Consider the following 72,089-nt stretch of genomic DNA (forward strand, 5'->3'; position numbering starts at 1 on the left):
TTTATCTCGTACAATGGGGGGCACCGTGCAAATTAGCTTGATAAGACTAATGAATCAGATCCCCAGAAAGGATAATCTCCTTAAAGATTAAAAATCGGCTTTTAAGACTGATATTACTCAATCCTAGAGATTGACCTTAAAGATTGAGAATTCAAACTCATGGAATTCAATGATATCTAAACTCGAGCTTGAACGAGAAAATATTTTGATCAAAATTATAAACCGATTTGTTTTCTGAAAACCCTATTTTCAATGCGTTCATTACCATTGAACGTAAAATCCTAGGAATTCACCTGGAATTCATTAGGTCACCTGAACTAAATCGGGTGTCAACCGTAAGAACGGTGGTTGCATAGTGGTCAAAGACAGGACCTTGTGCCAGACCGAAAAATTATAAGGGTGAGCTTTACTATTGCTCCTACCAAGGATAGTAATTGCGTCCGACACGTTATAGACCGTAATTAAAAGCATGTCAGGGGACATTGCCTTAACAGTTGCTTGTTCAACGCTTTCCTTTACAACCGGACGGTAGTTTACCGAAAGGTAATATACGGGACAAGTAAACTGGACGTGTTGCTTTCCAAATACAAGGTTAGCAAGTGGGTGACACAAAACCGCAAGTTTTGAGCTAAAATTTTCAAATCTGAAACCCACCAAACCCACAAAAATATTTTGCAAACACCGGTAAAGGGTTATTCCGGAAAACTTATCTAGGGTAAAAACTAGATTTCAAAAGATCAAATGTTTTCATAAAGATCCAATTTCCTTAATGGATCTAAATTTTTATAGTCATGTGGGACTGTAAACCATATCGTTACTACCATTGTTTATACCGCCGTATAGAAATCACTGATGTACAAAGTGTGAAGAATAAAGAAGTGATTCTAGTATTTCAAGACAATATTGCTTGAGGACAAGCAACGCTCAAGTGTGGGAATATTTGATAATGCTAAAAACGAACATATATTTCATAGCATTATTCCTCAAGAAAGACAAGCTTTTAGTTGCAATTGTTCTATTTACAAGTGATATTCGTTTAAATAATAAAAGGTGAAGACAAAAGACAGATTCGACGAATTGAAGACGCAAACGATCAAAAAGCTCAAAAGTACAAAAGACAATCAAAGAGGTTCCAATTATTGATAAGAAACGTCTCGAAATTATAAGAGTACAAGATTCAAAACGCAAAATACAAAATATAAAATTGTACGCAAGGACGTTCGAAAATCCGGAACCGGGACCAGAGTCAACTCTTAACGCTCGACGCAACGGACTAAAAATTACAAGTTAACTATGTATATAAATATAATATAATATATAATTAATTATATTAATTATATATATATATATATTATATATATATTAAAAACCGTCGGCAGAGAAAGACTCCAAGGGTGTGAGCTGTAAATTCATCCTCCGCGACTCGCGGAGTTTGAAGAGGATTTTGCCGCGAGTCGCGGAGCCCCAAAAATCGAAATTTCCTATAAAGCCAACCGAATGCTGATCACAAATCTATAATCTCTCTTCTCTCATATATACGAAAAATATATATATATAATTTATATTTTAATTTTAATTTTAATTATAATTCTAATAATAAGGGTATGTTAGCGAATGTTGTAAGGGTGTAAGTCGAAATTCTGTCCGTGTAACGCTACGCTATTTTTAAATCATTGTAAGTTATGTTCAACCTTTTTATATTAATGTCTCGTAGCTAAGTTATTATTATGCTTATTTAAAACGAAGTAATCATGATGTTGGGCTAATTACTAAAATTGGGTAATTGGGCTTTGTACCATAATTGGGGTTTGAACAAAAGAACGACACTTGTGGAAATTAGACTATGGGCTATTAATGGGCTTTATATTTGTTTAACTAAATGAAAGTTTGTTAATGTTAATATAAAGATTTACAATTGGACGTCCCTATAAATTACCATATACACTCGATCGGACACGATGGGCGGGGTATTTATATGTACGAATAATCGTTCATTTAACCGGACACGGGAATGGATTAATAGCCACTAGAATAATTAAAACAGGGGTGAAATTACATTCAAGGGTAATTGGTGTAATTGTTAACAAAGTAGTAAAACCTTGGTTTACACGCAGTCGATAACCTGGTGTATTCATTAAACAAAGTATTAAAACCTTGTTACAATTCGAATCCCCAATTAGTTGGAATATTTAACTTCGGGTATAATAATAATTTGACGAGGACACTCGCACTTTATATTTATGACTGATGGACTGTTATGGACAAAACCAGACGGACATATTGAATAATCCAGGACAAAGGACAATTAACCCATGGGCATAAAACTAAAATCAACACGTCAAACATCATGATTACGGAAGTTTAAATAAGCATAATTCTTTTATTTCATATTTAATTTCCTTTATTTTATATTTAATTGCACTTTTAATTATCGTACTTTTTAATTATCGCAAGTTTATTTTATCGCACTTTTATTATTCGCAATTTCATTATCGTTATTTACTTTACGCTTTAATTTAAGTCTTGTATTTATTTTATATTTTACATTAGGTTTTAACTGCGACTAAAGTTTTAAAATCGACAAACCGGTCATTAAACGGTAAAAACCCCCCTTTATAATAATAATATTACTTATATATATGTTTGTATTTTTATAAAAGTAAATTAATATAGCGTTGAGCTTTGTTTAAAGATTTCCCTGTGGAACGAACCGGACTTACTAAAAACTACACTACTGTACGATTAGGTACACTGCCTATAAGTGTTGTAGCAAGGTTTAAGTATATCCATTCTATAAATAAATAAATATCTTGTGTAAAATTGTATCGTATTTAATAGTTTTTCCTAGTAAAATATAAACTATTTTGTATACACCTCGCATAACATCAAGTATTTTTGTACAAGATAGTAATTTACACAAATTGATAGTTTTTAATTCCGAGATAATATTTAATAGTTTACCAACTCCAACGGTAGTGCTTAACAATAATAAAACGCCTAAGTGTGGGGAAAATGAAGTAACACCTAATGATGACATGATAACAAAGAACCCCGTTGTTGATACGAAATTAAATTACCCCGTTATTAATAGTTCAATGAAGAAACTTATTAAACGGATTCGCGATGCTATAACCAAGGGGAACTTTAAGTTATGTAACCGGTTAGTATCCAATCTATCGCCTAAAGAAAAGGTGAAGCTAGTTGAAATTGTGGATATTACACAGGAATCCGACCAATGGCTTAAAGAGAAAGTCACAGATATGCAAGTTGATTATGGACCAAGAGAAATTGACGATGAAGTTAATCACAATTTTGACACCACAGCTACCTAAGTGTGGGGAGATTCAAATGTTCTAAAAGGAAAATGTTGTCGAGAGTTAGTTATTCTGTTCTCGTGTAGTTCCGAGAATGGAATCCGATTGGTCTTTTCCGCTAGCAGACACTAAAGAACTAGTTTTCTCCCTCCATTCTGAATTTTTTTTTGTTTTGTAGGTTTTATATTAAATTAATATGCTTTTTAAAATTTATGTTTTGTTTTTTTTTAAAAAACAAAAATTTACTTTATTTCATTAAGTTGAAAAAAAAAATGATTTCTAAAATTCGTCGTGAGTTGAAGACTAGGTCGTTGAGCCGAAATTACTTTACCCGAGGGCGGGGCGAAAAATTTTGTTATCATTATTTTTAATTTTATTGATTTAAAGTATGCCAAAAATATTATATATTATAAATTTTTGAACGTGGGGTTATGTACCAAACTTCAAAAATATGTATATATATGTTTGTATTTTATGTTATGTACACAACAGGGTAAAACAGCGCACTTTCAAAGACTGTCATGAAGTTCAGCAAAAGCTACTGATTTTGACAAGACGCAAAAAAATCAAATGTGAAATAACAATATGTTTACAAACTGGGTATTTTTAATCACTTTTCTACACTAATCACCCTCATGAATTTATAATTATAGTCTGATTTCATGCAAATGAGGACATTGCATGATCTCAAGTGTGGGGAAGGGTTATAAATTCTCTCAGGTTTATACTTGGTTTATTTGCCAAATTTTGTGAAAATTTGAAAAATTTTCAACTAAATGAACTCAAAATCATGTTTATACATATTTATGAACGATGAAAACTAGGTGTTAATACCGAAATTATCGTTACCTCGAAAAGGACATAAATTGAGAAACAACTTAAAACGCTTGAATTCATTTAAAATGGAATAAAGGAGAATAAAAAGGCAAAGAAAGAAACTAAGTGTGGGGAGAATGTACCAAGTTATTCAATTAAAAACTATCTATCACATATTTTTGTACAAGATTATTGCAGGTACTTTTGTTTTGGATAATACTAATCAGTTTTACCCGATTTACTATAATACTTTTGAAAGAAAGATGGATCTACACGATGAATCAATTCCATCATTTGAAGGAAGTAAAGTCTTCCGAAAAAGAAATGCGCTTCTTGATTTAGGTCATGAAGTTGTCGTCCAGACCAGCTGTAGGTTGACGAAAAATCTAGAAAAGTCATCTCTAAAATCAGCAGGAAATCCACGGACCTCAGCATCAAACAGGGTCGCCAAGTGGTCAGATTTATCCTAACCATGAGAAGGATTTATCTCGTACAATGGGGAGGCACCGTGCAAATTAGCTTGATAAGACTAATGAATCAGATCCCCAGAAAGGATAATCTCCTTAAAGATTAAAAATCAGCTTTTAAGACTGATATTACTCAATCCTTGAGATTGACCTTAAAGATTGAGAATTCAAACTCATGGAATTCGATGATATCTAAACTCGAGCATGAACGAGAAAATATTTTGATCAAAAATACAAACCGATTTGTTTTCTGAAAAACCATTTTCAATGCGTTCATTACCATTGAACGTAAAATCCTAAGAAATTCACCTGGAATTCATTAGGTCACCTGAACCAAATCGGGTGTCAACCGTAAGAACGGTGGTTGCATAGCATGGTCGGAGACAGGACCTTGTGCCAGACCGAAAAATTATAGGATGATCTTTACTATTGCTCCTACCAAGGATAGTTCTAGCATCCGACACGTTAAAAAGACCATAATCATCTGCATGTCACTGGACATTGCCTTAACAGTTTCTTGTTCATCGCTTTCCTTTACAACCGGACGGTAGTTTATCGAAAGGTAATATACGGAACAAGTAAACTGGATGTGTGCTTTCCGATACCGGGATAGCAGTGGATTACACGAACCTAAATGTTTTTAGCCAAAATATTGATCCACAAATATATTTTGCAACACCGATGGTGGGTCAAATCAGAAAACTTGTCTAGGGTAAAATCTAGCTTGAATTTTTAAAAGATCAAATGTTTTCATAAAGATCCAATTTCCTAAAGGATCTACATTTTTATAGTCATGTGGGACTGTAAACCGCCTTTTAAATGTGCACTTTGCTTTGGAAACCAAAAGTAAATCGGCTATTTGATTGCCAGTGTCGTTGACCTACACCCAAGGCAACTGTGGATGACACACCCACCTTTAACCATGGTTCTATTGTTAATATCATTGTTTATACCGCTCTATCAAAATCACTGATGTACAAAGTGTGAAGAATAAAGAAGTGATTCGTGTGATGTATTATATTATTTCAAGACTGTATTGCTTGAGGACAAGCAACGCTCAAGTGTGGGGATATTGATAAGGCTAAAAAGGAACATATATTTCATAGCAAAATCCCCCAAGAAAGACAAGATTTTAGTTGCAATTGTTCCATTTTCGAGTAATATTCGTTTATTTTAAATAAGTGCGAAGACAAAAGGCGAAAACGAAGATTTGAAGACGCAAAGGTCCAAAAAGCTCAAAAGTACAAGATACAATCAAAAAGGTTCAAATTATTGATGAAGAACGTCTAAAAATGACAAGAGTACAAGTTACAAAACGCAAAGTACACGATATAAAATTGTACGAAAGGGCGTTCGAAAATCCGGAACCGAGGCATGAACCAACTTTCAGCGCTCGACGCAACGGTGTAAAAATTACGAGTCAACTATGCACAAGAATAAAATATAATATTTAAATAATTCATAATAAGAATAATATTAAATAATAAAAAGTTGTTAATTGAGCATAGTTCAGGGGTCGTAAATGAAAATTCAATTTCTAATTTCGCTATAAAAGCGATGATTTAGGATCAAAATTAGGGGAAGACTTTTTTTTTCGATCAATTTTTCTATCTTTTTCTTACTTTTCTATATCAAATATCAATATCTATATTTAAAATTCTCTATCATAATGTTAATGTAATCAGATATAACAATAATCTTAATTTTAAGTTTAAATTATGATAATAATAAAATTTATGATAGAGATCATTTGAGTGTGTAAGTCGAAATTCTGTCCGTGTAACGCTACGCTATTTTTAATCATTGTAAGTTATGTTCAACCTTTTTACATTAATGTCTCGTAGCTAAGTTGTTATTATGCTTATTTGAGCCGAAGTAATCGTGATGTTGGGCTAAAATATTAAGAAGGGGTTATTGAACTTTGAACCATAATTAAGGTTTGGGCAAAAGACCGACACTTGTGGAAATTGAACTATTGACTATTAATAGATGGGGGGTATTGTCTAATTGAGTGACAACTCATTGGAGTCAGTCGAACCTATCTTCAAATTAATTAACCTAATAATTAATAATGATTATGGTTGTCCTATTTAGTGATGTTCATATGGAATCTGTTATAATCATTTAATTAATCAATTGGGTTGGGTAATTGATTATTTATTCTGATCAAGTGGATGAATTAATATTCATAAACTAATTAAAACAGGGGTGGATTACATACAGTGATAACTGGTGTAATTGTTGACAGAAGTGATAACTGCGTCACAGTTTAAATCCTTAATCAGTTGGAATATTTGACTTCGGGTATAAGGGTAATTTGACGAGGATACTCGCACTTTATATTTATGACCGATGGACTATTATGGACAAAAACCAGATAGACGTATCAAATAAACCAGGACAAAGGACAATTAACCCATGGTAATAAATTAAAATCAACACGTCAAACATCATGATTACGGAAGTTTAAATAAGCATAATTCTTTTATTATATTTCTTATCGTATCTTTATTTACTGTCATTTTATTACTCGCAATTTTATTTACTTTATTGTCATTATTTTACGCACTTTAATTATCGTCATTTATCTTTACGCTTAAAATATAGAATCGACAAACCGGTCATTAAACGGTAAAACCCCCCTTTTATAATAATATTACTACTTATATAATTATATATATTTTGTATAAATATAGTTAAAAATATAGTAAGTATCACCAGCTCCCTGTAGAACGAACCGGACTTACTAAAAACTACACTACTCTACGATTAGGTACACTGCCTATAGTGTTGTAGCAAGGTTTAGGTATATCCCATCCGTAAATTAATAAAACTTGTGTCATATTTTGTAGTAAAAATAATACTATTTCGTACCCTCACGCTACATCATCAATTGAGTAAATATTTGTTAAATTACCCTCCAAACGTAATTTAAATATTTGTTTATTGTTCGAGTAGAAACCAATATTGTATAAATCAGTTGAATATATATCAAGATGATGTATACATGGGGTGATAAAGTTGTTGATTTTTTGAGCGATTGTTACATCATTATGTATCCCTCCCACAACCTAAACAACCCTAATTCAACAAAATATAGGTTAGTCAATGACAGGATGCAAACAACTACAACTTAAGTACTTGAAACTCAAACACCACACTCATAAAATCATACCATGATCAGCAACGAATGCAACAAAATATAAACAAACCGGAAATAAAACATGAAAAAAAGAAAATTCAATTACCTAAGATATCAATTGTTACCTATATACAGAGTTAGTCTACCACACAGCAGAATTCTACAACCAAAGCACGGAACAGTTAAATAAACACACAATTACAACATTATAACAAATAAAATGATTGTAGCAAATTAAACAAACACAAAATTACAACATTATAACAAATAAAGTGATTGTAGCAGATAGCACCAATAACAAAGAATAAGCAGACACAGAAAGAAACAAATTTTAAAAACCTGATATGATGAGCGCAAACAATAGTGAAAATAAAGCAGACAGAGACAGTAATTTTAGTTACTGTGCGTTGTACAGTAATTTTAAGACAAAGTTTTCAAAACAAAATTATTTGACTATCAACTTAGACTCAAGTAGTCAACAACAATTTATGAGTATACAAACTATGAATGCAAGATAAGGAGCATGCCACCTACAAATGAATCTGACAACACTTTTTAAAATCGAACATCAAACAGTAGAGAAGCATATCATAAAATTGACCAAAAGTTACTACATAAATTTTACACGAAAGTCATACCTCTCTGTATCTAACTCTTTCTGTCAACACCTGTCATCTGCAACATGAGATAACAATAGAAGCTGCGAAGTCCATCCAAACACCACAAATCACACATCTTCATCCAAACACCACAAAACAAAAGAAGGACTAACCTTTGTTGTTGGATCATGTTTTCCAAACAAATATCTGACTTAAATACTCCGTAATACTTTTATACTCATGTTTAGTACTTTATATACCATTATGCATACCCACTTTGTTACCCAATAAGTCACCATTTGATTATAAAAAGTCAAAACAACTTCGATATCCTTTTTAACCATGCTGATGTATTTCCAAAAAGACAAAGGATCCAGATTACTACCATTTATTTTAAACCAATCATCATAATTCAAAACCATATTTATGAAGATAACCCGTTTTTTAAAAGTCAATTTACTACTAATAGCCAACTTTTGTACAGTGTGGCCCAAAAATCGGATAAAAAGGCAGCACCAAAATATTTTTAATACATCATTTTCTTTTGTAGAGATCTAGAATAGTATCCAGTCATCCAGTGTTACCAAAACATAAAAATGGGTCAAAATACCATACCAGTCAACTAAGAATGAAAGTTTGACCATCATAAAATCTTTATTACAGCAACAACACCACAAATAAATCCCATAATTAAGATAGAACAACAGCAACCAGTAACTTATAACCAACAATTGACTTCGAAAAGTCAATCTTCCATCCAGACATCTAGTCTTTTGTATATCAGTAATAAAGAAGCAATAATGTATAGCAGCAAGGCTAGTTAGTTGATGTAATCAAAAACAAAAACAAAGAAAATAACAAAGGCAATAATAAAAAGATATCAGATGTGGTAGAAAGCCTGATTAGTTGATAAAAAAGTTGACATTTTATACAGCTAAAATCTAAATGGATCTTTCATCCAAAATCAATTTACGTAAGTAGTGTTATATACGACTAATAAAATTAAACAATTTCAATAATAATATAATTTTATGAATGAGCATGATTGGAAGTACCTCTCCATTAAACAACCTTAGGGTCAATTTGGACCAGTTTGACTTGTTCACTTTAAGCTTCGTAGATACATGTTTAAATCATTTGAGATAAATTTGCTTCAACTTTATTTGATTGTCACTTTCTCTATCTAAGATAAGAGGACCAATATATACTTCTATGGAAGCATGAACAGAACAGAACAGACCAAAGTTAACCTGTATAAATGCATTTGCGGCAATACTTTAGGGGCCATGGTTTGAGACACCTATTATTCACAATATCAACCATTGACCAAATAGTGAAATAATCCCAAATTTGAAACCTGTAATTTTTTTATTTTTTTATTCAAAATATCAGCCATTAGATTAAACCTATATATTCTTTTTTGGTACCTTTTTCCATGAGTTCCCTACTCAGTAAAAAAAACCTGCATCCCGCGACAAGTATTGAATTAGAAAACTCAGGCCTTTTATAGCTAACTGAAAACTCAATGCTGCCCAATTTAGTATCCTAGCTGCAATATTATTTACTGAATTTGAATAATTCACAACATTAACCATAAACATCTAATTCAGAGAAAAGTAAATATAAACTTAAGCTACAAATAATCACAATGATGATCATCTCATATGATTCATATATGATTCATCTATAATTCAGAGAAAAGTAATTGATTATATGAAATGGTAAAAAAAATCCAATGGTATTAATCTATTTTAAAATATGTTAAGTGTATTGAAGACTTGCAAATTTTTCGAAGGAGACAAAAACAATCAGATAAGATGTAGTCGACAATCGTTGAACTCAAAAACCCTAATTTCACATACACCCAAATCGTCTGTGACATACCTGGTAGATCATATAAATAGCAAGTGTGTATGTAACTGTACAGCAATTTTTAGGATTTCGTGTGAAAATGAAGCGATACTTCAGTCGATCGGGTATTTACAGATTCTAACAACTGAATCGGATCCATAGATGAACGGATACGGAAATCGATCTGGATCAATTACAAATTATTAACAACTAAATTGGTTTCGCTTTACTTTTTATCTGTTAATTCATTTTGTTTAGAGGTTTAGAAAATAGGAACCCTAATTGAGTTTAAGGGTATGGACGTATGAATGAATGAAAGAGAAAGGGGTTAATTTTTAATCCGATTGTATGTCGTGAATTTGGTTTCATTGGTTTCAATATTGTGCGAATTGTAATTGGACAGATGGCAGGTTCTCGGCATATGTTTTAGAATAGGTAGGGTAGGCAGCCACGTGGCAAATGCTTGAGAATTATAATAGGTTATAGATTATAGATGTATGTTTCGGATATCCGAATATCCGAATATTTTGAAAAGTTCTATCCGAAACTCGAATCCGAAAAATCGGATATCCTAAAATCTGGATATCCGATTTTTCGGATATTTTTCGAATCGAATACACGGATATTCGGATTGCGGATTCGGATTCGGATATTATGAATACCCCTAGTTATATGTTGTATATACATAATTAAGACTAAGATTTATCATTACTCTTTTATCATATGATTAAAATTAAATAAATGTGATTAATATAAATTATCAGGACCGTTTCAACAATTTAAAGGTCCTAGACGAAAATAAAAATGGGCTCACATATACGTTAAATTTTTTACTACGCATAAAAAAATAATACTCCAATCTATCTATTTATTTACTTACATTGTATTTAACTATTAAAAACAATGTATTTTAACATTAATTGACAATTTTTTATTTGATTTAATTAAATATATTGAGAAAAATAATTACATATTCAAAATTTTGGACCATTCGAAATTTTGAACCCTAGGCAATTGCCTATTTTGCCTATGTTGAAAGACACCTTAAATTACAAATTTTGGGTTCAAAGTTGCTTCTACTTTTGATATTATAAAAATTAAAAAATAAATTTTGGGTTCAAAGTTGCTTCTACTTTTGATATTATAAAAAATAAAAAATAAAATAAAAAGGATGATTCTACTTTCTAGCCTATTCTAATACGGAGTGCAAAAAAATGGGAAACCTGAGCCATTGTATTTATTTATGTCCAAACACGCCAACAAAATCTTTTTTACTCTTTTTTCTACTTGTTCTTCTTCGTCTTCCAAGATTCACAAACTCGACATTAAAAGATCTGAACTTTATGCTTGTCCGAAGAAACCCACAAAATAATCGTTAAATTGAAGATAACCCACAAGTTAATTTCACAAAAAGATTAATAAAAAGATGCAGTGTCCAACCAATAATTTCTTCAAATACAACACAAGTTTATGTGCTTGTAACCCAGGTTATATTTACAACACCACCGAAAACAGGTGTTCGCCGTTCACAAGTTCCGGCGGCGACGACTTCTTGGTGGGTTCCGGCGTGGACTACTCAATTAACATCCCAGCTAACTTATTTGCATTTGATACAATAAAAAAGTTTACACAATCACAAGCTGTGTTTCTTGAAGCTACAGTGGTGATACTTGCTTCTTGGATATTTTTTTGTTTTTTGGTGAGGTTTGGGAAGCTTGGTGATGGAAGGACAAATTGGTTTGAGATTAGATGGTGGATTAGTAGATTGGATGTTGTATTTGCTACTAGACATTGGCTGGTATTTTTTACTAATTTGTTTTCTTTTCATTATTTAATTTAATTTGATTTTAATTAAGTAATTTGATATTGTGTAAGTCAGAATTATCTAAGTATTTGATGGGTTTGAATTTGTGGATTAGGCTTTATGAACATAGAATAATGACTAATTGAGCTATAGAAGTAATTAAGTAAAGATTACTGCATTAATATATAAGAATGTTGAAGACAAACAAGTTGAATGATATCCAAATTTAAAATTGGGTTGACCGTTTAGCTTAATCTTTCAAAGAGTCTTGATGCATTTCTTATTGTAGGTTTAGGTTGTTTGATAGTATGTATCTAATTAGTTGTGTGTTGTTTGTTCTTTGATGGATAACTAAGTCAAACTGTATAAAGATTTACGACTAGTGAAAAGTAAGATTGTTGAAGAATAATAACTTGGAGAATATGTTTTTTGAACTTGGATGCAGTTTTTTGTTTGAGACTTTTGATTTGTGTAATTTAGAGATAGTTTGGGTTAACTATTGGCTTCTCATTGACTGTTTATGAACAACTGAAAATGAGTAAATTAGTGACGCTATATGAAGGCGTTAAGATTTGGGCAGTGAATAAATATCTATCTTTGTATGACAAGTTTAAGTGGGAGAATTGTAGATTTAGATCCATATTTTGACTTTTAAGAGTCGGCTATGCTAAGTGTTTTATAGGTTTGAAATTATGGATGCTATCTGATCAAACAAATATTTACGCTTAGGCAAATATCCATTTGAGTGCATAAGAAGGGAATTTAAGGACAGCATAATTCAACTCTTTTGTCCGGTTACCGTAACCCACGTCGAGATGATAATCTCGAGGGGGTGATTGAATGCAAGTCCAACACCTATTCAAGAGGGAGCTATGCTCCCGACGTACAAGGGTTTATTTGCTTCGAGAAGCAAATGAATAAATTCCTAACGTACCCAGGATTCGAACATGCACCATTTTGGCAAGGCTTCCAAACATGGGGCCCCAGCTTCAAAGGTGACGGGTACTGTTGGCGCCAAAGCGCATTGGTTTATTAGAATGATGTTAAAGATAAAGAACTTGATTACTTGAACAATACGTTTAATTAGAATTAGGAAACAATTTGACTTCAGCCTTTTGGATTGTCTTACTAAAAAATTGTTTCTTTGATATGTTCTTCTGGTTGAATTTAGAATTTAAAGAAAGTATTAAAAGGTATGCTTTTCTTTGTCTGCTCACAAAGATTTTTCATTGAGTTAATGTGAAAGCAAAACGAAGTTTTATATTCGAACAACAAATATATGCCGATGAAGGTAGATCTTGGTATACTGGAGTAGGAGTAACGTTTGTTTATTATCGTCAGTATACTATTTTAAATGAGTTTTTGTTATGTTTCTATGTTTGTTTGTTAATAATCATGTCTTATACTTTATAAATTTGTATAAATGTGAATTATGTGTATGCCATGTATGTCTATACATGTACATATATTTATATTGGCATCAAGCTTTGCATCAAATATACATTGCAAACCTTTTTGAAATTTTGCCATTTTAAGTTACTGTTCATCATTTATGTAGGATGATCAAAATGTAGTCAGGAAGCGAAAAACGGAACTTGGTGGAACTTTCTCAATTGCAAGTTGGATTCTTTTTATCGGTTTGCTTGCTGCGTGAGTTGCCACATATATATTTTCATAATTATTCCTCAAATTTCTTTTTTTCCATTAAAATTTGACAAATGCAGTCATTAAAGATTCATACTTTCTTCCGCTACATGCTAGCTAGAACAAAAAGATACATCATGTACATACCAACTACATTATTTTTATTAGTTTTGACTAATTTTATTAGTTCTGATTAATTAAATTACAGGTTGCTTTACCAAGTTATATCAATGAGGACGATTGAGATACACAGTGTGATAGCAACAAATGCACCCGACTTGGCAACATTCCATAACGATATGGAATTCAACATAACAACCGTCTCTAGCATGAGCTGTTCCAATCTCCAAGGACTTAGTAATATAGTCACCGGCAATCCCGGTTTCATTGACTATCGAACCACACCACTTTCCACTTTTGGAAACTTTTCATGTCAAAACACATCAAGGGGTCCCACCATAGTAATTAAATGTGACGATTGCCAGTTTCTTCATGACAATCTATACATTTCATGGCAGTTTGTTGACCAACCAAACGTGCCCGCAGCTGCAGTTGGGTTCGAGTTTAAGTTGACTTCCACTGACCGTATCCACAGAAAGCACGTGAGTTTTGTGGGTGGTGTGTTAAAAAACGGAAGCATTGATAGTGCAAAGTTTGTTACTTATAGAGGACAAGATCCAAATATTCTTCAATTTAATTTGTTTCCGAGAATATATCGCAATAAGCACGATCTTAGGCTTATACAGCCGCTTTTTCATAATTTCATTCCGGGTACGTCTTATAGTGAGACGAGTCAACTGCAGGCTTCTCTTCAGAGATATAATGATGGGCTCGTGAATACGACGTTATATGTGAATTTCCTTTCGTCTTATATTGTGGAAGTCGACAATAAAAGCACTCTCGGGCCCGGTGAGTATATTTTCTGACTTTAGAAGTTAAAAGGTGCAAATGGGCGGGCCAGAAAGGGTAAACGGGCTATAACGACTAGCTTTTGTATGCACAGGGTTGGGTTGTCCTATTAACATAACTTATAAAAAAAAAAGATTGCATGCACTATATATTAAAAAAGATCATATATTTACAAAATAATATTATTTTTACAAAGAATCTAATTAGGAGTTTTAATACTTTTATGTATTATAAGTACACTTTAGGCAACTATTGATGCAGTTTTTTTTAACAATTTCTATTTTGGGATGTCTTAAATTTTGCAAAGATTTCAGAGGTAGTTGTTGATGATGTTTACTTGTTTGCCCATTCATCATAGTTGGAATTTATTGAATCTTTTTTTACAAGACCGTGGGGATAGTTTAGACATTTCACTAATAGTCAAACTCTTTAGGATAATATTATATAAAGTTAAACATATTAACATGGTGATCTAACACATTTTCTTTTTCAAACAATTCAGTTGGCTTTCTTGCTGATGTGGGTGGCTTGTATTGCATTAGCGTTGGCATATTTTTCTACTTTTTGGTGCAAGTATGCTTCTTTCTCCCTTTTCTTTAATGTAACTCGATATCGATATATGATATGGATCTAAACTGATTTGGTACCAGCTTAGTTCGGTTTGGCTCAAACTAAACCGTGACCAAATACATGAGTGTGTTTGATTTAAATTAAGAAAAAAAAAGAAGCTAAAACAATGTTTTTATAACTTTAAAAGATGTAAATTAAACTGGTTTGGATATCAGAGCCCGTTTTGAAATTGGTTTGTTTAAGATAAACTTATTATTTGTTATCGTTGCAGTTTGAATATAGATTCAAGAGGTTCCGTCACGAGGATAATGTGATGAGAAGTATTAGAAATCGCCGAAAAGCGCAAGATCGGTGGACTAAGGTTCGTTCTCATAGTATAGTGTGTATACACGTGTGTTTGAATTTTATTTTATTTTTATTATTATTATTATTATTTTTTTATTTTTTATTATTTTTTTTTTTTTGTAGAAAATTATTTGATAATCCCTTAATTTTAGCATATCCATGAACAAATTAGCTTTTGATTATCCAGATAAAAAAAATACGTAACTGTAACCCAACTGATTATCCAAAGCATATATTAGAGCTATCTATCAACTCCTAATTTTACTTAATTTAGTAGAGTTTCATTTTTTATTTCGCAGAACGTCTTTTTTCCTCCATTTTGGTCAATTTATGAATAATTCTTTGAAAAATCAGAGTTTGTGAATTACTTAAACATGCGTTTGAGCTGATTTGTACTACTTCACATTTCCTTTGCATATATTTGCTTGTTAAATTATAATTCTATTGTAGTTGTATGTATATTGTATTATGTACACATTTTTAACTTGCCACATCTAAACAACTTGTTTTTTTAAATTGTTGTGTAAAACCGGTTTAATTCAACTATTAAGTAATTTTCTTATGGTCCGCGTTATTATTGAAATCAGCTAAGAAAGTATGTAACATTTACATGGGGTCATGGAGTATTGCCGTATGAAGATGGAGGTTTTGTCGAAATGGGAAATTGCAACTGTTTTGCTGTTCCGAAAGCACAATCCTTAAGGAAACAAAGACGAATGGATACTATCAGTATCAACAACAAAGTTAGCACGCCAAGTGACAAGGTAAGGACTCAATAGTCGAACATGATCATATTTTGTCAAATGATGACGTCAACCTTACTTCTGAAAAGCTTGTTTCCTTATATTTGTTTCATCTCCAGGTGTTGCAGGTTGTGAAATACGAAGAAGACATTAATGAAAATATTGGTAGGCATTCAAATAATGCAGCTACGGATGCTATTGATATACCTTTGCCTCCATCGTTAGGTAACCACTTACGACAGAACCTTAAACCATCAATACCCAATTATGTTGTGCAGAGGTGGCAATTCTGACCCATTCACTTTTATAAAAACTGTTTTGGACTATGCTAATTTCAAACGAGTCAAATGGGTTGTATGTCACCTGAACTCTATTTTAAATGCGAACAATATTTTGAATTATTTTATTTGATAATAGTTAGGTTGTTATTGAAATAAAATTTATGAATGGATATAATTGTAAGCGTTTTCACCAAATACTAAAGATGATCCTTTTCTACTTGAACCTGTTTTAATCTGTTAACCAGCCTACATACCTCCACTTGTAACTGCGTTTTTTTATTTTTGTTTTGGCAGAAACTAGGCCCGGTTCTGAAGTTAGCATTTCTGAAATCGAGAAAAACCTAAAGAACCTCTTCGAATACAATGTGATGCTTCGAGAGAAGCTGATTACGACCCAATCTACAATCCATGATTTAACATCAAAGGCTTCTACATCCTCATCAAATCATAGGCACCAATAGTGTTCTCTTTCGAAATACATATAGGCTGCTCGATATAGATATAGATATTGTTGTAATTCGTACTGTTTCATATCGCTTTTTTTCCCCAAGGGAAGAGAGTGAAATTTTTGCATGCCATTTTTGTAAAAAGTTGAGGGTTTACATAATCAAAAGTGAAACTTTGTAGATATGGAGTGGTCATTCTTTCATTGTAATTTAGAAATTTATAAATAGAGTCGTGTATCTTTTTTTGTTGTGAAGGATGCAAGTATTAAAGAGAATAGTCAAAATTACGCAGTTGGTCCCGGTACCTTTTTTTGGCATGGTTGGTCATTGTCGTTTACAAAAATCACATTGGTGGTCCCTGCTACTAACGGCCGTCAATTAAATCCGTTAGGTCATGACTATTTATTGCTAGATTGTTTTGCATCTAGTTCTACATAACATCATGGAGTATTACATAAAAAGGTGATACATAATGGTCAAATTGCATTTTTGAAAGACATTAACACACTCAAAACTCCATATATGTAAGTATACAAGTACATGAAAGGAAATAGAAAACGGACCCTGCTAATATGAACAAACCGAAATCCATATGGGCCAAAACAAATATGAACGACATCACATACCGACCTGAAACAGAAAATATGACCCAAATTCAAGTACCTTAACAAGATCCAACCAAACCAGACATCCTTTATTCATCCGATTTTAAGGTTCCATTAGCCACTTGATTAGGGGCTGTACGTGGTCGGGTCACAGCGGCTAAAATGTCTGCATACCCAACCAACCCAACCAAAACATCCTCATTCTCAGTTTCTGTCACCCAAACATGTGTTGCACGATGAGACAACATCTGAGCCATAACTGCAGCCAATGAGCTCGTAGCCTTACACGCTAAAGGCACACTTCGACCCCTATACATGCTCCTATTAATACCAAAACTTTGACTCGAAGGGTTATGGTTCAAGAACCCAATGCTCCTGCTACTGAACGTCCTTTGCCTAATAAGCGGTCCTCCATTGCTGCCGCTTGCTACACCATTTCTGCCGCCGGGTGCCGCCACGAGATCGGGAAGTGACCGTGAAGATACGTTATCCTCGACACCCGTGACAAATTGACCCGCGGAAAGATTAGCAAGGGCCCACGCAGCAGCTAGATAATCACATTTCCATAGTTTTGAAGCTGAAATCTCTCCAAGAATCTTGTGTTGACCGTCAGGTGTCAGGTCAACAACTGCAAACGCACTTGGTTCACGAGGGATTTTAAGGGCGGCTTCAATGGCGGGAGATGATGATTGAATTGAACAGTAATTTGGATTGATTGCACCGAGGGATGAGATTGAGGATAGAGGGAGAGGGGCTAATGCTCCTAAACAACCGATTAAAAACCGAATAACGTCTTCTCTTGAAAGACAACAATATTTGTCACGAACGATGGCGGTTGGAGTTGACGGTGATGAACGGTTGATGTTGGGAATTGTGATATTTGGATTACTATCGATGTTTTTGAGCCATTTTCCGTTGTAGAGAATTGAGAAACGTTTGCTCATGCCTTTCCATCCTATGCTTTTTGGAACAAGAAGACGACGCACCCCCTGCCTCATTATCTCCAACGCATCTATTAATCTAGAATAAAAAAAGCAGTTAATAGACAATTATTGCTTGAAATAATTCCTAACTTATAGCATTGAAAACTTGTAAGAGCTTACCAAAGGAAATAAAATTTTTGTGCATCAACCTAACTGTAGGGGTGTAAATAAGCAGAGCTACTCGAGCTCAGGGTTGTAGAACTCAGCGAGTACTCGCTGATTTCTCAGTTTTAAGATTGTTCCGAGTACCCGGTTCAATTACTTGGTCAAAACTCAGTCAAAACTCGGGATTACTCAAAACTTGTCAAAACTCGGTCACCATTCGTGTAACATCCCTCCTTACCGAGACCACAATATTATCCGCTTTGCCCGTAGGCGCACGGCTTTTTCTTGGTGACCACACGAGGTCTTCCCAGGAGGTCACCCATCCTAGTACTACTCCCGCTCGAGCACGCTTAACTACAGAGTTCTTACGGGATCTGCTGTCCTTGTAGCCCCAAAACGCGTTGTGTCTGGTAAGGATGAGAGTTACCTTATAAGGAACTCAAACTTACTTATTCAAATCGATGTGGGACGGGGTATTACAATTCGAGTACTCCGAGTTGCTGAGTAGTCCCCAAAAAGTGCCGACCTAGTACTCACAAGTTGTGAGTTCTCCAACCTTGCTCGAGTTCAACTCATTAAGAGCTCGATCCGAGCCGAGCTTAAATGAGCTTGAGCTCTTTGAATTTAAAAAGATCCGAGATCGAGCCTAGTTGAACTCAATTTTAGCTCGTCTCGTTTACACTTTAAACAGCCCTTTTCATTTGGTGGTTATTTTGAATGAACTGTCGCATAAGGCACTCTGCACACTACTCCTAGTAATTGGCCACAAAGCCAGGCACGGGCTTTAATGCAAACAGCAAAGGCTACTGTTTAATTTTTTAAAATTTTCTTTATCAGGTACCATAGTTGGTAAGCATATATGTTGTAACGAAATTTGCTTAATGGGTCAAAACGATACAAATATTACACAAAAGAAATCAATAGATTATCAGGGAATCAGGTTGAAATAGCCACCTCTGAATTAGAAAATATGATCCAAATTATAAAACGGAGCATATATATAGATCTAACTAAACACACACAAACAGAACTAAGATAATACATATTAACACACATGGACCAAGTGAAAAACAAATTATCAAAATATGACTTCCAACAAGCGTTTTAACATCGAACGTGACTTAGTTGTTTTATAAACTACCTCCACCCCTGATAAAGATCCACATTTGCCTTTTTAGTCTCACATAAGTTATGGAAATCTTCAAAATTGACATAGCACCATTATCTTTACATCAACATGGAGAACCTTATTTTATCACAAAAGCTAAAATACATATATCTGGCTTAAAAAGAACAATATTCAAATATTTAGATTCAGAAGCCCATTATTACATAAGACACAGAAGCTGAACACAATCTAAGATCTCACTATAATCAAATTCTCCTAAATACAAACCATGCAAACATATATTCAACTACTCAGTGCCAATAAATGGACAAGTACATTTATTTCATGTTGTCATTACCTTAAATATAAATAGCATGCTTAAAACAAGATAAAAATCTAACCTTGTACCAGGATCAACTTCCTTCAGCAAAGTATTATCAGGAACAATCACTTCAGAAACAGGTGTCTTCAAAGCTTTTTCTTGATCCTTCAAACAATCTTCTTTAGCCAAAAAAGCAACAATATCAAGTGGATTTAAAATACCCACAAATCTCTGATGTCTCATTTCAGCGTTTTCAATCAAACCCATTTGTACCGCTGATTTTCTTTTCCAAACAACAATACCACATTCTGTTGATTCTCCAATTGCCCTAATTGCAGCTTCCACCGTCTCATTTTCAGTAAATTCAACCATCTCCGGCTTCCCCACCGTCAGATCTCCGACCACATGATACACAAACACCGATGCCATTGAAAAGTTTGAAACTTGATTGATAAACTGGTGACCCTTTTGAAAATTTGATTGATTTGGGTGATAATCAAGAAACCCCTTTTTGAAATTTTACTGATTTTGACTCGAGTTATAACAGGGTATGCAAGAAAATTAAAAGGTGGAAACGAGTAATGGGTAGTTTCAAGAGTGGTTTTAAAGATGGAGAAATGAAGTGAGAGTAAGTGACAGAATTGGCCATGGAGTTACAGAAATGGGGTTAAGAAAAAAGCCCATGAAAAGATTGAATTTTGATGATCAAAGATTTTGGATGGATTTCGGTTATAGATTGATAAGGGTTGTGTTGTTGAGGAGAGGGGAGTGACTACTGAGAAGAGAGTATGGAGATGAGATATTATAATTAAAAAATTAAAAAATTAGGATGAAATTTTTAATTATTTTTTATTATTTTTGGCGAATTATTAAATTAAATTAAATTTAATAATTAATAATAATGATAATAATTAAAATATTACAGTAGTAATTAATAATAGAAATTATTAAAGTATTAATTTAGAGTTAATTTTTTTTAAAACAAGTTGTTGACATTGAATACTGTCATTGCCATGCACGGACGAGCTTTCGGGCGAAAACCTGAATCGCATTACAGGATCTAACCTTAAACCATCCCGAGGGTCAGGCGGGTCGAACATGGGTCCTCAAAATGGGTCGGTATAACCTTTCCGGAGCAATCCAACTTTCAGAAAATAAATCCCGACGATATTTTAAACGGGAGAGACTCGAACTTGATACTTCCCCGCTCACATCCAAAGACACAAGTGTAAAAAGGTATTATATGTAACAAATAATTGTTTATTACTGTAAACTTATATAACAAATAATTATATATGTAATACAACAATAACATTCAATCGCCACTTGCGAAGTATAGAAAAGTGAGATGTTAACAATAATTCCTCTATAATTGGAGAATAGTCGTTCCTCCACCCACGTATATTATAATATGTAATGTTATAATATATTTTTATTTATATTTTATCTAATATTATACATATTATATTATATTATATTATATTTTATATATATATATATATATATATATATATATATATATATATATATATATATATATATATATATATATATATATATATATATATAATGCTCATGATCAATGATTATTGTGAGTATCATGTCAAGTATTATTGAGTTGTGTAAGTTCCAAAATTGATTTTCGCTATGTACAATCAAACAAATTATTATTGTGTCCTTGTCTCCCAATTTAAGGAGTTTTGATTGAGATCATATCACCATATTAGGATGAAAAATAGTTTTTTGCATCCAAAATTTATGATTAGAACTATATCTAGAAATTTGATTTGTGTAAATCATATAATTATAATTTATAACCACTTGACATAGTTCAGTGTAAGCATCGGGTTCCTTGTGAAGTACAAAACTCGGGTTTGAATCTTAGTAATGTCCAAAATCGAATCAAAATCAGCTTTTGACTGGAGGGGGCGCCCATGTGCGCGATTCGCCCGGTTACAGATCTCGACGCTCGGGAGCTCTTATCACCCAGGAGTTTTACTCGTTAGTGGAGACCGTATACTTGTAATATATTTTATGGGTTAACCGCATTTTTAGACACATTTAAAATTATAAATGATAGTAAAAGTGATGGTTTAACCAGTCATGTCTTCGGATTGGTCTGGATTTCCTCTAGGGCAGCGGGTTATGCAACTGCGGGGAATAATCGCGTGAGTGGTTTAATCCCCTAGATGATCTCAAACTGTTGTCAAAATGTATGTGAACACACGGACATAAAATATAATTAGATCTCCAAATTGAAAAGCAAACAACGCCTAAAAGTGATGGTTTAATATAACAATTTGTATACTTCAGCTAATATTTCTTAAATTGAATGTTATACTGCATAATAATAGTAACATTCTAAAATGATAATTGAACATATAATAAGTAGTTTATGCTGATACTATTTTTTAGAATCCACCGGATTGCTACCCCCTCCCTGATTGACACAATTCATATACTGTTGCAGCTAGCAATCTGTGTAAACATTTAACTGTGTTGTAGTAGTTTAAATGTATCAACTCAACATACATAAAACACATGCTTACATAGATAAAGAGAAACAAACTATCACCTCAGTGTTCTAAAAAGATCAAAAAGAGATCACTGTTAAAGTACTGACATCATGTTTTGAGTTGATCCATGCATCTTATTCATACGGGATTTGAATATAAGCGGCATCAGAAACAAACGGGACATCAGCATACATCCCAGTAAGACAACACCGAATACACTCCAGGACTGTAAAAAGGAAAGCAAACGCGAAAGCCGTCCAAAAATGCATCCCGGCCTTACCCCAATACCAGGCACTCGGCAACCATCGCCACACGGTTCCTGTAACCTGAAGAGCAATTTCTAGTAGCATCCCTGTCACAACATGAAATCTAAAAAAGTGGGGCCACTCTTTTCGTCTAACAACCGCCAGGTAAGCAACAATGAAGTAGGCAATTAAAAACCAACTTGGCAGACCACCAAGAGCACTTAAGAAAGGGTACGTTAGGAACTCGAAATCTTCTAAGAACGGGTGGAGGTGATACGCAGTTTCTGCATACATCCATGTTTCGTGTAGTGGCATTAGGTATGGTAAGCATGCTAAAGTTCTCCAATACCATCTTGGTTTTTTCTCCATGGGAGGAAACTTGTAGCTAAATGCACCGGCATCTTTTGATGCTCGTGGAGAGACAATAGAGTGACGTTTTCGAGACAATTTGGTTGGTGTTTTGGGTGTCAAATGACCTAGATGCCCGTATAATGGAGATGATGAAGCAGAGAGACACATAAGTGCAGCTCCTGCAATTAAAAATATGAATAAACTGTAAGAAACTTGCATCAAGCTAAACCATAAAGATGGCAACATGTCCAATCGGGTAATGGTCTAAATGGGTAAATTACTAAATTTTAGTACACATCAGGTCATGCCAGCACGCAAACACTTGTTGATTTCTTTTCAGAAGATTAACAGATAATTAAAGTTTGGAATATGTTAAGAACTCTAGTATTGTGATTATTTAATTTTAAAATGAATATTTTAGAAGCTTTTATGCATTGTAAATTAAGTTTAGAAGACTATTGCCAGATTTAAACTTCTCTCTATTATAGATTTAGAGCTAAACTTTTAAATGCATCTTTTTAACCATTAAGAGTCAAAATCGCAATCTCTGCCTAAAACAATATACAGAATTTTCTAAGTATGTTTCCAGAGTCAAATATCCCAGCTAAAACTATTCAAGGAGCAGATACATTTGGCACAGAAGTTGTGAAAGCAGAGTAAGTTTGGATAAACTTATTTAAAATGGGGGAAATCAACTCAATGATAATTACAATTTATCTGTGCAAAAGTTCTGTTTCTCCGTCGATATCAGCCATTTTCAGGACTTTTACAGATACAATTTATCTGTCCACAACAATTAAGAATTATAATTAATAAAGATTCCCTTTTATGCTATGGAAGTGGACTGTTCATGGGCTCTCCTAAAACAGTAGAAGTGTGAACAGTGTTTTCATTAACCACCTTTTCGATGTTTATTTTACAGAAAAAAAAAATTAATAATGCTTTCACCACTATGACAATCTATGATTTGGAGCTTCTAGATTGGTGCACATAACAAATGCATGAACACTAAGTTAATGCACTCCTATAGTAAACTCTCGTGTTAGACGCAATTTCGACTTCCAGAGGGAGAACACTATGTAATAAACCGCCAAAGACTTGTGTAAGGTAGAAAAGAGAGAAGCTGACAAATAGAGAGCGAATGCTGAATACCTTAGTCAGAAAACCTTATTTAACTAAAGGTATTTCAAGAAATGTGATTTGACTTTTAAAAACAAGTATTCTAAAAGACAAATCGTCTTTCAATTAGACGTTTCACGACAAAACATGTGTATACCCCCAAGCCCTTTCCTTAAACATATTTCATATGTTAAGCGGTCCAAGAACAATTAGAGCTTTTTCCCATGGTTACAGGTTTTCCATCATTCCTAATTCAGATGCATCACCATTAAAACTTTAATAAGCATCTTAAAATGCTTTAAGGTCTTAAAACCCTCATGAAATGGCACAGAGGCATCTTAAAATGCTTTAAGGTCTTAAAACCCTCATGAAATGGCACAGAGTCTGTTTATGGTTGTCCTATAAATCTGTAGTTCTTCACAAGTAGCAGCTAGTACTTATTTCAAATTTTAGAACATTTAAACCTGACAAGATACATCGACGTATCTCTCCATGTATCTGTTATCCGTGTGCAGTATAATATTGATTTAGACATCCAAAACACGTACCGAGATAAACAAGTAGATTTCTTTATGGTGCAATATGAATTATAAACATTGAATTGTTTAAATGCAACATTGTTCAAACAAGTAGCTTGAGACTAGACAAACCTTGAAAAGAGACACATTTCGGTTTCTGATAAGATTTCAAAGAGCTGCTAACCCTCGAAATTGGGAGAGACTGAGAACGAGAAACACATTCAGACATTGACCTCAATGGCTTGGCCTTGTAGTTCACCAACTGCCCCCCATATATGGAGTAGCCATTTAAAATCATAGTTAGGTCCAAACCTACACAACATACACATAATAAAGTACCATTACTGGAAAATCAAAAATATTCAAAATCATAAATTTATATTGCATAAAGAATGCAATATTCTGATAAAAAAAATCTAGCTGTAGTTTTATGAAAAGACACGAACAAGTGATTTTTTAGGGCACCAAAATAGAAATTTCTACACAAAATTGATTCAATTTAACATTGTATATCTTAGTACTACATCATCAGCTTACCGTTGGCCAAACGAGACCTAAAATTTCAGGATATATATGAGTAGAAAATAAGAATTTCACAGTGTATTTAGAGAGTACAAATTATTTTAGGAAATTCAGATAATTCGATATTAGTATTGATGAACATTCGATGCATTGGATATAGAAAATTAAACCTAAAATTAACATTATTTAATACAGTAGAGGTAATATAAATGAGCGTATTTCTCACCGACGAGCGATGGCGATTGCGTATGACGGTGGATTTGTCTCCGGGAACTGCAGAGGTGAGGGTTTTACATACAGCAGCAGATAATGTTATCGACAGGGGCCTTTTTCTCACTAGTACCAGAGTAGGTAAACCTTATATAATTTAAGAGTTTATAACATAACTTTAGTGACTTATTATTTGCATACTTTTATGGGTGATGATATGTACACAATTTAAAATTGTTATGTACACAACCATGATGTTTTACAGTATTGTACAGTACAACACTGTAAAACATAAAAGTTGTGTACATAACAATTTTTATTTGTGTACATATCACTTCCCTACTTTTATTGTTAGAACAAGGATGAGAGAAAGAAAGAAAGACAGAAAATAAGGAGTAATGGAGTATATTATATTTTTGATACTCACATCTCATTTACATTCATAAGTTGCATATTTATAATACTTAAGATTTACTGTATAAAATCTAGCACGAGATCTTCATTCAATTTTGTCTCCTAAATATTGGATTCTTATGGAAGTTGTTATTCACCACTTTTGACATTTTAATATCATAACACTCCCCCTTGGATGACAATTTTATTATAGAGCAACTAGTACTGTCTCGTTAAAAACCTTGCTATAGAAAACCCAGTGGAAAAAACTTTAGCTAAGGGAAAAAGAGTGCAGTATAGAGTTGACTCCTCCTCAAGTAGACATCGCTGAGTCGTCACATCTTTTGAACTTGCCTCATGCCAATATTGTGAACGTGTGTTATGAAAACAGCGGTTGACAGTGCTTTGGTATAAAGATCAGCAGAGTTGTTGATTGAACGTATCTCATTTTAATCTGGTTGTCTTTTACGAGATCTTGAGTATATGAGAAGAATCTGACGTTTTCATCTGAAACTATATCATCTGAATCTTTTATGTACAAGTTTAGCCCCTGTGATTTGTCTACAGCCTCCTTCATGGTTGGCTCAAACCGTTGTTTCAATTCCTATTCTCTTTCAGTCCTTTTCTGAGCCTTACCAACATACCATTATTTTCCATCAAACTTATGACCGTTAAGACCGTCTATGGCTTTAGCGCCTCGTCAACATTTATGTTTTGTTCTGTCACTTTTGATACTCTTCTTTCATTTGTATTATGCAAGCTGCATTATCTTCATATATAGTTGTTGGTGAAGATAGTTGTTAGTCTTTTATAGCGTTCTAGTCCACAATAATCAATAATGATTTGTGTCATTGATCTCAACCAAACACATTTTCGAGTAGTTTCATATAATGCAATCACTTCGTCATGATTTGATGATGTTGCAACAAGTGTTTGTTTTAAGAACGCCATGATTTTGTGGTACCTCCATTTAGGAATACATACCGAGTTTGAGATTTATCTTTATGAGGATTTGATGAATGACCTGCATATACATAATCAACCAAATCTTGTTTTGAAGCGTTAGAAAATAATTTTAAATCAGCAGTTCCTCAAGGGTATCAAAATATCTGCTTGATCCCATTTCAATGTATTTTTGTAGGAGCAGAGCTGAACCTTGTCAACAAATTAACTGCAAAAGAAATGTCAGGTCTTGTACAATTTGTAAAATACATAATAGCCCCAATTGCACTAAGATATGGAACTTCTGATCCGTTAAGATCTTTATGATCTTCACAGTGATGAAATGAATCGGTGTCAATATTGAGTGATCTAACAACCAATGGTTTTGTCTTTAAAAATATTTTAAAATCTTTTCGGTATAAGTTGTTTGATGTACAAGTAAACCATTAGGCATATGCTCAATTTGCAATCCAAGGCAATACTGATCTCTTTATTTGTTCATATGATGTTATGATCATTGACATAAACAACTTACATATCAGGACATTGTTTTCTTAATAAGAAAACATGTGCAAATAAGATTATTTATATACCATTTTTCTTATCAAGTAGTCATTTAATCGATTATACCACATGTCCCGATTGTATCAACCCATATAAAAATCTTTGTGATTTAATGAAATACATTTCCTTGGGTTTTGAATTAGATGCTTCTTATACTTTAAACCCTTCATGGATATTCATGTATATATCACTATCAAGTGATTCATTTAAATAAGTAGTAATAACATCCATGAGATGCATTTCTAAATTTTTAGAAACTGCCAGGCTGATTAAGTATCTAAAAGTAATTGCATCCATTACATAAGGATAAGTTTTCCTCATAATTCATTTCTGGTCTTTGTGGGCAACCTTGATTTACAAGTCTAGTTTTGCCTTGTATCTTCATTTACACATTTCTTTTTCAGATAAAAAATTCATTTGTATCCCATACGTTTCACATCTTTAAAAGTGATAATGATTGATCCGAAAACTTTTCTTTTATTGAGCTATTCTAATTCAGCTCGTATTGCTCCTTTTCATTGAGCTCAATCATGTCTATTTTGATATTCAATGACAGATTTTGATTCCAGATCATCATCTTTATTCATGATGTCATTGTAACATTATATGAAAATATCTCATCAAAATTTTTCATTTCATTTCGGTTCCATAATATTGCATAATTTATTGCAATTTATGTATTTTCATTTATCAATATCCTCTGCAGAAGGAATATTGATTTGTGGTTCTTCTTAAACACTTTCTTTTACCTCATTATCAGCTGATTTTCCTTTTCTAGGATTTTTATCTTTAGAACCAATTAGTCTTCCACGTTTCAGACGTGGCAAAGACTCATGAGTGACATTATTTCCAGCTTTTGGAATTTCAATTCGAGCTGGAGCATTTCCTGCTATTATATATGATTTAGTCACTCTTTTTGTATCTTTAAATGCATAAAGTAATTAATTTGCAAGTTCTTGCATATGCATTATTTTTGAACTTTCGTTTCGCATTCTTTTGTGCGAGTTCTATATACCTTAATTGATGTTCACATCATGAAGCATCTTTTTCTTTATTTTTCATTTCTCCCCCTAATATAGGGAACAATATTTCATTAAAGTGACAATCAGCAAAACGTGCTTTAAAAACATCACCCGTCATGGGTTCAATATATCTTATGATTAAAGATATTTCATATCCAACATATATTTTCATCCTTCTTTGAGGACTCATTTTAATGTGTTGTGGTAGTGCGATAGGAACATAAACCGCACAACCAAATGTTCTAAGGTGGGAAATATTTGGCTGATGGCCAAAAGCAAGTTGTAAGGGAGAATATGTATGACTTGCACTTGGGCTAATGCGAATTAATGATGCAGCATGTAAAATTGCATGACCCCATACAGATACGGGGAGTTTTGTTCTCATTATCAATGGTCTAGCTATTAACTGCAATCGTTTGATTAGTGATTTGGCTAAACCATTTTGTGTGTGCACATGGGTAACAGGATGTTCAACAACAATCCCAATAGACATGCAAAAAATCATTAAATGCTTGAGATGTAAACTCACCAGCATTATCTAATCTCACCCTTTTAATAGTATAATCAGGGAAATGTGCCCTCAATTTAATAATTTGAGCAAGAAACTTTGCAAATGCCATATTACGATTTGATAACACACAAACATGAGACCATCCGCTAGATGCGTCTATTAGAATCATGAAATATCAAAATGGTCCACATGATGGATGAATTGGTCCATATATATAACCTTGAATTCTTTCAAGAAACATTGGTGATTCTTTCTCAATATTCTTTTCATTAATCACCATATGTGTTTTTCATTAATCACCATATGTGCTTTTTCATTAATCACCATATGCGCTTTTCATCATATATTCTTTTCACCATATGCGCTTTTAATCATATGCGCTGCGCTTTTAATCATATGCGCTTTTAATCATATGCGCTGCGCTTTTAATTATATGCACTGCGCTTTTCATCATATGCGCTTTTCATCATATGCACTTTTTATCATATGCGCTTTTAATCATATGCACTGCGTTTTTCATCATATGCGCTTTTAATCATATGCGCTTTTAATCATATGCACTGCGCTTTTCATCATATGCGCTTTTCGGTGCTACATAGGTATTTCTCATTTCTAGTTATCATTGACTGATAATCATATCCATTATGATATATATCAGAGAAACTTAACAAATTTATCTTTGATTTGGGAGAAAACAAAGCATTGTTTATCAGAAAATTCGTACCATTTGGTAATATCAAATTTTGCCTTTTCCGCTCCTTATATCAAGTTTGCAAGACCTGATATAGTGTTTATAATCCCTTCATTTGATTTAAATCAATGAAATATTTCTTAGATTTAATCATAGTGTGTATGTTACCACTATGTGTAATACATAGGTTTTTACCATTTAATTGATGTTGTACTTCAGCAGGATTCATACTAAAAATTCAAATAAGGTAAGCAAATAATGAGTTATATTTCAGCAAGATAATCAAATTATATTACCTGCAAACAAGTTACAATCTAAAGTACATAAAAGATAACACTTAATAAACATATGCATTATGGTCTAAAACTATTTATTTATGAGTGATGCATAACAAGCTAGGAATCTTAGAAAATTCAAACCATTCAAGTCTCAAGGTAGCTCAGGGTTTATTTAATAAAGATTTTTCAACAGATTCACTCTCGTTTTCTTTTCTTTTGGGACTTATTTGTAGAGATAAACAAGATGTTCATGTATTCAAGAAATACTAGACTGATGATCCACGTTACCAGATCATTAATAAGAATCTCTGTGTAACACCCCGTTTTCCCCGTATATGATTTATAGGTGTATGGTGTACGTACGATAGGCGTATGAAGGGTTTGGTACATGTTCGGGTGTTAAAGTCTTGTGTATGAGACAAGGAGTCAGATCACGCCTTGTGTCGCGGCGCGACAAAGAGGCCGCGGCGCGGCAAACAACTGAAATCTGGATCAGAAGTTGGACAAAAAGGGATCCCAGAACTAGTCAAATGTCGCGGCGCGACAACTTAGGCCACGGCGCGGCATACTGGGCAAACTGGTGCCGGATCCTTGTAAATTTAAATGAAGTTCAAGGGCATTTTGGTCTTTTCACGTTTGAGCCAGATTTGAGGCTTTAACCTCATCCACCCATTTCATTTCCTTTTTCATTTTTCTTCCATTTATTCTCTCAAAACATAAATCCTCTTTGGATTCAAGTGAAGATTTGGGGTTCAAGACTTGTGATTCGATCTTTGGCGTAGTTGGAAAGTGTGTTCTCCTCGTTCTTAGCTACACGGTGATACTAGTGGTAAGCTCTAACTCCGAAATTCATTTTCGTGTTCATCATTCAAGTTTAGGGCTTTTGATTGTATGATTCATAGGTGAAACCCATTTAGTTGTTAATTGGAGATTAACACCAATATTCGGGTTTATTGTTGTTATTGGCGGGTTTCGGGTTTGGTGTGCAAGTTTATGCTTGTAAGACTTGCAATGGGTGTAATCACTAGTATTTAGTGATTATTGAGGTGTTGGAAGAGATTAGGTTTCTTTTGGTTGACTAATTTTGACTAGAGTCAAAATTAGGGTTTTGGTGATGATTATGACCCGATTGTGAATTAATAAGGTTTATAGACTTAAAATGGATTAAGTTGAAGTATTAAACCGAGTTAAACATGTTTTGGTGTCAAAACTTGTAAATGGTGAGATTTTGACTTAATGGGTCAAAAATTGGGGTTTTGGTGTCAAAATGGGTAAGACATGTAGTGACCCGAACTTTTCCATGTTTATATATATTAATTGAGATTGATATTTACATGATTAAATGTTTCCAACATGTTAAGCAATCAAACTTGTTAAGACTTGATTAATTGAAATAGGTTTCATATAGACAATTGACCACCCAAGTTGACCGGTGATTCACGAACGTTAAAACTTGTAAAAACTATATGATGACATATATATGGTTATATATATAGTTAACAAGATATTATGATAAGTAAACATATCATTAAGTATATTAACAATGAACTACATATGTAAAAACAAGACTACTAACTTAATGATTTTGAAACGAGACATATATGTAACGATTATCGTTGTAACTACATTTAATGTATATATATCATATTAAGAGATATTCGTACATCATAATATCATGATAATATAATAATTTAAAATCTCTTTTGATATTATAAACATTGGGTTAACAACATTTAACAAGATCGTTAACCTAAAGGTTTCAAAACAACATTTACATGTAACGACTAACGATGACTTAACGACTCAGTTAAAATGTATATACATGTAGTGTTTTAATATGTATTCATACACTTTTGAAAGACTTCAAGACACTTATCAAAATACTTCTACTTAACAAAAATGCTTACAATTACATCCTCGTTCAGTTTCATCAACAATTCTACTCGTATGCACCCGTATTCGTACTCGTACAATACACAGCTTTTAGATGTATGTACTATTGGTATATACACTCCAATGATCAGCTCTTAGCAGCCCATGTGAGTCACCTAACACATGTGGGAACCATCATTTGGCAACTAGCATGAAATATCTCATAAAATTACAAAAATATGAGTAATCATTCATGACTTATTTACATGAAAACAAAATTACATATCCTTTATATCTAATCCATACACCAACGACCAAAAACACCTACAAACACTTTCATTCTTCAATTTTCTTCATCTAATTGATCTCTCTCAAGTTCTATCTTCAAGTTCTAAGTGTTCTTCATATATTTTACAAGTTCTAGTTACATAAAATCAAGAATACTTTCAAGTTTGCTAGCTCACTTCCAATCTTGTAAGGTGATCATCCAACCTCAAGAAATCTTTGTTTCTTACAGTAGGTTATCATTCTAATACAAGGTAATAATCATATTCAAACTTTGGTTCAATTTCTATAACTATAACAATCTTATTTCAAGTGATGATCTTACTTGAACTTGTTTTCGTGTCATGATTCTGCTTCAAGAACTTCGAGCCATCCAAGGATCCGTTGAAGCTAGATCAATTTTTCTATTTTCCAGTAGGTTTATCCAAGGAACTTAAGGTAGTAATGATGTTCATAACATCATTCGATTCATACATATAAAGCTATCTTATTCGAAGGTTTAAACTTGTAATCACTAGAACATAGTTTAGTTACTTCTAAACTTGTTCGCAAACAAAAGTTAATCCTTCTAACTTGACTTTTAAAATCAACTAAACACATGTTCTATATCTATATGATATGCTAACTTAATGATTTAAAACCTGAAAACACGAAAAACACCGTAAAACCGGATTTACGCCGTCGTAGTAACACCGCGGGCTGTTTTGGGTTAGTTAATTAAAAATTATGATAAACTTTGATTTAAAAGTTGTTATTCTGAGAAAATGATTTTTATTATGAACATGAAACTATATCCAAAAATTATGGTTAAACTCAAAGTGGAAGTATGTTTTCTAAAATGGTCATCTAGACGTCGTTCTTTCGACTGAAATGACTACCTTTACAAAAACGACTTGTAACTTATTTTTCCGACTATAAACCTATACTTTTCTGTTTAGATTCATAAAATAGAGTTCAATATGAAACCATGGCAATTTGATTCACTCAAAACGGATTTAAAATGAAGAAGTTATGGGTAAAACAAGATTGGATAATTTTTCTCATTTTAGCTACGTGAAAATTGATAACAAATCTATTCCAACCATAACTTAATCAACTTGTATTGTATATTATGTAATCTTGAGATACCATAGACACGTATACAATGTTTCGACCTATCATGTCGACACATCTATATATATTTCGGAACAACCATAGACACTCTATATGTGAATGTTGGAGTTAGCTATACAGGGTTGAGGTTGATTCCAAAATATATATAGTTTGAGTTGTGATCAATACTGAGATACGTATACACTGGGTCGTGGATTGATTCAAGATAATATTTATCAATTTATTTCTGTACATCTAACTGTGGACAACTAGTTGTAGGTTACTAACGAGGACAGCTGACTTAATAAACTTAAAACATCAAAATATATTAAAAGTGTTGTAAATATATTTTGAACATACTTTGATATATATGTATATATTGTTATAGGTTCGTGAATCAACCAGTGGCCAAGTCTTACTTCCCGACGAAGTAAAAATCTGTGAAAGTGAGTTATAGTCCCACTTTTAAAATCTAATATTTTTGGGATGAGAATACATGCAGGTTTTATAAATGATTTACAAAATAGACACAAGTACGTGAAACTACATTCTATGGTTGAATTATCAAAATCGAATATGCCTCTTTTTATTAAGTCTGGTAATCTAAGAATTAGGGAACAGACACCCTAATTGACGCGAATCCTAAAGATAGATCTATTGGGCCTAACAAGCCCCATCCAAAGTACCGGATGCTTTAGTACTTCGAAATTTATATCATATCCGAAGGGTGTCCCGGAATGATGGGGATATTCTTATATATGCATCTTGTTAATGTCGGTTACCAGGTGTTCACCATATGAATGATTTTTATCTCTATGTATGGGATGTGTATTGAAATATGAAATCTTGTGGTCTATTATTATGATTTGATATATATAGGTTAAACCTATAACTCACCAACATTTTTGTTGACGTTTTAAGCATGTTTATTCTCAGGTGATTATTAAGAGCTTCCACTGTCGCATACTTAAATAAGGACGACATTCGGAGTCCATGCTTGTATGATATTGTGTAAAAACTGCATTCAAGAAACTTATTTTGTTGTAACATATTTGTATTGTAAATCATTATGTAATGGTCGTGTGTAAACAGGATATTTTAGATTATCATTATTTGATAATCTACGTAAAGCTTTTTAAACCTTTATTGATGAAATAAAGGTTATGGTTTGTTTTAAAATGAATGCAGTCTTTGAAAAACGTCTCATATAGAGGTCAAAACCTCGCAACGAAATCAATTAATATGGAACGTTTTTAATCAATAAGAACGGGACATTTCAGTTGGTATCAGAGCGTTGGTCTTAGAGAACCAGAAAATTTGCATTAGTGTGTCTTATCGAGTTTGTTAGGATGCATTAGTGAGTCTGGACTTCGACCGTGTTTTCTTTAAAAATGATTGCTTAACATTTTTGTTGGAAACTATATATTTTTAACATATGAATATTATGTGATATATTAATCTCTTAACGTGTTTGATATTATGTGATAGATGTCTACCTCTAGAACAAGTCCCATTGACTCACCTAATAATAATGAAGAGTTAAATGTAAATTGGAATGATTCGTGGACTGATTCACAAGTTCCCGAAGAGGAACCGGAAGAGGAGTCGGAACCGGAAGAAGAATCAGAACCGGAAGAAGAATCGGAACCGGAAGAAGAAATAGAACCGGTGGGGGAAATAATAAAACGGTTAAGTAAAAGAGAATCCTCAACCAACCGACCAAGGTTAATTATGGTCAATGGTGTTTCCGCCAAGGAAGCAAAATATTGGGAGGATTACCAATTCTCCGATGAATCGGATTCCGACGAGAATTCCGATGATGTTATAGAAATTACCCCAACTGAATTTAAAAAGGCAAAAGAAAATAATAAGGGAAAGGGCATAAAAATAGAGAAATCTAATTCCAACCCCGATGAACTTTATATGTATCGTCAACCCCCGAAGTCCTTAAGTTGTAACAATGACCCGGGAACCTCTAAACCACCAGGTTTTTCTAAACCAATGTGGATAACGATGGCTCGTATTAGGGGAACATCATATATCCCTAGAAACTTGGCAAAACGAAACAAAACCGAAGAAGAAGAAACAAGCGAGTCGGAATAAGATAGTTGTATTCGTGTGGTGTAATATATGTAATATAGTGTGCTTATGCTTTATGATATATGTAAAAATTGCTTGTATTAATAAGTAATTTTTTTTGAATCTAACTCTTGTCTATTTTACAGTATAAAAACACAAAATGGATAGACAACCCAATATTTTAAGAGACCTACCCGGAGACATGATTGATGAAATCTTGTCTAGAGTCGGTCAGAATTCTTCGGCACAACTATTTAAGGCGAGATCAGTTTGTAAGACATTCGAAGAATGTTCCAAGAATGTCTTGGTTTATAAGACACTTTCGTTTGAAAGATGGGGGATATCACATTGGGAAACCCATAAGTTACGATGTGTTTACTTTGACGCATATATTGCGGGGAACCCAAATGCTATTTTACGCAACGGGTTAAGAAATTATTTGGACTCAATATATCCGAATATTGGACTTCGTGATTTAGAAAAAGCGGCTAACATGCAACATAAAGAAGCATGTTATGCTTACGGATTAGTAATGTTTGCTTCTCACCAAAGTGAGAACAAGAACATCGGGCTACAACTATTAAACAAAACGCTCCCACAAGTGACGGAGTCGGTAATTGGAGTAAGAAATGAGGTTTTTAGATTGTTACGGGACTGTTGGACATTACGTAACCCTCGTCCCTTTGACGACGTTACAACACGCTGTCTTATCAACGGCCATAACGGTTATGTTCCACAAGACCAAGGATGGGAAGTAGTCCTAGTAAAACCAGAATGCATGACTTGTTTCTGGACGTATGAATTACGTGTCTTTATTGCCTTTGCTGAACGACTTGTGTACTAGCTAGAATTATCTTCACAACTATCTTGTATCAAAGTTATTGTGTGCTATATTTCATGCTTTATGTAAAATAAGCGGTATTGTAAGTTTGTAAAATATTGTATAAAAGTTTGAACGCGAAATATTATTATAATCAGTTTTTCATATAGAATTGTAGTAGTTGAATTGTATATTAGCTACTAAGTATGAACTTAACGGGTAGGTACTACCCGAATTTAAACTTATAAAACGCTAATATGAAGAAAAAGCTTTTATAAATGAGTTCATATTATGCTACGAAATACTATTAACTACTCTTAATATTCTGTATGATTAACTTGTTCCATTTGACTATTTTGAAGGAAATGGCACCGACTACTCGACACACCGTGAATATGAATGAAGAGGAATTCCGTACTTTTCTAGCTTCAAACATAGCCGCAGTACAGGCTGCGCTACATACCAACAATAACCTTGGATCTAGCAGTACAGGAAATCGTGTAGGATGCACCTACAAAGAATTCACTGCCTGCAAACCTTTGGAATTTGATGGAACCGAAGGACCGATCGGATTGAAACGGTGGACCGAGAAGGTCGAATCGGTGTTTGCCATAAGTAAGTGTACTGAAGAGGACAAAGTGAAGTACGCTACGCATACCTTCACAGGTTCTGCGTTAACATGGTGGAATACCTATCTAGAGCAAGTGGGACAAGATGATGCGTACGCACTACCGTGGTCAGCATTCAAGCACTTGATGAACGAGAAGTACCGTCCCAGAACCGAGGTCAATAAGCTCAAGACAGAACTTAGAGGGTTACGAACCCAAGGATTTGATATTACCACGTATGAAAGACGATTCACAGAATTGTGCCTATTGTGTCCGGGAGCATTCGAAGATGAGGAAGAGAAGATCGACGCGTTTGTGAAAGGATTACCGGAAAGAATCCAAGAAGATATAAGTTCACACGAGCCCGCCTCCATACAACAGGCATGTAGAATGGCTCACAAACTAGTGAACCAGATTGAAGAAAGAATTAAAGAACAGACTACTGAAGAGGCCAATGTGAAGCAAGTCAAAAGAAAGTGGGAGGAAAACGGTGATAAGAATCACCAATACAACAACAACAGCAATTACAACAATAATCGCAACAATTATCCCAACAATCGCAACATCAATCGCAACTACAACAAACGGCCCAACAACAACAACAACAACAACAGCAACTACAACAATCATCCCAACAACAATAATAACCGCAACAACAACAACAATCAGAAGCAGCTATGCCAAAGGTGTGAAAAGTATCACTCGGGGTTCTGCACCAAATTTTGCAACAAGTGTAAAAGAAATGGTCATAGCGCGGCGAAGTGTGAGGTCTACGGACCAGGGGTTAATAGAACGAAAGGAACAAATGGTGTCGGAACGAGTAATGGCGGAGCAAGTAGTGTCGGAGCAAGTTATGCCAATGTAGTTTGTTATAAATGTGAAAAACCGGGCCACATTATTAGAAATTGCCCGAACCAGGAGAACACGAATGGACAAGGCCGTGGAAGAGTTTTCAATATTAATGCGGCAGAGGCACAGGAAGACCCGGAGCTTGTTACGGGTACGTTTCTTATTGACAATAAATCTGCTTACGTTTTATTTGATTCGGGTGCGGATAGAAGCTATATGAGTAGAGATTTTTGTGCTAAATTAAGTTGTCCATTGACGCCTTTGGATAGTAAATTTTTACTCGAATTAGCAAATGGTAAATTAATTTCAGCAGATAATATATGTCGGAATCGAGAAATTAAACTGGTTAGCGAAACATTTAAGATTGATTTGATACCAGTAGAGTTAGGGAGTTTTGATGTGATAATCGGTATGGACTGGTTTAAAGAAGTGAAAGCAGAGATCGTTTGTTACCAAAATGCAATTCGCATTATACGAGAAAAAGGAAAACCCTTAATGGTGTACGGAGAAAAGGGCAACACGAAGCTACATCTTATTAGTAATTTGAAGGCACAAAAACTAATAAGAAAAGGTTGCTATGCTGTTCTAGCACACGTCGAGAAAGTACAAACTGAAGAAAAGAGCATCAATGATGTTCCCATTGCAAAAGAATCTCCCGATGTATTTTCGAAAGAATTACCGGGATTACCCCCACATCGATCCGTTGAATTTCAAATAGATCTTGTACCAGGAGCTGCACCAATAGCTCGTGCTCCTTACAGACTCGCACCCAGCGAGATGAAAGAACTGCAAAGCCAATTACAAGAACTTTTAGAGCGTGGTTTCATTCGACCAAGCACATCACCGTGGGGAGCTCCTGTTTTGTTTGTCAAGAAGAAAGATGGTACATTCAGGTTGTGTATCGACTACCGAGAGTTGAACAAACTTACCATCAAGAACCGCTACCCACTACCGAGAATCAACGACTTATTTGATCAACTACAAGGCTCGTCTGTTTATTCAAAGATTGACTTACGTTCCGGGTATCATCAAATGCGGGTGAAAGAAGATGATATTCCAAAGACTGCTTTCAGAACACGTTACGGTCATTACGAGTTTATGGTCATGCCATTTGGTTTAACTAATGCACCAGCTGTGTTCATGGACCTTATGAACCGAGTGTGTGGACCATACCTTGACAAGTTTGTCATTGTTTTCATTGATGACATTCTTATTTACTCAAAGAATGACCAAGAACATGGTGAACATTTGAGAAAGGTGTTAGAAGTATTGAGGAAGGAAGAATTGTACGCTAAGTTTTCAAAGTGTGCATTTTGGTTGGAAGAAGTTCAATTCCTCGGTCACATAGTGAACAAAGAAGGTATTAAGGTGGATCCGGCAAAGATAGAAACTGTTGAAAAGTGGGAAACCCCGAAAACTCCGAAACACATACGCCAGTTTTTAGGACTAGCTGGTTACTACAGAAGGTTCATCCAAGACTTTTCCAGAATAGCAAAACCCTTGACTGCATTAACGCATAATGGGAAGAAATTTGAATGGAATGATGAACAAGAGAAAGCGTTTCAGTTATTGAAGAAAAAGCTAATTACGGCACCTATATTGTCATTGCCTGAAGGGAATGATGATTTTGTGATTTATTGTGATGCATCAAAGCAAGGTCTCGGTTGTGTATTAATGCAACGAACGAAGGTGATTGCTTATGCGTCTAGACAATTGAAGATTCACGAACAAAATTATACGACGCATGATTTGGAATTAGGCGCGGTTGTTTTTGCATTAAAGACTTGGAGGCACTACTTATATAGGGTCAAAAGTATTATATATACCGACCACAAAAGTCTTCAACACATATTTAATCAGAAACAACTGAATATGAGGCAGCGTAGGTGGATTGAATTGTTGAATGATTACGACTTTGAGATTCGTTACCACCCGGGGAAGGCAAATGTGGTAGCCGATGCCTTGAGCAGGAAGGACAGAGAACCCATTCGAGTAAAATCTATGAATATAATGATTCATAATAACCTTACTACTCAAATAAAGGAGGCGCAACAAGGAGTTTTAAAAGAGGGAAATTTAAAGGATGAAATACCCAAAGGATCGGAGAAGCATCTTAATATTCGGGAAGACGGAACCCGGTATAGGGCTGAAAGGATTTGGGTACCAAAATTTGGAGATATGAGAGAAATGGTACTTAGAGAAGCTCATAAAACCAGATACTCAATATATCCTGGAACGGGGAAGATGTACAAGGATCTCAAGAAACATTTTTGGTGGCTGGGTATGAAAGCCGATGTTGCTAAATACGTAGGAGAATGTTTGACGTGTTCTAAGGTCAAAGCTGAGCATCAGAAACCATCAGGTCTACTTCAACAACCCGAAATCCCGGAATGGAAATGGGAAAACATTACCATGGATTTCATCACTAAATTGCCAAGGACTGCAAGTGGTTTTGATACTATTTAGGTAATAGTTGATCGTCTCACCAAATCAGCACACTTCCTGCCAATACGAGAAGATGACAAGATGGAGAAGTTAGCACGACTGTATTTGAAGGAAGTCGTCTCCAGACATGGAATACCAATCTCTATTATCTCTGATAGGGATGGCAGATTTATTTCAAGATTCTGGCAGACATTACAGCAAGCATTAGGAACTCGTCTAGACATGAGTACTGCCTATCATCCACAAACTGATGGGCAGGGCGAAAGGACGATACAAACGCTTGAAGACATGCTACGAGCATGTGTTATTGATTTCGGAAACAGTTGGGATCGACATCTACCGTTAGCAGAATTTTCCTACAACAATAGCTACCATTCAAGCATTGAGATGGCGCAGTTTGAAGCACTTTATGGTAGAAAGTGCAGGTCTCCGATTTGTTGGAGTGAAGTGGGGGATAGACAGATTACGGGTCCGGAGATTATACAAGAAACTACCGAGAAGATCATCCAAATTCAACAACGGTTGAAAACCGCCCAAAGTCGACAAAAGAGCTACGCTGACATTAAAAGAAAAGATATAGAATTTGAAATTGGAGAGATGGTCATGCTTAAAGTTGCACCTTGGAAAGGCGTTGTTCGATTTGGTAAACGAGGGAAATTAAATCCAAGGTATATTGGACCATTCAAGATTATTGATCGTGTCGGACCAGTAGCTTACCGACTTGAGTTACCTCAACAACTCGCGGCTGTACATAACACTTTCCACGTCTCGAATTTGAAGAAATGTTTTGCTAAAGAAGATCTCACTATTCCATTAGATGAAATTCAAATCAACGAAAAACTTCAATTCATCGAAGAACCCGTCGAAATAATGGATCGTGAGGTTAAAAGACTTAAGCAAAACAAGATACCAATTGTTAAGGTTTGATGGAATGCTCGTAGAGGACCCGAGTTCACCTGGGAGCGTGAAGATCAGATGAAGAAGAAATACCCGCATCTATTTCCAGAAGATTCGTCAATACCTTCAACAGCTTAAAATTTCGGGACGAAATTTATTTAACGGGTAGGTACTGTAGTGACCCGAACTTTTCCATGTTTATATATATTAATTGAGATTGATATTTACATGATTAAATGTTTTCAACATGTTAAGCAATCAAACTTGTTAAGACTTGATTAATTGAAATAGGTTTCATATAGACAATTGACCACCCAAGTTGACCGGTGATTCACGAACGTTAAAACTTGTAAAAACTATATGATGACATATATATGGTTATATATATAGTTAACATGATATTATGATAAGTAAACATATCATTAAGTATATTAACAATGAACTACATATGTAAAAACAAGACTACTAACTTAATGATTTTGAAACGAGACATATATGTAACGATTATCGTTGTAACTACATTTAATGTATATATATCATATTAAGAGATATTCGTACATCATAATATCATGATAATATAATAATTTAAAATCTCTTTTGATATTATAAACATTGGGTTAACAACATTTAACAAGATCGTTAACCTAAAGGTTTCAAAACAACATTTACATGTAACGACTAACGATGACTTAACGACTCAGTTAAAATGTATATACATGTAGTGTTTTAATATGTATTCATATACTTTTGAAAGACTTCAAGACACTTATCAAAATACTTCTACTTAACAAAAATGCTTACAATTACATCCTCGTTCAGTTTCATCAACAATTCTACTCGTATGCACCCGTATTCGTACTCGTACAATACACAGCTTTTAGATGTATGTACTATTGGTATATACACTCCAATGATTAGCTCTTAGCAGCCCATGTGAGTCACCTAACACATGTGGGAACCATCATTTGGCAACTAGCATGAAATATCTCATAAAATTACAAAAATATGAGTAATCATTCATGACTTATTTACATGAAAACAAAATTACATATCCTTTATATCTAATCCATACACCAACGACCAAAAACACCTACAAACACTTTCATTCTTCAATTTTCTTCATCTAATTGATCTCTCTCAAGTTCTATCTTCAAGTTCTAAGTGTTCTTCATATATTTTACAAGTTCTAGTTACATAAAATCAAGAATACTTTCAAGTTTGCTAGCTCACTTCCAATCTTGTAAGGTGATCATCCAACCTCAACAAATCTTTGTTTCTTACAGTAGGTTATCATTCTAATACAAGGTAATAATCATATTCAAACTTTGGTTCAATTTCTATAACTATAACAATCTTATTTCAAGTGATGATCTTACTTGAACTTGTTTTCGTGTCATGATTCTGCTTCAAGAACTTCGAGCCATCCAAGGATCCGTTGAAGCTAGATCCATTTTTCTCTTTTCCAGTAGGTTTATCCAAGGAACTTAAGGTAGTAATGATGTTCATAACATCATTCGATTCATAGATATAAAGCTATCTTATTCGAAGGTTTAAACTTGTAATCACTAGAACATAGTTTAGTTACTTCTAAACTTGTTCGCAAACAAAAGTTAATCCTTCTAACTTGACTTTAAAAATCAACTAAACACATGTTCTATATCTATATGATATGCTAACTTAATGATTTAAAACCTGGAAACACGAAAAACACCGTAAAACCGAATTTACGCCGTCGTAGTAACACCGCGGGCTGTTTTGGGTTAGTTAATTAAAAACTATGATATACTTTGATTTAAAAGTTGTTATTCTGAGAAAATGATTTTTATTATGAACATTAAACTATATCCAAAAATTATGGTTAAACTCAAAGTGGAAGTATGTTTTCTAAAATGGTCATCTAGACGTCGTTCTTTCGACTGAAATGACTACCTTTACAAAAACGACTTGTAACTTATTTTTCCGACTATAAACCTATACTTTTCTGTTTAGATTCATAAAATAGAGTTCAATATGAAACCATAGCAATTTGATTCACTCAAAACGGATTTAAAATGAAGAAGTTATGGGTAAACCAAGATTGGATAATTTTTCTCATTTTAGCTACGTGAAAATTGATAACAAATCTATTCCAACCATAACTTAATCAACTTGTATTGTATATTATGTAATCTTGAGATACCATAGACACGTATACAATGTTTCGACCTATCATGTCGACACATCTATATATATTTCGGAACAACCATAGACACTCTATATGTGAATGTTGGAGTTAGCTATACAGGGTTGAGGTTGATTCCAAAATATATATAGTTTGAGTTGTGATCAATACTGAGATACGTATACACTGGGTCGTGGATTGATTCAAGATAATATTTATCAATTTATTTCTGTACATCTAACTGTGGACAACTAGTTGTAGGTTACTAACGAGGACAGCTGACTTAATAAACTTAAAACATCAAAATATATTAAAAGTGTTGTAAATATATTTTGAACATACTTTGATATATATGTATATATTGTTATAGGTTCGTGAATCAACCAGTGGCCAAGTCTTACTTCCCGACGAAGTAAAAATCTGTGAAAGTGAGTTATAGTCCCACTTTTAAAATCTAATATTTTTAGGATGAGAATACATGCAGGTTTTATAAATGATTTACAAAATAGACACAAGTACGTGAAACTACATTCTATGGTTGAATTATCAAAATCGAATATGCCCCTTTTTATTAAGTCTGGTAATCTAAGAATTAGGGAACAGACACCCTAATTGACGCGAATCCTAAAGATAGATCTATTGGGCCTAACAAGCCCCATCCAAAGTACCGGATGCTTTAGTACTTCGAAATTTATATCATATCCGAAGGGTGTCCCGGAATGATGGGGATATTCTTATATATGCATCTTGTTAATGTCGGTTACCAGGTGTTCACCATATGAATGATTTTTATCTCTATGTATGGGATGTGTATTGAAATATGAAATCTTGTGGTCTATTATTATGATTTGATATATATAGGTTAAACCTATAACTCACCAACATTTTTGTTGACGTTTTAAGCATGTTTATTCTCAGGTGATTATTAAGAGCTTCCGCTGTCGCATACTTAAATAAGGACGAGATTTGGAGTCCATGCTTGTATGATATTGTGTAAAAACTGCATTCAAGAAACTTATTTTGTTGTAACATATTTGTATTGTAGACCATTATGTAATGGTCGTGTGTAAACAGGATATTTTAGATTATCATTATTTGATAATCTACGTAAAGCTTTTTAAACCTTTATTGATGAAATAAAGGTTATGGTTTGTTTTAAAATGAATGCAGTCTTTGAAAAACGTCTCATATAGAGGTCAAAACCTCGCAACGAAATCAATTAATATGGAACGTTTTTAATCAATAAGAACGGGACATTTCAAGACACGTGTTTAACACTTGTGTTCGAGTTTAATTGGCATATTAGGACCATTGTCACTCGTGTTAGTAATTATTGGTTAGTTTGGGCGCGGTTTGTACTTGGAATTACTTTTGGGTCGAATTTGCACTAAGTGTCAAATTGGGTTGGTTTGTAAATCCAATCTAAGTGTGTTGTTGAATTTGTGATAATGGAATAGGTACTTTCCATTGACGAGTTGCGGATAACTTGGTTGCATTCATCAAGGCTTAAGGTGAGTGTTAATATCCAATATGCATATGTATGTGTAGGATGGGTGCGGGTCGGGTGAAGTGGTTCTCGGTTATAGAGCTCACTTCACATATAGGTGGATTGATGGACTTGTGTGTAGGTCCAATTAGCACGGTTGTACGTTTTGGTTGACCATCTTTGACGAGGTGCACACCTTGCGTGTGCTCTATCACATGGGCGTGTGATGTGGATTATATAACCCCAATGGCGAAGGGTTAATATTGTGAGTGGAATAATTATGCGTGTACGTATATAATGTATTTATTTGTGTAGTATGAATGTGGTATTGTCGCGGTGTTCAAGACACCACATTCTAAGTAACGAGTAGTAGTGTCGCGGTGTTTAAGACACTACTCATTGTTTGATTGGCATGTGGTATTGTCGCGGTGGTTAAGACACCACATTGTCATGGGAGTGGAATTGTCGCGGTGTTCAAGACACCACTCATTATTTTGATTGGCGTGTGGATTCGTCGCGGTGTTTAAGACGCCACATTGTCATGGGGGTGAATTAGTCGCGGTGTTTAAGACATCACCCGGGGGATTAGTGATTACGCAGTGTTTAAGTAACGTTAATGGATGTTACGAACTCCGACGGTCTCTTACGAGTATCGTTCCCTTGTACGATCGGTTAACCATGGTTATTGTGTTGTAAGCGTAAGCAAATTATGTTATTCGAGAGATATATACATATATATACACTATAATGTTGTATTGTCGTGTTGTAGCTAACCCTCCGGGTGTAGCTTATTGGCATTGTTCACATCGTTGCTGGCAAACTTATATTTTGTTGATGTATCTTTAGCTCATTGCTTAGTGATCTTACGGTATGCTTAGACTAGCTTGCCTTTATGTTTGGATGCTCCGGTATGCGGTATTTGCTATTTTGTGGCGTGTCCATTTTATGCATATATATGTATGTAGTATATTCTCACTCACTAAGCGTTAGCTTACCCTCTCGTTGTTGATATTTTTATAGGTTCGCATGCTTGGCGGCTCGGGTAAGCTTGGGAATTAGAGATCTCGGCTAGGTTGCTTTAGAAGATCTTGCTTTTGGACTCGATTAGGATTTGGGTAGCGTAGTCCCAAATCACCATGCTCGGTTTTGTGTAAACGTAACTAGTCGGGTCATAATGATTATAACCGGTTTACGATTTAATTAATGAACCATTGTATTAAGGAGTTTAAATCATTAATGTATGTTTTAAGTTCGATGAACTTACTTTGATAACAAATACGTTTTGGAATATGTGTAACGGGACCTAAAGTATTATTTAACGCGTATTAAAAGGAAAAATTTTTATGGGCCGGTTTTAATACGGGTTGGGTTGTTTCAAGTGGTATCAGAGCATGGTCTAAGGGATTTAGGTGACTTGAGATAGGTGCCTAGACTTAGACTTGTGTGTGCTTAAATTGTTGTGGGACTTGTAGGATTACGGGTCGGAATGGGTTTGGTTAGTGCCTTGGCTATAGGTTGACTAACGTTTATATTAGTAATGCGGATATTATTAATATGTTGTTGTGTTGTGATAATAATTCTCACGTGTGTTTGTACCGCGTAGAATTTTGGTTGTGTTGGTTATATCATCGAGCGAGGCGGTCATTGTACTAACGAGTTGAGACGACGTGTGTGCGTAATAAGGACTTGCAAACCTTATTACGGGTGCAAATCGTGTCTAACAAGTGATGTACAACGAGTGTTTAGCAAGATGGGGCGGTGTGGTGCGTATGGTTTTATACGTTCATGGACTAATCGTTTTGCATTCTTTAGAATGGCGACTCGAAACGAGATCGAGATGAATGACGAGGAGTTTAATACTAGAGTTGCGGCCGCCATTGCGGAGCAAATGGGTGCGTTGGAAGAAAGAATGGATAGGAAGTATTCCGAATTTCGGGGTAGTAGTGAAATGGAGCGTTATCTTAAGAGCTTCATGAGGACTAAACCCCCGATGTATGACGGGAAACCGGATCCTTTGATAAGCACAACTTGGATTTCGGACGTCGAAGGGTGTTTCCGTACTATTGATTGCCCTCCTGAGAGAAAGACGAGACTCGCTACGAGTTTGTTGCGGGGTAGGGCAAGGGATTGGTTGGATGGTAAGATTGATCTTGTCGGTGGCGAGACGTTTATGGCTTTATCGTGGGACGACTTTAAGGAGGAATTCTTCGAGGAGTTCCGGACTTCGGCCGATTTGTGGGAATTGCGTAATGAGCTGCGAAATTTGCGACAAGGATCTATGGATTTGAGTACTCTCAAGACGACCTTTATGGCGAAGGCTCGTTTTTGTCCGGAGTATTTGGGGAATGATCGTTTGTTGATGGGGGATTTCTATCGGACCTTGAATGATGACTTGAAAAGTAAAATTAGCCGGGGTCAAGCGAAATCGTTTTCGGAATTATTCGACTTGGCTAGAGGTTTCGAGTCGTATTCACGATCGAAAAAGGGTGAACCTTCAAGTGAGCGAAGGGTCGTTTCTTATGGTGCTCCGAGTAAGAGGGCTAAGGGTCCGAGTGTGAGCACGGGTGGTACGCGAGCGGGTATGTCGGATTCTAGTGCGGCTAGATGTTACAATTGTGGCGTGAGGGGTCACAAGTCTTGGGAATGTTCGGTACCAAAGGGTGATGGTATGGTGTGCTTCAATTGCCAAAAAGAAGGACATCGTAAGTCGGAATGTCCCAAGTTAGCGGGGACGGGTGCGGCCAGGAGACGTTAAGGTACGTTTAATTTTGATAAATATGTCTTTTGATTATTTATTAAATGCCGTTTGAGTTTGAGTTGCGTGCCTTTGTTGTGCATGTTATGCTATGGGTGACGTTCCTAATGGAAGTACCCTATGTTGATGTTTGATTAAAGGGCGAAGGGCGTAAGACTTGGTGCAACCAAGCATTCCTTAGTATTTGGGAAACGTTTCTACCAAGCCACGGAAATGGTTTTGGTGTTTGGTTGTTAAGCGCGTGTTCGCTTTGATGTTGAAGTGACGAATCATGAGGTTCGTCGGTTGGTTGGAACCCTTGAGATCGAGTGTTTTAAATCTCAATGTGTGTTGGTAATGGAGTCTTTATGACGCGACATTAGGTGCCTCTTTTATACCTACTAGCGTGGTGTTCGACTCCGATTGTGTTGCGGTACACTTTTCTTACAAAGTGTTTAAGGGTTGGTTAAAATCCTTCGTGTGCTCAAGGTTGGAGCAAGATGTGGTAATGGGTCGTGTGAGCCCAATTGTTGGTAAAGTCTACCTGTGGTAGCATTGTGCGGTTGTACGAGTTGTGGATATGGAACGTGGTTCTAAGTGGGGGAGTTACACTCCCGCACGAGGAAGTTTTAGTGTGAGATTTCGGATGATGCTATTGGTAGATCCGGAAAATGTTGTCGAGACCTGGTTGGGTCGATTTGTGGTAGAGTACAATTTCGGATAAATTGTACTTATGGTTTGGATTTGAATCATCACCGAGGTGGTAACGTGGTAAATCTCGTTGAGAGATAATGGACGTGTTTGGCGAGCAAGGTGAAATCCTCCGGTTAAGGGAGGTGTGTGTCGGGTTCTCTTGTGGAGAATTATTGTTTGGTACCTATGTTTGGTATAGGTGGTTCTTGCTCGATTATGGTATGGTTGTTTGATGAAGGATGATCTTTAGGGTCCGCTGACTTCATCATGGGAATACGTGATTGGTGGAGCATGACTTTTGGGGTCCGCTGACTTCATCATGAGCGTGGTGTTATATCGGTGAAGCATGATCTTCGGGTCCGCTGACTTCATCCGGTGTTGAGATTGGTGGAGCATGACCTTCGGGGTCCGCTGACTTCATCAAGGGAGTAGTGTTATGTCGGTACGGTGTAACACTATCGAGAAATGCGAGTACCGGTGGGAAATGCGAGTACCATTCCTATGTTGAGATTGTGAATCGCGTGTGGTTTCGGATTCACGATGACACGTGTGGTTTCGGTCATCTTAACTAAATGAATCTCGTGTAGTTCGGATTCATGGTGACTCGTATAGTTCGGTCATCTTATTGAGGTAGTAATCTCGTGTGGTTTCGGATTACTAAGGCTCGTGTAGTTCGGCCAACCTCGATGTTGTGGAAGTGAATCTCGTGTAGTTCGGATTCACGAATGACTCGTGTAGTTTCGGTCATTGTATTGAGGAGTGAATCTCGTGTAGTTCGGATTCACAAATGACTCGTGTAGTTCGGTCATTCCTCCGGGATAGTGACTCTCGTGTAGTTCGGATTCACTAAGGCGCGTGTAGTTCGGCCAATCCCGATTGTTGTGATGAAGGTAGTGAGTCGCGTGTAGTTCGGATTCACTAAGGCGCGTGTGTTTTCGGCCAGCCTTCGTGTTGTGTGATCTGTCGGTTGTTTTATACACCGATGGTGGGGTTGTAAGGACCGTGACGTTGATCTGTTGGTTGTTTTATACACCAATGGTGGGGTCGTAAGGACCATGTTGTGGGAACTATCGGTTGTGTATACACCGATGGTGGGGTCGTGAGGACCATGTTGTATGATTAGTGATGCGATAGCCGTGTTTCGCTCACATGTTGTTACGGGTGTGACGATAGTCGATCTTGTTCACCTTTGGATTAGCGTTGCCATAGTCGTTTTGGGCGCTATCGGTTCTAGCCGTTTGTTTATGATGGTGCGGTGGTTGCGTATTGGTCGTATTGCGCACTACAAAGGATGTTTAGTGATTGGTGTTATCCGTAAGGATTCGTTTGGTTCGGTCTTCATCGTTTCGGGTTGTTGACCTTAGGTTGAGACTTGGTTGTTTTTAGCATTGTACTTGGTAAGGGTACGCTAAGGGATTGACATCTCGGTTCGAGATTGGTTGAGTTTTTCCCGATGCGAGGGAATGAGTAAGGTTTTAGTGCTCGGATTGTGATTTGATAAATCGCGGGTGACGATTTAGTTATCGAAGGCAATTCATTGGGAAGAATTGCTTAGGAAAGTCGGTTGGGACTTATGTTTGAGGACCGTGAAGTGTGGTTGGTTTGGTTAAGTGACGAGGATCACGAGGACGTGATCGAGTCTAAGTGGGGGAGAGTTGTAACACCCCGTTTTCCCCGTATATGATTTATAGGTGTATGGTGTACGTACGATAGGCGTATGAAGGGTTTGGTACATGTTCGGGTGTTAAAGTCTTGTGTATGAGACAAGGAGTCAGATCACGCCTTGTGTCGCGGCGCGACAAAGAGGCCGCGGCGCGGCAAACAACTGAAATCTGGATCAGAAGTTGGACAAAAAGGGATCCCAGAACTAGTCAAATGTCGCGGCGCGACAACTTAGGCCGCGGCGAGGCATACTGGGCAAACTGGTGCTGGATCCTTGTAAATTTAAATGAAGTTCAAGGGCATTTTGGTCTTTTCACGTTTGAGCCAGATTTGAGGCTTTAACCTCATCCACCCATTTCATTTCCTTTTTCATTTTTCTTCCATTTATTCTCTCAAAACATAAATCCTCTTTGGATTCAAGTGAAGATTTGGGGTTCAAGACTTGTGATTCGATCTTTGGCGTAGTTGGAAAGTGTGTTCTCCTCGTTCTTAGCTACACGGTGATACTAGTGGTAAGCTCTAACTCCGAAATTCATTTTCGTGTTCATCATTCAAGTTTAGGGCTTTTGATTGTATGATTCATAGGTGAAACCCATTTAGTTGTTAATTGGAGATTAACACCAATATTCGGGTTTATTGTTGTTATTGGCGGGTTTCGGGTTTGGTGTGCAAGTTTATGCTTGTAAGACTTGCAATGGGTGTAATCACTAGTATTTAGTGATTATTGAGGTGTCGGAAGAGATTAGGTTTCTTTTGGTTGACTAATTTTGACTAGAGTCAAAATTAGGGTTTTGGTGATGATTATGACCCGATTGTGAATTAATAAGGTTTATAGACTTAAAATGGATTAAGTTGAAGTATTAAACCGAGTTAAACATGTTTTGGTGTCAAAACTTGTAAATGGTGAGATTTTGACTTAATGGGTCAAAAATTGGGGTTTTGGTGTCAAAATGGGTAAGACACGTGTTTAACACTTGTGTTCGAGTTTAATTGGCATATTAGGACCATTGTCACTCGTGTTAGTAATTATTGGTTAGTTTGGGCGCGGTTTGTACTTGGAATTACTTTTGGGTCGAATTTGCACTAAGTGTCAAATTGGGTTGGTTTGTAAATCTAATCTAAGTGTGTTGTTGAATTTGTGATAATGGAATAGGTACTTTCCATTGACGAGTTGCGGATTACTTGGTTGCATTCATCAAGGCTTAAGGTGAGTGTTAATATCCTATGTGCATATGTATGTGTAGGATGGGTGCGGGTCGGGTGAAGTGGTTCTCGGCTATAGAGCTCACTTCACATATAGGTGGATTGATGGACTTGTGTGTAGGTCCAATTGGCACGGTTGTACATTTTGGTTGACCATCTTTGACGAGGTGCACACCTTGCGTGTACTCTATCACATGGGCGTGTGATGTGGATTATATAACCCCAATGGCTAAGGGTTAATATTGTGATTGGAATAATTATGCGTGTACGTATATAATGTATTTATTTGTGTAGTATGAATGTGGTATTGTCGCGGTGTTCAAGACACCACATTCTAAGTAACGAGTAGTAGTGTCGCGGTGTTTAAGACACTACTCATTGTTTGATTGGCATGTGGTATTGTCGCGGTGGTTAAGACACCACATTGTCATGGGAGTGGAATTGTCGCGGTGTTCAAGACACCACTCATTATTTTGATTGGCGTGTGGATTCGTCGCGGTGTTTAAGACGCCACATTGTCATGGGGGTGAATTAGTCGCGGTGTTTAAGACATCACCCGGGGGATTAGTGATTACGCGGTGTTTAAGTAACGCTAATGGATGTTACGAACTCCGACGGTCTCTTACGAGTATCGTTCCCTTGTACGATCGGTTAACCATGGTTATTGTGTTGTAAGCGTAAGCAAATTATGTTATTCGAGAGATATATACATATATATACATATATATTGTATACATATAATGTTGTATTGTCGTGTTGTAGCTAACCCTCCGGGTGTAGCTTATTGGCATTGTTCACATCGTTGTTGGCAAACTTATATTTTGTTGATGTATCTTTAGCTCATTGCTTAGTGATCTTACGGTATGCTTAGACTAGCTTGCCTTTATGTTTGGATGCTCCGGTATGCGGTATTTGCTATTTTGTGGCGTGTCCATTTTATGCATATATATGTATGTAGTATATTCTCACTCACTAAGCGTTAGCTTACCCTCTCGTTGTTGATATTTTTATAGGTTCGCATGCTTGGCGGCTCGGGTAAGCTTGGGAATTAGAGATCTCGGCTAGGTTGCTTTAGAAGATCTTGCTTTTGGACTCGATTAGGATTTGGGTAGCGTAGTCCCAAATCACCATGCTCGGTTTTGTGTAAACGTAACTAGTCGGGTCATAATGATTATAACCGGTTTACGATTTAATTAATGAACCATTGTATTAAGGAGTTTAAATCATTAATGTATGTTTTAAGTTCGATGAACTTACTTTGATAACAAATACGTATTGGAATATGTGTAACGGGACCTAAAGTATTATTTAACGCGTATTAAAAGGAAAAATTTTTATGGGCCGGTTTTAATACGGGTTGGGTTGTTTCACTCTGGGATTCTTATAAGAGCGTCTACTAACATCTTCAATTTTATTCTTTCATGGATCACTGTTATTTCTTGATAATTAATATCGTATCTATCTTTGAGTATTTTCCATAATACACTTGGATCTTCGATCATATAATATGTAGATTCTAAGGACTCGTCAATATGTTTGCTAAGAAAAATACTTGCTATTGCTTTCTCTTGTTCGGAACAATTGTTATTTTCATTTAGGGTTTCTAAAATACCGATTGAATCGAGATGTTTTTCTACATTCATAACCCATGTTAAGTAGTTGTTCCCACTTGATTCTAAAGGAGCAAATTTAAGCCTTTTCAAATTCGACATTTTCTATTATCAAAAAATGAACAACATAAATCAGAATCATAATTAACTTCTATTCATAGACAAATAATAAAATGAAATTAGAATCATTTTAAATTCATAAGTAGCAAACAACAGAATAATGGCATGATTACAAATGATAAAATCACAAGAGGAGATAGAATATAGGTTCACTCGGTGGTATATTAGCAACAATGATGATAGTTAGTATGACCAATACAATAGGAAAAATCATCCTTGTGTGAATCATCTTTACAAAAAACTTTTTGAGAGTGGTAATCTGAGAAAATGAAGATTGATTTGTGAAAATGTGAAAACGGAGATGTTTATTTTATATTTGAAAAATATAGTCGTTGTAACGTTGTCAGTTGACGTTAACAACCTTTATGTATATATGACCGTTGTAACGTCGTTAGTTGACGTTAACGACTGTTATGTACTGGTTGTATTAATAATAATTTTAATAAAAGAATTTTATTAGTACAAATACGATTACTATAAATACATTTAGTATAAATACATTTAGTATAAATACGAAGATTAAGAGAATAAACATATTATGCATAAATAATAAATTTTAAGAATAAACATTAGTATGCATGAAATAAATAATGATTAATTGCATAAGTAATCATAAATGTTAGATAACATAAATATAAATGTTAGTGAAGTTAATAAGAGTTAGATTACAGAAATATAATTCAGGCGGTATAACCGACCATATATAACTTAAATAACATAAATATAAATGTTAGTGAAGTTAATAAAAGTTAGATTACAGAAATATAATTCAGGCGGTATAACCGACCATATATAACTTAAATTACATAAATATAAATGTTAGTGAAGTTAATAAAAGTTAGTTTACAGAAATATAATTCAGGTGGTATAACCGACCATATATAACTTAAATAACATAAATATAAATGTTAGTGAAGTTAATAAAAGTTAGATTACAGAAATATAATTCAGGCGGTATAACCGACCATATATAACTTAAATAACATAAATATAAATGTTAGTGAAGTTAATAAAAGTTAGATTACAGAAATATAATTTTACTTATGATGATAATAATATTTACCTTACTAATAAATAATAGAAGATATCGTTAAAGAATTTCTTACCTTGATTAGTGACTTGTGCTTGCATAGATAAACCTTGATTATACGGAGCACTTCGTGAAATGTCCCGTTCTTATTGATTAAAAACGTTCCATATTAATTGATTTCGTTGCGAGGTTTTGACCTCTATATGAGACGTTTTTCAAAGACTGCATTCATTTTTAAAACAAACCATAACCTTTATTTCATAAATAAAGGTTTAAAAAGCTTTACGTAGATTATCAAATAATGATAATCTAAAATATCCTGTTTACACACGACCATTACATAATGGTTTACAATACAAATATGTTACATCGAAATCAGTTTCTTGAATGCAGTTTTTACACAATATCATACAAACGTGGACTCTAAATCTTGTCCTTATTTTAGTATGCAACAGCGGAAGCTCTTAGTATTCACCTGAGAATAAACATGCTTTAAACGTCAACAAAAATGTTGGTGAGTTATAGGTTTAACCTATATATATCAAATCGTAACAATAGACCACAAGATTTCATATTTCAATACACATCCCATACATAGAGATAAAAATCATTCATATGGTGAACACCTGGTAACCGACATTAACAAGATGCATATATATAAGAATATCCCCATCATTCCGGGACACCCTTCGGATATGATATAAATTTCGAAGTACTAAAGCATCCGGTACTTTGGATGGGGTTTGTTAGGCCCAATAGATCTATCTTTAGGATTCGCGTCAATTAGGGTGTCTGTTCCCTAATTCTTAGATTACCAGACTTAATAAAAAGGGGCATATTTGATTTCGATAATTCAACCATAGAATGTAGTTTCACGTACTTGTGTCTATTTTGTAAATCATTTATAAAACCTGCATGTATTCTCATCCCAAAAATATTAGATTTTAAAAGTGGGACTATAACTCACTTTCACAGATTTTTACTTCGTCGGGAAGTAAGACTTGGCCACTGGTTGATTCAAGAACCTATAACAATATATACATATATATCAAAGTATGTATAAAATATATTTACAACACTTTTAATATATTTTGATGTTTTAAGTTTATTAAGTCAGCTGTCCTCGTTAGTAACCTACAACTAGTTGTCCACAGTTAGATGTACAGAAATAAATCGATAAATATTATCTTGAATCAATCCACGACCCAGTGTATACGTATCTCAGTATTGATCACAACTCAAACTATATATATTTTGGAATCAACCTCAACCCTGTATAGCTAACTCCAACATTCACATATAGAGTGTCTATGGTTGTTCCAAAATATATATAGATGTGTCGACATGATAGGTCAAAACATTGTATACGTGTCTATGGTATCTCAAGATTACATAATATACAATACAAGTTGATTAAGTTATGGTTGGAATAAATTTGTTACCAATTTTCACGTAGCTAAAATGAGAAAAATTATCCAATCTTGTTTTACCCATAACTTCTTCATTTTAAATCCGTTTTGAGTGAATCAAATTGCTATGGTTTCATATTGAACTCTATTTTATGAATCTAAACAGAAAAGTATAGGTTTATAGTCGGAAAAATAAGTTACAAGTCGTTTTTGTAAAGGTAGTCATTTCAGTCGAAAGAACGACGTCTAGATGACCATTTTAGAAAACATACTTCCACTTTGAGTTTAACCATAATTTTTGGATATAGTTTCATGTTCATAATAAAAATCATTTTCTCAGAATAACAACTTTTAAATCAAAGTTTATCATAGTTTTTAATTAACTAACCCAAAACAGCCCGCGGTGTTACTACGACGGCGTAAATCCGGTTTTACGGTGTTTTTCGTGTTTCCAGGTTTTAAATCATTAAGTTAGCATATCATATAGATATAGAACATGTGTGTAGTTAATTTTAAAAGTCAATTTAGAAGGATTAACTTTTGTTTGCGAACAAGTTTAGAATTAACTAAACTATGTTCTAGTGATTACGAGTTTAAACCTTCGAATAAGATAGTTTTATATATATGAATCGAATGATGTAATGAACATCATTACTACCTCAAGTTTAGTAGGTAAACCTACTGGAATTGACAAGAAATGATCTAGCTTCAAAGGATCTTGGATGGCTTGAAAGTTCTTGAAGTAGGATCATGACACAAAAACAAGTTCAAGTAAGATTTTTACTCGAATTAAGATAGTTTATAGTTATAGAAATTGAATCAAAGTTTGAATATGAATATTACCTTGAATAAGAAAGATAACCTACTGTATATAACAAAGGTTTCTTGATCTTAGATGATTACTTGGAATGGATTAGAAAGCTTGGAAGTAAATTAGTAAACTTGAAGGGATTTTTGAAGTGTTCTTGAAGTGTTCTTCCTATGATGATTATAGCTTGATTCTTGAAGTGATTTTTGATGAAGATGATGATTAAATACTGGAAAAATACGTTCATAATAGTGTGTGTGTGTGTGTTGAGACAGAATTAGAAAGAGAATTGGAAGTGAAATGGAGTGAATGATGAGTGGTAATTGGTGAGTGGTGAGTGGGGTTAAAAGGAGTTCTAGTTAGTTGACTAGCTCATGGTAGAAGTTAAAATTGATTAGTCATACATGACATAATCAAGAGTGGAATCCCATGCTAGTTCCTATTGGTATATGCTCATAGTAAGTACGTTTTGAAGCTGTGTATAATACGGGTAAGAATACGACTAGAATTCTTGATGAAAGAAAAGAATGGAAAAGTAACTGTAACCATTTTCGTTAAGTATGAGTGTTTTGATATATGTCTTGAAGTCTTCCAAAAGTATTTTAATACATCTAAATACACTACTTGTATATACATTTTAACTGAGTCGTTAAGTCATCGTTAGTCGTTACATGTAAGTGTTGTTTTGAAACCTTTAAGTTAACGATCTCAATTAATGTTGTTAACCCATTATTTATTATATCTAATGAGATGTTAAATTATTATATTATCATGATATTATGATATATTAATATATCTTAATAAGATATATATACATTTAAATGTCGTTACAACGATAATCATTACATATATGTCTCGTTTCGAAATCCTTAAGTTAGTAGTCTTGTTTATATGTATATAACTCATTGTTAATATACTTATGGAGATACTTACTTATCATAATCTCATGTTAACCATATGTATATCCATATATATATCGTCATATCGTTTTTACAAGTTTTAACGTTCGTGAATCGCCGGTCAACTTGGGTGGTCAATTGTCTATATGAAACATATTTCAATTAATCAAGTCTTAACAAGTTTGATTGCTTAACATGTTGGAAACATTTAATCATGTAAATATCAATCTCAATTAATATATATAAACATGGAAAAGTTCGGGTCACTACAGTACCTACCCGTTAAATAAATTTCGTCCCGAAATTTTAAGCTGTTGAAGGTGTTGACGAATCTTCTGGAAATAGATGCGGGTATTTCTTCTTCATCTGATCTTCACGCTCCCAGGTGAACTCGGGTCCTCTACGAGCATTCCATCGAACCTTAACAATTGGTATCTTGTTTTGCTTAAGTCTTTTAACCTCACGATCCATTATTTCGACGGGTTCTTCGATGAATTGGAGTTTTTCGTTGATTTGGATTTCATCTAACGGAATAGTGAGATCTTCTTTAGCAAAACATTTCTTCAAATTCGAGACGTGGAAAGTGTTATGTACAGCCGTGAGTTGTTGAGGTAACTCAAGTCGGTAAGCTACTGGTCCGACACGATCAATAATCTTGAATGGTCCAATATACCTTGGATTTAATTTCCCTCGTTTACCAAATCGAACAACGCCTTTCCAAGGTGCAACTTTAAGCATGACCATCTCTCCAATTTCAAATTCTATATCTTTTCTTTTAATGTCAGCGTAGCTCTTTTGTCGACTTTGGGCGGTTTTCAACCGTTGTTGAATTTGGATGATCTTCTCGGTAGTTTCTTGTATAATCTCCGGACCCGTAATCTGTCTATCCCCCACTTCACTCCAACAAATCGGAGACCTGCACTTTCTACCATAAAGTGCTTCAAACGGCACCATCTCAATGCTTGAATGGTAGCTGTTGTTGTAGGAAAATTCTGCTAATGGTAGATGTCGATCCCAACTGTTTTCGAAATCAATAACACATGCTCGTAGCATGTCTTCAAGTGTTTGTATCGTCCTTTCGCTCTGCCCATCAGTTTGTGGATGATAGGCAATACTCATGTCTAGACGAGTTCCTAATGCTTGCGGTAATGTCTGCCAGAATCTTGAAATAAATCTGCCATCTCTATCAGAGATAATAGAAATTGGTATTCCATGTCTGGAGACGACTTCCTTCAAATACAGTCGTGCTAACTTCTCCATCTTGTCATCTTCTCTTATTGGCAGGAAATGTGCTGATTTGGTGAGACGATCAACTATTACCCAAATAGTATCAAAACCACTTGCAGTCCTTGACAATTTAGTGATGAAATCCATGGTAATGTTTTCCCATTTCCATTCCGGGATTTCGGGTTGTTGAAGTAGACCTGATGGTTTTTGATGCTCAGCTTTGACCTTAGAACACGTCAAACATTCTCCTACGTATTTAGCAACATCGGCTTTCATACCCGGCCACCAAAAATATTTCCTGAGATCCTTGTACATCTTCCCCGTTCCAGGATGTATTGAGTATCTGGTTTTATGAGCTTCTCTAAGTACCATTTCTCTCATATCTCCAAATTTTAGTGCCCAAATCATTTCAGCCCTATACCGGGTTCCGTCTTCCCGAATATTAAGATGTTTCTCCGATACTTTGGGTATTTCATCCTTTAAATTTCCCTCTTTTAAAACTCCTTGTTGCGCCTCCTTTATTTGAGTAGTAAGGTTATTATGAATCATTATATTCATAGATTTTACTCGAATGGGTTCTCTGTCCTTCCTGCTCAAGGCATCGGCTACCACATTTGCCTTCCCCGGGTGGTAACGAATCTCAAAGTCGTAATCATTCAATAATTCAATCCACCTACGCTGCCTCATATTCAGTTGTTTCTGATTAAATATGTGTTGAAGACTTTTGTGGTCGGTATATATAATACTTTTGATCCCATATAAGTAGTGCCTCCAAGTCTTTAATGCAAAAACAACCGCGCCTAATTCCAAATCATGCGTCGTATAATTTTGTTCGTGAATCTTCAATTGTCTAGACGCATAAGCAATCACCTTCATTCGTTGCATTAATACACAACCGAGACCTTGCTTTGATGCGTCACAATAAATCACAAAATCATCATTCCCTTCAGGCAATGACAATATAGGTGCCGTAGTTAGCTTTTTCTTCAATAACTGAAACGCTTTCTCTTGTTCATCATTCCATTCAAATTTCTTCCCTTTATGCGTTAATGCAGTCAAGGGTTTTGCTATTCTGGAAAAGTCTTGGATGAACCTTCTGTAGTAACCAGCTAGTCCTAAAAACTGGCGTATGTGTTTCGGAGTTTTCGGGGTTTCCCACTTTTCAACAGTTTCTATCTTTGCCGGATCCACCTTAATACCTTCTTTGTTCACTATGTGACCAAGGAATTGAACTTCTTCCAACCAAAATGCACACTTTGAAAACTTAGCGTACAATTCTTCCTTCCTCAATACTTCTAACACCTTTCTCAAATGTTCACCGTGTTCTTGGTCATTCTTTGAGTAAATAAGTATGTCATCAATGAAAACAATGACAAACTTGTCAAGGTATGGTCCACACACTCGGTTCATAAGGTCCATGAACACAGCTGGTGCATTAGTTAAACCAAACGGCATGACCATAAACTCGTAATGACCGTAACGTGTTCTGAAAGCAGTCTTTGGAATATCATCTTCTTTCACCCTCATTTGATGATACCCGGAACGTAAGTCAATCTTTGAATAAACAGACGAGCCTTGTAGTTGATCAAATAAGTCGTTGATTCTCGGTAGTGGGTAGCGGTTCTTGATGGTAAGTTTGTTCAACTCTCGGTAGTCGATACACAACCTGAATGTACCATCTTTCTTCTTGACAAACAAAACAGGAGCTCCCCACGGTGATGTGCTTGGTCGAATGAAACCACGCTCTAAAAGTTCTTGTAATTGGCTTTGCAGTTCTTTCATCTTGCTGGGTGCGAGTCTGTAAGGAGCACGAGCTATTGGTGCAGCTCCTGGTACAAGATCTATTTGAAATTCAACGGATCGCTGTGGGGGTAATCCCGGTAATTCTTTCGGAAATACATCGGGAAATTCTTTTGCAATGGGAACATCATTGATGCTCTTTTCTTCAGTTTGTACTTTCTCGACGTGTGCTAGAACAGCATAGCAACCTTTTCTTATTAGTTTTTGTGCCTTCAAATTACTAATAATATGTAGCTTCGTGTTGCCCTTTTCTCCGTACACCATTAAGGGTTTTCCTTTTTTTCGTATAATGCGAATTGCATTTTTGTAACAAACGATCTCTGCTTTCACTTCTTTCAACCAGTCCATACCGATTATCACATCAAAACTCCCTAACTCTACTGGTATCAAATCAATCTTAAATGTTTCGCTAACCAGTTTAATTTCTCGATTCCGACATATATTATCTGCTGAAATTAATTTACCATTTGCTAATTCGAGTAAAAATTTACTATCCAAAGGCGTCAATGGACAACTTAATTTAGCACAAAAATCTCTACTCATATAGCTTCTATCCGCACCCGAATCAAATAAAACGTAAGCAGATTTATTGTCAATAAGAAACGTACCCGTAACAAGCTCCGGGTCTTCCTGTGCCTCTGCCGCATTAATATTGAAAACTCTTCCGCGGCCTTGTCCATTCGTGTTCTCCTGGTTTGGGCAATTTCTAATAATGTGGCCCGGTTTTCCACATTTATAACAAACTACATTGGCATAACTTGCTCCGACACTACTTGCTCCGCCATTACTCGTTCCGACACCATTTGTTCCTTTCGTTCTATTAACCCCTGGTCCGTAGACCTCACACTTCGCCGCGCTATGACCATTTCTTTTACACTTGTTGCAAAATTTGGTGCAGAACCCCGAGTGATACTTTTCACACCTTTGGCATAGCTGCTTCTGATTGTTGTTGTTGTTGCGGTTATTATTGTTGTTGGGATGATTGTTGTAGTTGTTGTTGTTGTTGTTGTTGTTGTTGTTGTTGTTGTTGTTGGGCCGTTTGTTGTAGTTGCGATTGTTGGCATAATTGTTGCGATTATTGTTGTAATTGCTGTTGTTGTTGTATTGGTGATTCTTATCACCGTTTTCCTCCCACTTTCTTTTGACTTGCTTCACATTGGCCTCTTCAACAGTCTGTTCTTTAATTCTTTCTTCAATCTGGTTCACTAGTTTGTGAGCCATTCTACATGCCTGTTGTATGGAGGCGGGCTCGTGTGAACTTATATCTTCTTGGATTCTTTCCGGTAATCCTTTCATAAACGCGTCGATCTTCTCTTCCTCATCTTCGAATGCTCCCGGACACAATAGGCACAATTCTGTGAATCGTCTTTCGTACGTGGTAATATCAAATCCTTGGGTTCGTAACCCTCTAAGTTCTGTCTTGAGCTTATTGACCTCGGTTCTGGGACGGTACTTCTCGTTCATCATGTGCTTGAATGCTGACCACGGTAGTGCGTACGCATCATCTTATCCCACTTGCTCTAGATAGGTATTCCTCCATGTTAACGCAGAACCTGTGAAGGTATGCATAGCGTACTTCACTTTGTCCTCTTCAGTACACTTACTTATGGCAAACACCTATTCGACCTTCTCGGTCCACCGTTTCAATCCGATCGGTCCTTCGGTTCCATCAAATTCCAAAGGTTTGCAGGCAGTGAATTCTTTGTAGGTGCATCCTACACGATTTCCTGTACTGCCAGATCTAAGGTTATTGTTGGTATGTAGCGCAGCCTGTACTGCAGCTATGTTTGAAGGTAGAAAAGTACGGAATTCCTCTTCATTCATATTCACGGTGTGTCGAGCAGTCGGTGCCATTTCCTTCAAAATAGTCAAATGGAACAAGTTAATCATACAGAATATTAAGAGTAGTTAATAGTATTTCGTAGCATAATATGAACTCATTTATAAAAGCTTTTTCTTCATATTAGCGTTTTATAAGTTTAAATTCGGGTAGTACCTACCCGTTAAGTTCATACTTAGTAGCTAATATACAATTCAACTACTACAATTCTATATGAAAAACTGATTGTAATAATATTTCGCGTTCAAACTTTTATACAATATTTTACAAACTTACAATACCGCTTATTTTACATAAAGCATGAAATATAGCACACAATAACTTTGATACAAGATAGTTGTGAAGATAATTCTAGCTAGTACACAAGTCGTTCAGCAAAGGCAATAAAGACACGTAATTCATACGTCCAGAAACAAGTCATGCATTCTGGTTTTACTAGGACTACTTCCCATCCTTGGTCTTGTGGAACATAACCGTTATGGCCGTTGATAAGACAGCGTGTTGTAACGTCGTCAAAGGGACGAGGGTTACGTAATGACCAACAGTCTCGTAATAACCTAAAAACCTAATTTCTTACCCCAATTACCGACTCCGTCACTTGTGGGAACGTTTTGTTTAATAGTTGTAGCCCGATGTTCTTGTTCTCACTTTGGTGAGAAGCGAACATTACTAACCCGTAAGCATAACATGCTTCTTTATGTTGCATGTTAGCCGCTTTTTCTAAATCACGAAGTCCTATATTCGGATATACTGAGTCAAAATAATTTCTTAACCCGTTGCGTAAAATAGCATTTGGGTTCCCCGCAATATATGCGTCAAAGTAAACACATCGTAACTTATGGATTTCCCAATGTGATATCCCCCATCTTTCAAACGAAAGCCTTTTATAAACCAAGGCATTCTTGGAACGTTCATCGAATGTCTTACAAACTGATCTCGCCTTAAATAGTTGTACCGAGGAATTCTGACCGACTCTAGACAAGATTTCATCAATCATGTCTCCGGGTAGGTCTCTTAAAATATTGGGTTGTCTATCCATTTTGTGTTTTTATACTGTAAAATAGACAAGAGTTAGATTCATAAAAAAAATACTTATTAATACAAGCAATTTTTACATATATCATAAAGCATAAGCACACTATATTACATATATTACACCACACGAATACAACTATCTTATTCCGACTCGCTCGTTTCTTCTTGTTCGGTTTTAGTTCGTTTTGCCAAGTTTCTAGGGATATATGATGTTCCCCTAATACGAGCCGTCGTTGTCCACATTGGTTTAGAAAAACCTGGTGGTTTAGAGGTTCCCGGGTCATTGTTACAACTTAAGGACTTCGGGGGTTGACGATACATATAAAGTTCATCGGGGTTGGAATTAGATTTCTCTATTTTTATGCCCTTTCCCTTATTATTTTCTTTTGCCTTTTTAAATTCAGTTGGGGTAATTTCTATAACATCATCGGAATTCTCGTCGGAATCCGATTCATCGGAGAATTGGTAATCCTCCCAATATTTTGCTTCCTTGGCGGAAACACCATTGACCATAATTAACCTTGGTCGGTTGGTTGAGGATTCTCTTTTACTTAACCGTTTTATTATTTCCCCCACCGGTTCTATTTCTTCTTCCGGTTCCGATTCTTCTTCCGGTTCCGATTCTTCTTCCGGTTCCGACTCTTCTTCCGGTTCCTCTTCGGGAACTTGTGAATCAGTCCACGAATCATTCCAATTTACATTTGACTCTTCATTATTATTAGGTGAGTCAATGGGACTTGTTCTAGAGGTAGACATCTATCACATAATATCAAACACGTTAAGAGATTAATATATCACATAATATTCATATGTTAAAAATATATAGTTTCCAACAAAAATGTTAAGCAATCATTTTTAAAGAAAACACGGTTGAAGTCCCGACTCACTAATGCATCCTAACAAACTCGATAAGACACACTAATGAAAATTTTCTGGTTCTCTAAGACCAACGCTCGGATACCAACTGAAATGTCCCGTTCTTATTGATTAAAAACGTTCCATATTAATTGATTTCGTTGCGAGGTTTTTACCTCTATATGAGACGTTTTTCAAAGACTGCATTCATTTTTAAAACAAACCATAACCTTTATTTCATAAATAAAGATTTAAAAAGCTTTACGTAGATTATCAAATAATGATAATCTAAAATATCCTGTTTACACACGACCATTACATAATGGTTTACAATACAAATATGTTACATCTAAATCAGTTTCTTGAATGCAGTTTTTACACAATATCATACAAACATGGACTCTAAATCTTGTCCTTATTTTAGTATGCAACAGCGGAAGCTCTTAGTATTCACCTGAGAATAAACATGCTTTAAACGTCAACAAAAATGTTGGTGAGTTATAGGTTTAACCTATATATATCAAATCGTAACAATAGACCACAAGATTTCATATTTCAATACACATCCCATACATAGAGATAAAAATCATTCATATGGTGAACACCTGGTAACCGACATTAACAAGATGCATATATATAAGAATATCCCCATCATTCCGGGACACCCTTCGGATATGATATAAATTTCGAAGTACTAAAGCATCCGGTACTTTGGATGGGGTTTGTTAGGCCCAATAGATCTATCTTTAGGATTCGCGTCAATTAGGGTGTCTGTTCCCTAATTCTTAGATTACCAGACTTAATAAAAAGCGACATATTTGATTTCGATATTTCAACCATAGAATGTAGTTTCACGTACTTGTGTCTATTTTGTAAATCATTTATAAAACCTGCATGTATTCTCATCCCAAAAATATTAGATTTTAAAAGTGGGACTATAACTCACTTTCACAGATTTTTACTTCGTCGGGAAGTAAGACTTGGCCACTGGTTGATTCACGAACCTATAACAATATATACATATATATATCAAAGTATGTTTAAAATATATTTACAACACTTTTAATATATTTTGATGTTTTAAGTTTATTAAGTCAGCTGTCCTCGTTAGTAACCTACAACTAGTTGTCCACAGTTAGATGTACAGAAATAAATTGATAAATATTATCTTGAATCAATCCACGACCCAGTATACGTATCTCAGTATTGATCACAACTCAAACTATATATATTTTGGAATCAACCTCAACCTTGTATAGCTAACTCCAACATTCACATATAGAGTGTCTATGGTTGTTCCGAAATATATATAGATGTGTCGACATGATAGGTCGAAACATTGTATACGTGTCTATGGTATCTCAAGATTACATAATATACAATACAAGTTGATTAAGTTATGGTTGGAATAGATTTGTTACCAATTTTCACGTAGTTAAAATGAGAAAAATTATCCAATCTTGTTTTACCCATAACTTCTTCATTTTAAATCCGTTTTGAGTGAATCAAATTGCTATGGTTTCATATTGAACTCTATTTTATGAATCTAAACAGAAAATTATAGGTTTATAGTCGGAAAAATAAGTTACATGTCATTTTTGTAAAGGTAGTCATTTCAGTCGAAAGAACGACGTCTAGATGACCATTTTAGAAAACATACTTCCACTTTGAGTTTAACCATAATTTTTGGATATAGTTTCATGTTCATAATAAAAATCATTTTCTCAGAATAACAACTTTTAAATCAAAGTTTATCATAGTTTTTAATTAACTAACCCAAAACAGCCCGCGGTGTTACTACGACGACGTAAATCCGGTTTTATGGTGTTTTTCGTGTTTCCAGGTTTTAAATCATTAAGTTAGCATATCATATAGATATAGAACATGTGTGTAGTTAATTTTAAAAGTCAAGTTAGAAGGATTAACTTTTGTTTGCGAACAAGTTTAGAATTAACTAAACTATGTTCTAGTGATTACGAGTTTAAACCTTCGAATAAGATAGTTTTATATATATGAATTGAATGATGTTATGAACATCATTACTACCTCAAGTTTAGTAGGTAAACCTACTGGAAGTGACAAGAAATGATCTAGCTTCAAAGGATCTTGGATGGCTTGAAAGTTCTTGAAGTAGGATCATGACACAAAAACAAGTTCAAGTAAGATTTTTACTCGAATTAAGATAGTTTATAGTTATAGAAATTGAATCAAAGTTTGAATATGAATATTACCTTGAATAAGAAAGATAACCTACTGTATATAACAAAGGTTTCTTGATCTTAGATGATTACTTGGAATGGATTAGAAAGCTTGGAAGTAAATTAGTAAACTTGAAGGGATTTTTGAAGTGTTCTTGAAGTGTTCTTCCTATGATGATTATAGCTTGATTCTTGAAGTGATTTTTGATGAAGATAATGATTAACTACTGGAAAAATACGTTCATAATAGTGTGTGTGTGTTGAGAGAGAATTAGAAAGAGAATTGGAAGTGAAATGGAGTGAATGATGAGTGGTAATTGGTGAGTGGTGAGTGGGGTTAAAAGGAGTTCTAGTTAGTTGACTAGCTCATGGTAGAAGTTAAAATTGATTAGTCATACATGACATAATCAAGAGTGGAATCCCATGCTAGTTCCTATTGGTATATACTCATAGTAAGTACGTTTTGAAGCTGTGTATAATACGGGTAAGAATACGACTAGAATTCTTGATGAAAGAAAAGAATGGAAAAGTAACTGTAACCATTTTCGTTAAGTATGAGTGTTTTGATATATGTCTTGAAGTCTTCCAAAAGTATTTTAATACATCTAAATACACTACTTGTTTATACATTTTAACTGAGTCGTTAAGTCATCGTTAGTCGTTACATGTAAGTGTTGTTTTGAAACCTTTAAGTTAACGATCTCAATTAATGTTGTTAACCCATTGTTTATTATATCTAATGAGATGTTAAATTATTATATTATCATGATATTATGATATATTAATATATCTTAATATGATATATATACATTTAAATGTCGTTACAACGATAATCGTTACATATATGTCTCGTTTCGAAATCCTTAAGTTAGTAGTCTTGTTTATATGTATATAACTCATTGTTAATATACTTATGGAGATACTTACTTATCATAATCTCATGTTAACCATATGTATATCCATATATATATCGTCATGTCGTTTTTACAAGTTTTAACGTTCGTGAATCGCCGGTCAACTTGGGTGGTCAATTGTCTATATGAAACATATTTCAATTAATCAAGTCTTAACAAGTTTGATTGCTTAACATGTTGGAAACATTTAATCATGTAAATATCAATCTCAATTAATATATATAAACATGGAAAAGTTCGGGTCACTACACTTCGTGCTGATAACGTGTTATAATTTAGGAGTTTATAACATACTTTTAGTGACTTATTATTTGGATACTTCTATTGTTAGAATAAGAATGAGAGAAAAAGAGAAAATAAGGAGTAATGGAGTATATTATATTTTTGGTACTCACATCTAATTTACATTCATAAGTTGCATACTTATAATATTTAAGATTTACTGTATAAAATCTAGCACGAGATCTTCATTCAATTTTGTCTCCTAAATATTGGATTCTTGTGGAAGTTGTCATCCACCACTTTTGACATTTTAATATCATAACAAACCCTTTTATTTTTCCTTTCCCCCCTAAAATAAAGATTCTATTACGGAGTAAAATAAAGACAAAATGGGGCGGTTGGTCCTCAATCTTTGTCTCAAACGACATAGGTAACCTTTATCTATTTTTTTAACTTAGATGACCTTCATCTTTCAATTAATTGATACGGTTAACCCAATTGTTAACTTCTGTTACTTATCAGTCGTTAAGTTGCCTCACGTGCTAAGCACGTGAGGGCATATTCATCCATTCCTATTTTATTATGCTTTTATAAATTAACCTAACCCTCCGATGCAAATTTTCAAATCGTTCAGTTGGCCTAAATTGCAAAACCCTAATTTCTATCGAATACAATTACAAAAGTCGTTCAGTTGTGATCGTTTATTTGTGATCGTGCTGTAATTATTATACCAAGACTGTTAAACTCGGATAATAAGAGTGACGCAGTAGCCAAAATTACACATAGTCGAGCTACAATCTTGAAGATTATGTTGTTTTTAGTTGATTAGGTTTGTTATGTACGTGTACCTGTTTTAAGCTGATTAGTAACTTGAATTTTATGTAACAGTTATAAGTGCTCTGTTTTGTGATGTAAGTTGAAAGTTGAATGTTATATAACTTGAATTTTATGTAACAGTTATCAGATTAGAAAATTTGTTATGTTAATTACTGTGCAAATGTGTATTTCAATCACATTATAGTTCAAGAGATTTAATAAACAAATAAATGTTTAAGTTATGCAGATGCTTTGTTTATTTACATAGTTAATTGTATTGACTTTGTTTTGTAACGACCCAACCCGTTATCTAACCGAAACACCAGATTTTTTTTATACAGACCATCTGGACGGCGTCTAGTTATCTGGACGGCGTCTAGTTGTGAAGGGCAGGACGGCGTCCAAGCAATTGGGACTGCGTCCAAATGAACTGCCAGGGGCTGTCCCCGGAGTCTAAGTCAAGCGGACGGAAATCCCGCTTCCCGACACTTTTAAACGAAATGACTTTCACAACGCGTTATAATAATTAAAACTAAGAGATTTCCACAATAAAATCGAGTTTTACAACACCGGGCCCACATCGACCCATTTTAGTTTAATTCAAAACATAGACCGAGCATGGTGATTGGGGATACGCTACCCAATCCTAATCAAGTTCAAAATCACGTCTTCTAAAGCAAACTACGCAAGTCCACTAGTCCCCACGCTTACCCGAGCCACCGCCTCCTCGCAATCTATAAAAATGTAAACAACGAGAGGGTAAGCTAATGCTTAGTGAGTATAAACATACTATATACATACATATGTATAAAATGAATACGCATCGCTAACATACAAATAGTAAACACATACCGCAACCCGAGCATAACTAAGCAAAGTTATACCTAACGTACCACCAAGGCAAATCCGCAACGATTATTTGCAACATACAATAAGTATATATACGCATATACAAAATACATCCGATAACACAACAAGGTTAACCCCTTAACCTTAAACCCATGAAGGTTGACCAAACAACCCGAGCCTTAGTGAATTCGCACAATCTGAGGTTCACTTCCTTCACCACTTCAACAACCGAGGTTGGCCGAACTAACCGTGCCTTAGTGAATTCGTACTACCCAAAATTCACTACCTTATCAATAAGATGACCGAACTACCCGAGTCATCATGAATCCGCACTACCCGAGATTCATCTCCTCAATATCATCAACATCGACGGGGTTGGCTCGACACGCCAAAGTGTGAGACGACCCGTCCTAATCCATAAGGATGAATACTGTAACATCCCGCCTTTTTCCGTTTAACTATTTTAAAGTCCGTTATATAATTATAACATCTCCCGTTAAAACGCGTTTTAAAATATCTCGTTTAGGTAATTCACGCACCCGATTCAAACTTGAGTGACTAATTTTGCCAAGAGACCAAAGGTGTGACTAGGTCAAATGGTCAACACCTTTATCATCCATTCATTCATCTCTTAACTCTTTCAATACTTTCACTTTTTACTCTCAAATCTTCAAACCAAGATTCATCATCCATTTTCAAGTTAACAATCAAACATCCAAACAAATTACATATTTGAAATCCTTGCATCTTCATCTTCGATTCCATACCGATTTCATCAAGTTTGGGTAACTTTATAAAATTACTAGATTCTTAGTTCTTGATGTTTTTAACTTATGAAAGTGTTAATTAGTGTCTATGGCTCAAGTCTAACATGAATATGTGTTTGGTTTGCTCAATTTGTTGTTATGAGTAACTAGCTTGAATATGAAAAATGGGTGTGCTTAATCTTGAATTTTGTATGATTAAATGTTGATTAAATGTTTAAGTTCATGTTTTAATTGTGTTACTAGTATCACTAGCTTCAATTTGATGTGTAGGTTGCTTTAGAAAACTTCATAAACTTGATTATTGATTTTGGTGATATTGGTTAGGGTTTGATAGACCTAAATGTGAACATTTGATGCATTGAATGCCATAAATTGTTGTTGGCAAGTGTTTAGTCGGATTGTATGCTTGATTACCTACAAAACGGCGTATCATATGTATGCATTAAATTCTCGAATCATCTAAGTGTATTTATGAACTTGAAAACATTTATGGTGAGCATTTAATGAGCTTTCAATTTGTTTTTGATTATTGTAAGTGATGATTTTGGTTGATGGAATGCAGTTAGTTGTGTTCCTTGTCAAAATACCTTTCCAAAGATATAAGATACATGTTTTAAATGTTTACGGATCATAAATTGCGTTAAATTGAAGTTTGGTTCGAGACTTGTTATGTTTTAAGGCAGTTTTACTGAAACAGGTACAGATGTGGCGCATCTGCCTTGGATGCGGCGCATCTGCTGTAGATGTGGCGCATCACATGCAGATGCAGCACATCTGATGGCTGCTGTTCGAAATTTTTATTTTTTTCGTTTAATTCCCGCTATGCTATACATGTCCGATTAACATGAAACTTGGCCAACATACTTATATATGCTTATATTTCATAGAAAAATTGTCGAATACCCGATCCGACCCCGTTGACTTTGAATTTGACTTTGACCAAGTTTGACCAAGTTTGACTTTTAATCAAATTCAACCAAATACTTATGCGATCGTTTCTAACATACTTTTATACTTGAATCTTGCATGAAACTTGACAATTTGATTCACATGCTACATCAATCGAGTCGTAACGAGCCATAGGACTAATTGAACATCTTTGACCAACCGTGTTTACCGTTATTGATACAACCTACTTGTTTACGTCAAGACTAGCATTCGTTCTTGCACACGTTACTTTGCGAAGTACCTTATTTACTCGTGCACTCAAGGTGAGATCATAGTCCCACCTTTTCAACAACTTTTACGCTTTAAACTATGGGATGAGAAACATACGTTTCATACTTTTAATACATTGAACACAAGTACGAAAACAAACATTCCACGTGCGAGTTTGAACAAAAAGCCTCAATTCAATTATCATTAGTTACACTTGCAGGGTGTAAACGAGAACTTATATTATGTGATCACATGGGCTTGACTAGCCTCATTCGGATGGTTTGCTACCTTTAGCGGATGAAATATATTTTCGAGAATAGTGTATGTTCTAACACAACGTAACATGGTACAAAACAGTCAAGTCTTGATAATGGGGTGCTCGCGATACAAACAATAACTTTGGAATGCAAACGATTTGGATAATCAACTATATTCAATCTTCTGGTTCAAATACAATGTTTACTAATACACCTATGATTTCACCAACGTTTTCGTTGACAGTTTTCTATATGTTTTCTCAGGTCCTTGAACGCTATGTGATACATGCTTCCGCACTCTTTTTGATACTTGCTTGGATGTCGAGTATATATATGCATACATGGAGCATCTTTTGGCTTATTTTTCAAAATTGTGTCGCATAGGTTTCATTTGTTCACTAAACATTGTAATGTAACTAGTCGTGGAACTACCTTTGTAAACTTGGAACACTTTTACATTTGAAATGAATGCGACATATTTTGGTCAAACGTCATTTTAAAGACTTATGACCACGTAACGGGACCTAAGTAGACGGCGCCGTCAATGATGATTTTGTCGGGTCGCTACAGATGGTATCAGAGCGTTGGTTGTAGGGATTTAGAGTTCATTGGTGTCAACCCCGAGTCATAGGGTACATTAATGAGTCTAGACTACAACCGGAATATAGACTTGAAGTAGGAATTGTTTGACTACTTGTGCATTATACTCGAACTCTTTTATCATATCTAACTCTTATTCAATCTTAATCTCACGTTGCTTAATTTAATTGACACGCCACCTTGACTTTATGAAATCATGTCGAATGCACATATGAATTAGGGTAATATAATTGTCCGGATTATATTACGATGACTCATATGAACGTTCCGACATTATGGCATAAAGAATTTAAGGCGAGTCAAGGAAAATTTTCTCTCTATCCTTATTCCATATCATGATTAGTATTATTGAAAATACTAATCAACGGTATTCTTGTGTTTTGAAGGAACAATGCCTCCTCGCCGTGTACCACGCCATGAAACACCCGAACAAGCTCTACAACGAATGATAGCCACTGCCGTGGATGCGGCCATGGACGGTCACTCATCCAACAACAATAACAATAACAACAACCACAACAACAACAACAACAATGGAGCCGAAAATTCAAACGAGGGATGCTCCTATAAAGCTTTCGTGGGGTGCAAACCTCACACTTTTGATGGAACCGGAGGACCGGTTGTGCTCACCCGATGGTTTGAGCAAACGAAAGCCGTCTTTAGCATAAGCGGTTGTCGGGACCAAGACAAGGTCAAGTACTCCACTCACACTTTCGCCGGTGTCACTCTCACTTGGTGGAACACCTATGTACAATCGGTGGTTACCGATGAAGCCCACACCCTCTCTTAGGCCAATTTAAGGGAAAAGATGATCATCGAATATTTCCCTCGTGAAGAAACCTGAAAGCTCGAA

The 72,089-nt window shown here is 35.0% G+C and overlaps 3 protein-coding genes across 3 annotated transcripts; 1 reads left to right on the forward strand and 2 right to left on the reverse strand.

Moving 5' to 3' along the window:
- Nucleotides 1-11,482: 11,482 nt before the first annotated feature.
- LOC139844896 (uncharacterized) lies at nucleotides 11,483-17,180 on the forward strand. The gene is made up of 8 exons (XM_071835120.1): nucleotides 11,483-11,987; nucleotides 13,552-13,643; nucleotides 13,846-14,546; nucleotides 15,049-15,119; nucleotides 15,388-15,477; nucleotides 16,049-16,225; nucleotides 16,324-16,429; nucleotides 16,780-17,180. Exons 1-8 carry the CDS (start codon nucleotides 11,616-11,618, stop codon nucleotides 16,944-16,946), a joined length of 1,776 nt encoding a protein of 591 aa, XP_071691221.1. The 5' UTR covers nucleotides 11,483-11,615; the 3' UTR covers nucleotides 16,947-17,180.
- A 228-nt stretch (nucleotides 17,181-17,408) lies between these two features.
- Nucleotides 17,409-20,812, reverse strand: LOC139844897 (CBS domain-containing protein CBSX6-like). The gene is made up of 2 exons (XM_071835121.1): nucleotides 20,134-20,812; nucleotides 17,409-18,556 (listed from the first exon to the last, which is right to left on the reverse strand). The coding sequence occupies exons 1-2, from the start codon at nucleotides 20,481-20,483 to the stop codon at nucleotides 17,626-17,628; spliced, it is 1,281 nt and encodes a 426-aa protein (XP_071691222.1). The 5' UTR covers nucleotides 20,484-20,812; the 3' UTR covers nucleotides 17,409-17,625.
- Nucleotides 20,813-22,585: 1,773 nt separating this feature from the next.
- LOC139844898 (protein TIC 20-I, chloroplastic-like) lies at nucleotides 22,586-25,561 on the reverse strand. Its single transcript, XM_071835122.1, has 3 exons — nucleotides 25,552-25,561; nucleotides 24,936-25,115; nucleotides 22,586-23,345 (listed from the first exon to the last, which is right to left on the reverse strand). Exons 2-3 carry the CDS (start codon nucleotides 25,099-25,101, stop codon nucleotides 22,705-22,707), a joined length of 807 nt encoding a protein of 268 aa, XP_071691223.1. The 5' UTR covers nucleotides 25,102-25,115; nucleotides 25,552-25,561; the 3' UTR covers nucleotides 22,586-22,704.
- Between the last annotated feature and the right edge of the window lie 46,528 nt (nucleotides 25,562-72,089).

Source organism: Rutidosis leptorrhynchoides, chromosome 4 (genome assembly GCF_046630445.1).
Source record: "Rutidosis leptorrhynchoides isolate AG116_Rl617_1_P2 chromosome 4, CSIRO_AGI_Rlap_v1, whole genome shotgun sequence".
Classification (NCBI taxonomy): Eukaryota; Viridiplantae; Streptophyta; class Magnoliopsida; order Asterales; family Asteraceae; genus Rutidosis; species Rutidosis leptorrhynchoides.

What these genes read in the sequence shown, in the direction of transcription:
- LOC139844896 (XM_071835120.1), top strand. Translation starts at nt 11,616, where the DNA reads ATGCAGTGTCCAACCAATAATTTCTTCAAATACAACACAAGTTTATGT. An exon ending in TTGCTACTAGACATTGGCTG is followed by an intron (nt 11,988 to 13,551) that starts GTATTTTTTACT and finishes TCATTTATGTAG; the next exon opens with GATGATCAAAATGTAGTCAG. An exon ending in TTTATCGGTTTGCTTGCTGC is followed by an intron (nt 13,644 to 13,845) that starts GTGAGTTGCCAC and finishes ATTAAATTACAG; the next exon opens with GTTGCTTTACCAAGTTATAT.
- LOC139844898 (XM_071835122.1), bottom strand. Translation starts at nt 25,101, where the DNA reads ATGATTTTAAATGGCTACTCCATATATGGGGGGCAGTTGGTGAACTAC. An exon ending in GAAATGTGTCTCTTTTCAAG is followed by an intron (nt 23,346 to 24,935) that starts GTTTGTCTAGTC and finishes TTTTAATTGCAG; the next exon opens with GAGCTGCACTTATGTGTCTC.
- LOC139844897 (XM_071835121.1), bottom strand. Translation starts at nt 20,483, where the DNA reads ATGGCATCGGTGTTTGTGTATCATGTGGTCGGAGATCTGACGGTGGGG. An exon ending in GAAGTTGATCCTGGTACAAG is followed by an intron (nt 18,557 to 20,133) that starts GTTAGATTTTTA and finishes TTTTTATTCTAG; the next exon opens with ATTAATAGATGCGTTGGAGA.